General features: G+C 44.7%; 2 long non-coding RNA genes across 2 annotated transcripts; both read left to right on the forward strand.

Moving 5' to 3' along the window:
* Positions 1-28,697: 28,697 nt before the first annotated feature.
* Positions 28,698-32,333, forward strand: LOC128322181 (uncharacterized). The gene is made up of 3 exons (XR_008305579.1): positions 28,698-29,062; positions 30,311-30,398; positions 31,630-32,333. It is a non-coding gene; the product is annotated as an uncharacterized LOC128322181 (long non-coding RNA).
* A 7,255-nt stretch (positions 32,334-39,588) lies between these two features.
* On the forward strand, positions 39,589-57,041 carry LOC128324640 (uncharacterized). The gene is made up of 6 exons (XR_008306994.1): positions 39,589-39,689; positions 39,885-39,958; positions 42,050-42,135; positions 54,271-54,326; positions 55,204-55,343; positions 56,946-57,041. It is a non-coding gene; the product is annotated as an uncharacterized LOC128324640 (long non-coding RNA).
* The last annotated feature ends 15,048 nt before the right edge of the window (positions 57,042-72,089 follow it).

The following is a 72,089-nucleotide window of genomic DNA, read 5'->3' on the forward strand; positions in this document are numbered from 1 at the left end:
TTATATTTGCTTCAGATCTTCTCAGGATTGTTTTTTTCTAACTCTAAATGGTTAGAATGAACTATTTAATACAAAGGCCACCATTGCCCCCAATTATCAAGTGTGTTGTTTTAAGTCAAGCATGAATAACCGGGGACCTACCAAGCCAAACTTAGCCCAACACCAGCCAGGGGCATATCTATAATAGGGCAAGGGGAGACAGTTGTCTAGGGGCCCACTGCCTTGGGGGCCCCCCAAGAGGCAAGTCACATGACTGACTCCCCCAGCCACGCACCTGCCTAGGCTTTCTTCAGTTGTATTCATCCTCCGAAATTAATGTGAGTGTTAAGACCTGGAGCTACCAGAACAGCATGTCTTTCTCTAGTACCATTCAATGACTTGCATTGTCCACAATTTACAAAACCTTTAAAAATATAATTTAGGATGATGTTCTTTGTGGCACATAGGGGATACCGTATTTTATGGACTATAAGACTCACTTTTTTCCTCGAAAAATATCCGCCAAAATTCAGGAGCGTCTTATATGTTTTAACAGTTTAATATGTTAAAACTCTGAAAAACTGGATTAAAATTAAGGTGCGTCTTATAGTCCGTAGCGTCTTATAGTCCGTAAAATACGGTATATATATATATATATATATATATATATATATATATATATATATATATAGTGTGTGTGTGTGTGTGTGTGTGTATATATATATATATATAATGCTTTTTGTTACCACTATTCAGCCTCATTTAAGATTTCTTTACTTCATGAGCTGAGCTTCAGTGGGGAGGGGAGAATTTTAAAATCTTGTCTCTGGGCCCACTACAGCCTTGCTACGCCCCTGACACCAGCCATCTGTGGCAGCTCATGAGGGTCCTGATAAACCTCCTTTGTGTCTCTGTATCTCAGGCCTCCCTCACAACAGGCCTCAAAACTCCCACAGACTGCAGCACCAGCAGTTAGTTCTGGTGGGTAAGCCTGAGGGACTGGGGCCACAGCAGCTGATACCAAGCCCTGACACCAGCACTGAGAAAAATCATCAGGATTTTGGCAACTTGTATCAGTCTCCCCATTCCCTGAACTTTCATCTGGCCTATTCTCATTGTAATCTTAGGAGATGGGGATGGGTAGGATCAAATGAATGAATCTCATATGTTCACAAGACATTAATCCTTCACATATTCGCATATTACATTCGAAGGATGCACAATCTGTGTACAGTGTAGCACATACAGATCTGTATGAATGCATAGCTATGCTCATGTTCTGTTCAACACACATGCAGAAATATGCTTCCTATCTGTACCTTGCTTTGAGGGGAATTCACTTTTAAAATGAACACACATGGAAGCTATTCCCACTATCGGTAGAAAGCGGGCTAAGGGAGACTAGCCCGCTGTCTACCGATTGTGGGAACCACCAGGCTTGCAGGTGAGCCCAGTGATTCCCGGGCAGCTAGCCCACCAAATTCAGTTGCCCCTTAAATGAGTTTAAATTAAGTGAGTGCTCTGTTAACCTCATTTTATTGCTCGTGTGCCACCGCAGCATGTGGCGACACATGAGTAGACCCCCAACCAGGAGTTCAACACACATATATCGGAACTGGTAGTTGCGTGGACAGCCAATCCGGCTGTCCAGGGCTCCGGGCATGATCGTCTGCAGGGAGAGTGGGCTAAGCCCGCTCTCCACGCAGACCTCATCAAGGTGCTTCACAGTAATCATGTGAGGTGCCTCATGCAGTCATTCACAGAAAAAGGGCTGGTTCAAATTAATAGTGGACACAACATGTGATAATGTTGTTGCCGTGTTTTTGCTTGTGCCTGAGTTCCCCAGTTGCTTCTCAGCACCCCTCAAGTGTTGGGGAGGAAAATTTGCTTTTCTCAAAACTTGCAGGAGAGCCAGGGCATGGAGAGCAAACTCCAGTGTTTGCTATGTGTGCTAGGTACAAATAAGCTTTCAGATATTCTCAACCAAAAAAACCCCCTTTATTGTGCAAAAATAAAAAATAAAAGTTGGTATACATTTAAAAAAATGATTCGGTGTAACAAACCATCCTCAGTTAAGCAAACAAATGAGCACAGATAAAAACCTGCTCTGTTCCCCAGCTGTTAAATTCCTTAGATGTGAAAACACTCTGTTTCATGACTGGTGGAGAGATAATGAGCAAGGGAGTGGGGAGAGCGAAAAGGGGAATCACCTGGATTCTTCTCAGAGGCTAATAAACCTTATGGCATCAGCCAGTGCCTCCCAACCATTAATGTCAGGTCTCAGTTTCTCTATAAATAATGCTTCCTTTATAGGTTCCTTTCAATCCCACCAAATAGATATTTCAGTAGGCACTATTTGCCTTCATGCTTTTTTGTCATACTCAATGACCAGGGTTTTGTCCCTCACCCTCACTCATGATCTCTCTGCCAGTCATGGAACAGAGTATGATCATGTCTAAGAAATTTAACAGCTGGGGAACGGAGGAGGTTTTTATCTGTGGTCATTTGTTTGCTTAACTGAGGATGGGGTGTTACACTGAAACATTTTTTTAAAATAGATACCAACTTTTAGTTTTTATTTTTGCACAATAAAGGGGCTTTTTGCTGAGAGCTGAGGTGTTATGCGCATTGCTGACATATCAACTTATAACTTTCATATATTTTTTAATTGATTCACATTAAACTTGGCAAATTAACTCCTGCCTGAATTGTGTACAAAAGGAAATGTTTAATACTAATTAGATGTACATTGAAACTGTAAGTGTTAAGTAAAATTCAACATCACTCTAGCATGCATTATTTAAATGAAGATGAAAAAAATCAATCCCAGCAGCAAGAGTTGCTTAAGGGTTAAGTTTCTGTCTTTAGTCATGAAGAATGCCCCAGGCTGATGAAAAGGCAGCCTTCATCATTGCTTAGTGAAGGCAGCTTAGTGCTGTCAGCCATCTTATCTTTCTTGTTGCATAGGTGATAGTTTTTATCTGGAAATATAAACATTAAGATGGAGCTCTAATCCTATCATAGTCTACTAGAAGATCTCCAGCTGCTTGTCAGGTGCAAAGGAATTCCTCATGCTTCCAGATGTTTTTGAAAATTCTTTGAGCAGAGCTGTATAACTGTGGCCCTCCAGCTGTTTTTGGACTACAGTGCCCTTCATCCCTAGCCACAGAGGCCAATAGGCATGGATGATGGGAGTTGAAGTCCAACATCTGCAGGAGGGCCTAGGTTGTGCAGCCTTTTAGAGAGAGAGAGAATACAGAGCACCATTGAGCAAGGTGCCAATTGCCATAGTGAGTATGTAACCACTTAGAAACCCATTCACCTGGGTGGATTTATATCCCAATTTATACCCTGCCAATTAACCTAATACATAGGTTCTCTTGGCAGCTAACAATAATAAAAGATAAAAGACAACTGTAAAAACCCCTATTAAAACAATAAAGCAATACTAAGTAATAAACATTATACAGCCAGTCAGTCAGACTACCAATTAAATCTATTAAGAGCCACCAGCAGTAAAAGCACTTTCCTGAATAGAAGTGTCCTCTTCACCACATAACAGGTTCCAGTGAATTTGTCAGGGAGCCTTCCGTAGAAAGGGTAGGGATTTTCACAGCAGGGCTGCAAGAGGCTAAGAAAGGGTCTGGTTTTTGTCACCACCCACTTTGCCTCAGAAAGAAGTGGCACCTGGAGCAAGACCTCCTCTAAATACCTTGATATCCAGGAAGTCACATATGGAAGATGGTCCCCATTCAGATAAATTCTGGAACCAGACCATGCAAAGCTCTAAAAGTTAAAAGCAGCAAGTGAGCTGCCAGCAGGGGGAGAGGAAAGTGGTGGAGCTAGACAGGCTTGCAGGCGGGAGAAAAAGACAGCAACAGCAGTGGCAGGTGGGTGGGGAGAGAAAACGGCAGTAGCGGTGGGTGGGGGGAAAGAAAGCGATGGTGGGTGGGAGGGAAGAAAATGGCAGCTGGAGTGGGGAAGAAGGTGGTGGCAGGAGGGCAGGGGGGGAAACAGTGGCTGGCAGGTGAAGGAGAAAATGGCAACGGCAGGCGGACAGGAAGGAAATGGTGGCTGCAGTGGGTGGATGGGGAGAAAACGGTGGCAACGGGGGAGAACTAGAGGTGCAGATGCTTTGCACCTGGCCCAGTAGTAGAAGTGATTTACTAAAGATGGCCTGTGCAAATTTATGCAACAAAACCCTTACATGACTGCCTTTAAAAAAAAAGAGGGAGGCATTTTTGGATTGAGAAATATACAGCAAAGAAGCAAGAAGGAAGTGCTTAACCCCAGCTACTTTCCCCTCCCAACAAGTACCAAATGTGCATGTGCCCTGTTTTACAACCCTTTATGGGGGGAAGTAGCTGGGGTGGGGGACAATTTGAAATGCAGAAGAGGTGGTTAGAGAATTAGTTAAAAACCTTTCCTGTCACTTTTCTGCTTTCAATTGGGGGGAAAATGCTATCAATCAGGGTCCCTGCATTTCCAGTTGTGTGTGTGTGTGTGTGTGTGTGTGTGTGTGTAGATATAGATAGTGCCTGACATGATGTGCGGCCTACCACCAAGGTAGGTGGTAGGGCGCTTGAGGACTTCAAAGGAAACATTGGTGCTACCCTGAGGCAGCAATTGCAGAAGCTGCATTTCCACAGGCTTCCCCAATTGGGAAAATGGGGAAACCTGCAGAAAGCAGCTTCTGCAATCACTGCCTCAGGACAGCATAGGTGCTTCCTTTGAAGTCTACAAGAGCCCCATAGCGGATCCTTATGGAGGCGGTAGGCTGGGCATCATGTTAGCCACAGTTTTTAATATTTCATTACATGCACAGTGACTAACATTTGTTAACAATCTGGCTGCCACATCTGACATTTCTAAACACCCTGACTACAGTAAGTCAAACACTAAAATTACATTGCAAGCAAATCTCATCAAGGGAGCTGGAAACATCAGAAATGTAAATCAAAACTGAAATTCCAAGGAATAAAAACTGCAAACCACACCATAGATTTCCTACAATAAATGGCCTATAGCAAATGTAAAATAGCAATCATACGCCATGGGACCAGCCATACAAAAGTCTGCTACTTAAGGTGTCTATGTTATATACTGTGAAAAACCACTGTTCCAGACAAGAAAGCAAGAAAGAAAAGGTAGTTACTATGTTCCTTATGACAGTAGTAAATTATGGTGAAAATTCCATCTCTCCTAGTTCCTCTAATATAAAGAAATGTGTCCGCAATCAAGAGATATCTACTGTAGAAAAAGCCATAACCAACAGAATTCTATTTTTAAAAAACTAATAGAAAATATAGAAACTAATAGAAAACAGAAAAACATAATGCAAACCAGAAAGAGTAAGGAAATCCTAAATTAGAGAGTCACCTAGATAGGGAAGTGTTTATTTCAATTATTCAGCAGCAACCAGCTGTTGAACATTTTTAGACCAGAGTATTTTTATGCTTATTTCTGATTTTAAACCACACATGCGCATGCACACACACACACACACACACACACACACACACACACACACACACAACCTCTTTCTCTTAATGCATTTTAGTCCAGCTTCAACAAGAAGAAGAAGAAGATGATGATAATGATGATGATGATGATGATGATTTCGATTTTTACACCACACTTCCAAAAATAGCTCGGGCCGGTTTACAAAGAGAAACAATAAATAAATAAGATGGCTCTCTGTCCCCAAAGGGCTCACATTCTAAAATGAAACATAAGATAGACAGCAGCAACAGTCACTGGAAGTACTGTGCTCAGGGTGGATAGGGCCAGTTACTCTCCCCCGCTAAATAAAGAGAATCACCATGGTAAAAGGTGCCTCTTTGCCCAGTTAGCAGGGGTTATAGCAGTTAGTTGGAAACTTGATGAGCATTTTATCCTGAGGTGGTGGTTCTCCCCATCGGTTTACCTGTATATGTTAAAAAAAAAAACCAATTGAAAGCTGAAACGATGGGCAAATTTACACAACTGCTACCCAGTTCAGAAGTGGAGGAAATGTTGGTAAAGCGCCAAGAGGCAAGAGTGTGTGCTCCTAGTGGGCATGATGTCTAAACCTGCCCAAGTCCAGTTGTCACTTCACTTCTCCTAAGATTCTACCAACTTGACTTAAAGCTGGGTGGAAGAAGTCAGTAGAATCTTGGTAATGTGTCAGGGGAACCAGACTTTTGCAGGATCGGATGTGCACACTTTTGCCTCCTGACATTTTCCCTACATTTTCCCTACTTCCAGTGGTCATGCAAGTCCACCCTATTTTTCATTGGGCTGAGAATTCTTTGAAGCAACACCCATGTTCCATTATTCTTGAACCAACTTTAGCCTCTCTAGCTAACTTGTAGATCTTGTTGTGACTATCTGACCTGGTTAAAATCACAGCCACTACACAGCAGTTGTGCAGGTGATACTTCACAGTCAGCTTCCTATGTGGAATGGCCATTATGTGGTTCCACTGTTTATAATCTATTACACCACTAAAGAAACCTGTCAGCTGGACCTTGATAAGCTGGCCATCAAACATCATTGGGCATTCCCAGGACGATGCCATTCCCCAGCTTACTAAAAGCATTTACTGATGTGATTGGGGCAGGCCAGCTGCAAGGACTGATAAAGATTTGAATTTTAAAAAACAAAATGTTCTGGCACCTGGGAAGAACTTGGAAAGGAGCCTTCTAACTCAGGGACAAAGCCCAGAGTGGGTTCAAGGATTAAGGCAGAGCAAGAGCCTTGTGAGGGTTAAAAAAAAAAAAAGACTGAAGAATTTTTGGCAGGTTCATGGGCAGAACCCAGAATTCGGTTTTTGAAGGGTTTTTTGAAGGTTTGTTTTTTGAAGAAGAGAATCCACCTACTCACCTAAGGTGTATAGCTCCAAAAAGATTGGAAAATGAAACAAATTAAAATGAATCCAAATTTTAAAGGTAAAAATGGTGGTGTTGGTGTTGGAGTAGGAGTAGGAGTTGGAGAATTGGACATGCCTACCATTCAGGTCACAGAAAAGCTTCTATATAAAAATGTTCACTGAGCAGCAGGTCAAGGAGTTTCAATGGGAGACAGCTGAGGAGGGGGGAAAAGACTCTGTGCCTTGCTTTTTTTGGCAGCTGGCTTGAAAGCAAGTCGGGGGGCAGGGGCAGGGGAAGAGACTGAGACTGTGTCCAAGACCTGGACAGTTTTCTCTCTCTGGTTGGTTGGCAACCCAAACAGCAACTTACAAATATATAAAGACAGGGCTCTGTACTCATACGTCACTGCATAGCCTGCCCCAGCCTCTGACCTGCCATTTGGAAGCTCAGGGAATATTTTTACCTATTCATGCTCATGACCCACTTGAGTTGTGCTAAATTCAATGCAGCCTGGCTGGCTGGGTAACAAATGGACAGGCTGTAAGCTGAGGCCACAGAGGTCTGCAGTTGTCAGCATGGTGATATGCTAGTGCTTTATCATCAGAAACTAAAGGGTACTTAAATGACACCAGTTGGTTGTGGTCATAATTTATTGGCCTCGAATGACCACTTGCAGCATGGTGCCCATTCCTTCTCTTTTCCCTATTTCTGCTTTGCTGTAGTCAGCATTAGAAACCTGCAGTGACCCTTTTGCACAGAGCTTTTCTTCCTATAGCTTACATGAAGCAAAGGGAAAGTGCACTGCAGTGGGAGAGACCAGAGAGAGACTTGCAAAATACTAAAAAAGGTGTGAACAGAGGAGGCAAACACATACATTTTTGGAATTCCCTGGAGAGAAAGTGTTAAAGTCAGGTCAATACTGTATATTTTGTTGTTATTATATAAAAATGGTGAATTTTTATCTCACCAAGTACTCTCAGTATAACTGCCAATTTCTGAATGCTCTTTTTTGGTTCTGTCTTATGTATTTGGAAAGCTTGAAAAAACAGATTTTGAAAAAGCAGATAGTAGAAGTGTCACATTCAATAAGAATAAGAAGTTCTCTTCCCCCAACCCACTATCCCTATTTTGATTGTGATTGTTTAGACTGTTCAAGAACTCTCTCTATACAGTATCATACTGCGCCATATTCCACAGCAAAGCTGAATACAGAGCTTGTCTAGCACAGCAGCTTTTCTTACATCTATGGAACGTCTCAGAATAGCATCTTCATGCACTGAGGCACAGGAATGATGCTTGGATGTCCACATACATGTGTGCACACCCACACAAACACACTTGGAAGTCCTATGCCGATGTTACCCTTCCCATGTTCATTAACAACCCCAAGCATTCACAGAACTAGCGCTTGTCTGCAAAGGACAATGCTGAACGTGGGGCACAATCCTCTGTGTGATTTGGGCACCCAGATGGAGTTTCTTGAGGAAACAAAAACCTAAATCTGAGTTGTACGCCTTCTTTTGTTATCTCCTGAGCCATTTATTTTCTCTTGCTTGCAGTAGCTTCTGATGCTGCTATACCACAGATGGTGCAAGTTGGCAGTGCAGTTCAATCACTGTGCTGGAATCTGTCCTGATGCCCAATCATCCAAGGCCAGAATAGCCCTGATTTTATATCTCAGCTATTCCTGTTTTGTCAGAGCTGTGGTTTTGAGTTGTGCACTCATAGCTGAAGATTGTACATCATTTGTGTTTCTTTAAAAATGAAAGAAAAAGCCTATGAAAACACGTATTGCTGTCTAGAACAAGCCCCCTTTTCGACTGAAAATCCTTGCCAAACGGCTCAGCCTTGAACTATTGCACACACTGCAGACCAAAAGGGGATTTTTGAATTCATGTTCATACACAGAATTTTCTTCAAAGAGAATTTGCCATCACTGAAGTTAATATAATCAAAGGCTAAGAGACGAAGGCAGGTCCTCTTCCTTTGTATAAACAACTCCAAAGTTGCAGCAGCTATAGATTATAATTCAGATAAAAAGGATTCTGTAGATTGTTCCAGGATAAAGAAAGAACACCTGGGCATTCCAATAGATCATCTTTGTTGCTAAATGAATCCAAAGCATTTCCCCCTCCATGACTCAGCAGTTCTTAAGCAGCAGAGTAGCTGTCTGCACACCTACATCATTATCTGTAGAATCTTATAGATTAGGGAGTGAGAGTTTAATTTTCCTCCTTTCTATAGATGACAATGTTTCTCCCTTCGCACTATTTAGATGTATTGGTCCCATTAAGACATAAATAACTATGGAATATAAGAAAATAAAAACAGCCCTGCTGGATCAGGCCCAAGGCCCATCTAGTCCAGCATCCTGTTTCACACAGTGGCCCACCAGATGCTGCTGGAAGCCACAGGCAGAAGTTGAAGGCATGCCCTCTCTCCTGCTGTTACTCCTCTGCAACTGGTACTCAGAGGCATCCTGCCTTTGAGGCTGGAGGTGGCCTATAGCCCTCCATCTAGTAGCCAATGATAGACCTCTCCTCCATGAAGTTATCCAAACCCCTCTTAAAGCCATCCAGGTTGTTGGCTGTCACCACATCTTGTTGGCTGTCACCACATCTTAAAAGCCATGTTTTTTTCTTCTTCCAGAAGCATCAGAATGTTTGCCGATTCACAGTGCAAAACCCCACATGTCCAGCCCTCTATGTATGCATGTGTTTGTGTTTGTGTGTGATGCACATGGACATTGATGAAACACTGCAAAAAAGAAGGAATTTTTATATATGGAGTCCCCAGCTCCTAAGTAACCTGGTCAAGGAATATGTTTCGTGCCTCCCCCGCCCCATTCCAATTAGTTCATCAGTGCTGCCAAGTTGTGCTGCTTGTGCAAAACCTAGTAAAATGACAGACCCTTCTGTTCCTGGGTTGCAGTGCCCATGTAAAGGACCGAGCACTGTCTCTCAATAATTTGCTGCTTTGCTGCTGATGTTCTCCTGATCTCCAGTTCTGGGATCTGAAGTTTCACAGGCTTTCTGCAGCTTTTTCTTCAGTCTTCTTCCCTCTTTCTCTTTAGCTCTTTGCAAACAGTACATTCAGCAAACAGTGACCCACGCAGTTCAGCATGGCACCCCCTTCATGTAGGCACCCTGGGCAATCACCCAGCTTGCTCACTCCTAAGGCAGCTTTTAACGATCAGGCTTCTAGTTTAGAAGTGCTCCTTGTTTGATGATTTTCAAAGGTCCCCTGCTAACTGAGCAAAGAGGCACACCTAAATTTAGCAGGGGGCTACCATTCCTATCCAGCCCCAGCACAGCATCCCTCCAGTGGTTGTTATTGGTGTCTACCTTACATTTCTTTTTTAGATTGTGAGCCCTTTGAGGACAGGGAGCCATCTTTTGTTGTTATTTTTCTTTGTAAGCTGCTTTGAGAACTTCTGTTAAAAAGCAGTACAGTGCATAAATATCCTATATAATAAAAGGCTTGAGTGTGATCCCGTGCGCCCATGTCTTTTTCGGCAGTTCTGAGCATGTGTGGAGCGCATGCTCAGAACTGCCGAAAAAGATACGGCTGCCCAGACATGGGCGGCCATGTTTTTCAAAATTAAGGGACAGACCACTCAAGCCTTTTATTATATAGGAGGATTGAGGGCCAAAACGGCCCAACCGGCCGCCCACCCCCCAGCTGTTATTTGCTCCAACCCCCCCGCCGTGTTTAAGGGCCAAAACGGCCCATGAAAATGCCCCCGCGGCTGTCGCTGCCAACCGCCCGCCCGCCCTCCCAGCTGCCGAGACCTCCTTACCCATTTCAGATCTCTCTAGCCCCGGGCCACGTCCTTCACTCAAACACATTAGCATTTTAGAGAAGGAGAGAGGAGATCGCATGCAGAGCTCCTCTTTCTTTAAAGCCTTTTCCCTAACTGGCGCTATGGATGCAAAGGACACAATAGCTGTCCTTTGTGCCCAAAGCGCCAGTATGGGAAGAGGCTTTAAGGAGTGAGGAGCTCTGCATGCAAGCTCCTCTCTCCTTTGCTAAATAGCTAATGTGTTCGAGTGAAGGCCGTGGCCCAGGGCAGAAGAGGACTCGGCAGCTGGGAGGGAGGGCAGTTGGTCAGCGGCGACAGCCGCGGGGTCATTTTCATGGGCCGTTTTGGCCCTAAAACGTGGCGGGGGGGTTGGAGCAAATATCAGCTGGGAGGGCGTGCGGCCGGTCGGCGGCGACAGCTGCGGGGGCATTTTAATGGGCCGTTTTAGCCCTTAAATGTGTGTGTGTGGGGGGGTGTTTTGGAGCAAATAACAGCTGGGAGGGCGTATAAAGAAATACTATGAGGGCGGAGGGGGGGAACCAAGAAAAATAAAGAATATTAATTACACAAAACATAGCCTCATAAGTATGTAAGAACGAAATAATGGAGAAGGAAGAGCGGAAAAAAAGGAGGTAAAAAGGAGAGACACAGGGACAAGGGAGAGCGGAGGGGGGGGGAAAGGGCGGAGGAAAACAAAGACAAAGAGAAAGTGAGAAACACACACAGAGAGAGAGAGAGAGAGAGAGAGAGAGAGAGGAAAAAACAAAACCAGGGACACAAACAAACACACACACAAAAAGGGATAAAGGGGGGGGGAAGGCTAGCGCCCGTTATTATAACGGGCTTAAAAATACTAGTTCATAATAAGAGGAGGAGGAGGAGGAGGAGGAGATGGAGGTACAAGTAAGGGAGAGGATTGGTTTTCTGGTAGCTGATGCCACGATGATCCTTAACTAGGCACAAAGAGACCTTTTCTTTACTAGTGTGGATTTGGGAGGCTCTATATGAAGTCTCTGGGATCTGGTGTCCCAAACACCATCTGTTACCTTCCATCCCTCTCATATTTTCAAGAGTGCCTTTGCACCCCACACACGTGAAAGGATTCATGAAGAGTAGGAGGGCAGTTTCACTCACTCTTATACAGTATATCTGGAACATTAGAAAGCCAGCTTCTTTGGTCCAACCAGTCCTTTCCTTCTCAGTGCTTACAGTGCAAACACACAACCCTATCCAGTACTACAAACTTAGCACTGAAATACTAGGTTCATTCATGTGACCCTAAACAAGGTTGGAGAAGCATCCATTCAGGGTAGGAAAGTTGTGCGCTCTACTGATCTGCAGTCAGGTGAGCTCAAATATCAAGGTAGGCGGAAGGGAGACTGAGATTAAAATCTCATCTGAAAAATCAAAGGTATTTGGGGTGTAAAGGGTCAACTGTTTATTAACTCCAGTGAATGATATAATGTGGCAGGAAGAAAAATCCCAGATGCATGGCAAACCATCCTGTGCCTAGCATTTTACTGAGAGTAGATGGAAAGCTGTCCTATACAGCTCCTGCCTCCCACACAATCACTCTGCCCTCCCACCTTGATTTTTGAGTTCACATGACCATGGATTGGGAGAACACATGCTCTCCTACCCTGGCTGGATACTCCTTCAACCCTGTTTAGGGTCAGTCAGCCTACTGTGTTAGAGAGCTGTAGAATACAATCCTACTCTGCAGGTAGTGTACTGCAACTATCAAATGAATGGATAAAACATTCTCTATATGGTTCAAGATGGAACATATCTTATCTAGTCTGGTGGCTATAGGCCACCTCCAGCCTCAGAGGCAAGATTCTTCTAAATACCAGTTAGAGTGGAGCAACAGCAAGAGAGTGGGCATGCCCTCACTTCTTGCCTGTGTGAAACAGGATGCTGAACTAGAAAGGCCTTGGGCCTGATCCAGCAGGTCTGTTCCTATATTCTTATATTCATCTCTAATCATAAGCTTTGCAAGTCTTATTTTGTTTTATGTGTTCACATTCCACCAGTTGATTTCAGTTTTTTTAAAACAACAAGAAGAAACAAAAGTGGATCTTTCTTCTAACAGATTGTTGGTGCTTGCCTCAATTTCCCCCCAAACATTCAATGGGAGATCAAAATTTATCTTCAAAAAAGGTAAACAATGGTGAAGACAGAGAGCTGGATCAACTGCTACATACTGAAATGGTCAAACAGAGTTAAAAATGAACGCATCCAAATTAAGAAATTATAAGGAAAATGAAAGTCTGTAGACAACCTAACGGAAGTTGAGGCCCCAAGATTGGATTAAAATCCCATCCGAAGAATCAAAGGTACTTGGGGTGGGAAGGGTCAACTATTTATTGACTCCAGTGAATGATATCATATGGCAGGAAGAAAAATCCCAGATGCATGGCAAAACAGCACAATGGCCTCTATTTATGAAAAGGAAAGAGGCAGAGAAGAATGTTGGTGCTATCAAGGAATAAAACAGATGTGTTATGTGATGCAGTTGTGGGAGAAAATCACTGCCCAGAGGCTAATGGACAAAGCAGGGATCCCCTATAAATCAAACTGGCATCCGGTTGGGAACAAGCTCAACTAAAGTTCTTTTCACTATGCCCACACTTAAGCAAAAGTGAAGAAAAGGAGAGAGAGGGGCCCATTTTCTTTACGTAGAGCTGTAGAAGGTTCATTGAGTAGCCTAAGGCATCTCAGTTCTATGGACTGGCTATTATTTATTTATTTATTTATTTATTTATTATCATATTTTTATACCACTTGATATGTAAATCTCTAGGTGGTGCACAAATCCCAACATTAAAATCACAGGTTAAAATACATAAAACACAATAAAAACAATATAAAACAAATTATTAAAATTATTAAAACTCTAACTAAAAGATTGCAAGAACAGGAGAGTCTTGAGGGTGTTCCTAAAAACAAACAGAGAAGGAGATGCTCTTATTTCAGCAAGGAGCATCTTCCAAAGCCCTGGGGCAGCCACAGAAAAAGCTTGGTCCCAAGTCACCACCAGACAAGCTGGTGGCAATCGTAACTGGCTCTCTCCAGAAGATCGTAAAAGGTGGGATGGTTCATGACAAAGGAGGCACTCTCTGAAATAACCTGGTCCCAAGCCATTAAGGGCTTTATAGGTAACTAGTGACTGTTAAGTCCGTTACATTAATGGGTGCTAGAAGAGTTGTGAACATCTGTGCCTCAAGCGGGCCCGCCACCGCCGCCTCTGGCCTCCCCGTGGCCGGGCCGGGCCCGCTGCCGCCTCTGGCCTCCCCACGGCCAGGCCCGCCGCCGCTGCCTCTGGCCTCCCTGCAGCCGAGCCCGCCGCCGCCTCTGGCCTCCCTGCGGCCGGGCCGGGCCCGCCGCCACCGCCTCTGGCCTCCCCGTGGCTGGGCCGGGCCCGCCGCCACGCCTCTGCACCACGCATGCACAGAACACCCGCAAAAGACACGGATGCAGGTACCTTAGGGTTTTATTATATAGGATAACTAGCACTTTGTATTTCACCTGGAAACATATGGGCAGCCAGTGTGTTTTCACAGTGTGGCTGTGAAAAGCCAGTTACTTTCAAAACTGGTATTATATGGTCCCTTCGTGTTGTCCCAGAGACCAGTCTGGCTGCACATTCTGTACCAATTGTAGTTTCCAGACTATGTAAAAAAGGCATACCCATGTAGAATGCATTACAGTAGTCAAGTCCAGAGGTTAGCCGCATATGTATCACTGTTTTAAGGTCATTCACCTCTAGAAATGGACATGACATATCAGCCAAAGTTGATAAAAAGCACTCCTGGCCACCGTCTCAACCTGAGAAACAAGGGAGATCTTTGGGTCCAGGAGCACTCCCAAGCTACATACCTGATCTTTCATGGGTGGACGGTTTGGACTGGGCAAGGATTGTTCCATTGACAGTGTAACCCCATCCAGAACAGGCAGATCTAAACCATCTCTCAGGTCCCGACCCTACACAGTCAGTACTTCCATCTTATTTAGATTCAACTTCCGTTTGTAATCCCTCATCCAGCCCACTACTGCCTCCAAACAGGCATTTAGGGAAGATACACCATTTCCTGATGAGGTCGACATGGAGAAGTAAATCTGGGTGTCAACAGCATATTGATAACACCCAGCACCAAACCTCCTGATGATCTCTCCTGGTGGTTTCATGTAGATGTTAAAGAGCATTGGAGACAATATGGAGCCTTGTGGAATTCCATACTCGCTTTGCAGAGCAACAGTCTCCAAGCAACACTATCTGGAATCTACCAGAGAGTAGGAGTGGAACCACTGTAAAACAGTGCCACCCAATCCCACCTCTCTCAGGTGGTCCAGAAGGATACCGTTATAGAAAGCCTCAGAGGGATCCAAGAGGATCAGTAGAGTCACACTCCCTCTGTCGATAGCCAATGATGGAGATCATCCATCAGGCTGACCAAGGCAGTCTCAACCCCACAACCCACACAAAACCCATTTTGAAATGGGCCTAGATAATCTGCATCATCCCAAACTGCCTGGAACTGAGAAGCCACCACACCCGCTCATTCACCTTGCCCAACCATAGAAGATTAGAAGCAGGTCTGTAATTAGCTCACCCCATAGCAGCTTGTTTAAAAGCGGTACAGTATATAAATATTCATAATAATAGAAGGAGGCTACAGATCATAGCTTTTCAGAAAATGAGAAGCAATAGTTTAGAGTCATTGCACACTGACCACACTATGCACGATGATCATTGTAGATACTGCATTGTATTCTCCCCAGAAGCCGCCACTGCCTCCTCTGCCTCCTCTTCCTCCTAGCAGCTGCCCCTCCATCTGCAGGTCAGCCCTACTCTATGCCTTCTCTCTCCTCTGGACAACTAAATCTCTCTCTCTCTCTCTCTCTCTCTCTCTCTCTCTCTCAACTCTGGTGAGATGTGCCGCATACCACAGAATTTCCTACATACATCCTAAGGCTTTTATATATAAAGATGAATGTTCATAGTGTGATATGTGAGGTTTTGAGTTACAAAGATCTCTTTCATCATACTGAATACAACCAAAAATAAGGGGGAAACTGTCTGTGAGGGTACAGCATTCTGCTGTACTGTGGAGGACTGTGTGATAGCACTGGGGTTAAAGCTCTCTTTTAATACATGCAAAGGAGAGGCAGCTATCTGTATTATAGTACTTTTCTGGCATTTGCACAGCCAGCCTGATAGTTTTGTAATATTTAAATAAACCATGGAACTATTTCTTTTAAAAAGAGAAGTATAGTTTTTCAATGGAAATTAATCTCAGCTGGATGTCAGGGTTGTCATATTTTTCCAATATTTGTCAGAACAATGGTATTTGGATTAATTGATCTGTATTCCCTCCTCCAATACATACCTTGCCAAAAATCATTGCATTCTATGGCATTTGTGCGAACTGAAGCAAGGTAGCACTTAATAGTTTTTTTTAAGTATATAAAACATTTTATGATGGTCAGCAATGTGATACAGATCCTGCCGCAGGTTGATGGTGAAGAAAGCAAATGACTGTTCTGGGAACCATAAATATGTGGACATTGAGATGGATGCAAAAATTAAGAGGTTGTCATTGCCAAATTCTGGCCTCCTGCGCTTTGAATAACTGAGATCTGTCCAGCGAGTTGAGACTCTTCCCTCCTATTTTTGTGCTGATAAGGGAAGCTACCCAATTGAGAACACTTCAGATCAGTGGTGGAACTCACATTTCGAAAATACAAAAACACGTTGAATTGATTTCCAGGATCTTGGGGAGAAAGAATTCTAAGCAGAGATATTAACTTCAGCCTGGTGAGCTGGATTCAAGGTCTGCCACTAGTCAACACTGGTTAGATAGAACATCAGTATAAGCAATGCCTTGTATATCATGTATACCAGTCTCTGACTATCCACAAGGGTCACACAAACACACCTCTCATCATTTTGTGAATCCTGAAATGAAGTCCAAGATTATGCAGGCAGGTAGTGCTTTTAGAATCCAGCTCTTGTCGTTTTCTAAAAGTCCCTTCTGCTCACATCTTCAACCTGTACATAATCTCATTCTCCAGGTTACGGGGCACATTTGTGCCCCGTAACATGTTTCAAGTCAATTTTTCCGGGCAAAATGTTTCCAACATGTTTCTAGGCAAAATACAAAGTGCTGGTTATTACCTTTAAAGCCCTGAACAACTTAAGTCCAGGTTACCTTAGAGAGCACCTTCTTCTGTATCATCCCCACTGCACTTGAAGGTCATCTGAGGAGGTCTGTCTCCAGTTACCACCGATACATCTGGTGGTGACTCAGAAGTGGGCCTACTCTGTAGCCGCTTCTGACTGTGGAATGCACCCCCTGCAGAAATCCGTAATTTGAACTCTTTATTGTCTTTTAGGAGAGCCTTTAAAACCTATCTTTTTGGCCTGGCCATCCAGGTTTTTTAGATTTTGTTTTAATTGTTGGTTGATTTTAACTGTTTTTGTTTTATTTGTAAACTGCCCTGAGCCATTTTGGAAGGATGGTATAGAAATTGAATAAATAAATAAATAAATTTGTGCCCCCCCCCCCTTGCCCGAAACCAGATATTGCCATGTAGCAGAACTATTGAGCAGGAGCTTCCTCATCCCCTTCGGCAGCTTAAAGTTCAAGTTCAAACTAACAGGAAGAGGGGAGATTTTCAGGGGCTGTTTCTTTTTAAGGGCTAGGGCTACCAAACTCCAGTGTTTTACTTTGTCATTTTACTTTGTCACTGCCTGACAAAGGGGGTGGAGTCAGCTAGGGCTGGGAGAGGCCCCATATTCCTTTGACTTACATCCTGTGTCTCACTTGGAAGGCTACTCTACATAAGAGGTGAAGGCCCGAGAGCATAGCAAACAGTGCATAGTGAACAGGGATAGCAAACAGGACGTAGGAGTTTTGCAGGAGTTTAGCGGGAAGTGTGCGGGGGAGCCTGGAACAAACCCCTGTGATCACAAGGAGCCTGGTGGAGAAGAGAATGTAAGTACAAATCCCTCCCTCATATCCCTCATATTCTTGGGAAAGGCTTGGACAGATAAATAGCTGACCATTACAGCTGGGACCTATCCTTCTAATAAGCTATCTAATAAACAGATAATAAACTAGTTCTAATAAACTATCTCTAAATACTGTAAACAGCCAACAAAAACAGTATGAAGATAGAAAGTCCGCAGAGGAAGGGGCACTTCCCAGTGTATTGCACAGAGTGCCACATGTATGACTATTTGCCCCATGGGCAGAAGTCATGGGTGTGTGCTCGGTGCAAGGAGCTCCTGGCCCTCAGGGAACAAATTCATTCCCTTGAGACCAAGGTGGCGGATCTGGAGAAGCTTAGAGAGAAAGAGAGGAATGTGGACGAGACCTTCAGGGATGTGACAGAGGCATCCCACTCCAGGGCTGGTAGCTCCTCTGCTGTCAGGGAGAATGAAGGTCTTGGGCAAGGAGGACATTGGTCTGAGGATGAGGGAAATGCTCCTTTAGAAGGGACCCCTTCCATGGATGATGAGCCCATATCCTCTCGCACAGGGGATACTCCTCTGAGGGGTGGGAACCTCCTAGCAGTGGGTGATTCAATCATTAGAGGTATAGAGAGATGGGTTTGTGACCCGCGTGTTGACCACACAGTGACTTGCCTGCCTGGTGCGAAGGTTGCGGACATCACGCAGTGTCTAGACAGGCTCTTAAGCAGTGCTGGGGAGGACACAGCTGTCGTGGTGCACATTGGCACCAACGATGTGGGGAAATGTAGTCAGGAGGTCCTGGAAGCCAAATTTAGGCCGACAGTTAGTGTATTTAAGTCCTGGACCCCCAAGGTAGCATTCTCAGAAATGCTACCTGTTCCACACGCAGGTACAGTGAGACAGGCATTGCTGAGGGGTTTCAATGTGTGGATGAGATATTGGTGCCGGGAGGAGGGGTTTAGATTTGTTAGGTACTGGGATACATTTTGGGGAAAGCAAGGCCTGTACAAAAGGGACGGGCTGCACTTGAACCAAGATGGAACCAGATTGCTGGCGCTTAAAATCAAAAAGGTTGCAGAGCCATTTTTAAAATGACGCCTGGGGAACAGCTGATGGGATCTGGGCAGTATCCTGTGTTGCAAAAGCCATCCTTTAAAGTGTGAGGGTGCAAAGAATTCAGATAAAACAGAAGGGGACAGAGCAGTAATTATGGATGACTTCAATTACCCACACATAGACTGGGTAAATACACAGTCAGGTCATGACAAAGACATCAAATTTCTAGATATGCTAAATGACTGTGCCCTAGAACGGTTGGTCTTGGAACCAACCAGAGAGAAGGCCTCCTTGGACCTAATTCTGAGTGGCACCCAGGACCTGGTGTGTGATGTCAGTGTCATCGACCCTCTAAGGAACAGTGACCATAGTGCCATTAAATTCATCATACATGCGGGGAGAGAATCACCAAGGACATGTAACACAGATATTTTGAATTTCAGAAGAGGAAACTTCTCCAAAATGAGGAGTATGGTGAAAAGAAAGCTGAAAGGGAAAATCAGGAAAGTCACTTCGCTCCAGAATGCATGGAGTTTACTCAAAACCACAATACTAGAAACCCAGTTAGACTGCATACCCAAAAGGAGGAAAGGTACCACTATGTCCAGGGGGATGCCAGCATGGCTAACGGGTACCGTCAAGGAAGCCATAAAAGGGAAGAAGACTTCCTTCCGAAATTGGAAGGCCTGTCCAAATGAAGAGAACAGAAACAAACACAAACTCTGACAAAAGAAATGCAAGATGACAATAAGGGAGGTAAAAAAAAAAGTTTGAGGAACATTTAGCCAAATGTATCAAGGGAAATAACAAAAACTTCTTTAAATACATCAGAAGCAGGAAACCTGCCAGGGAGGCGGTTGGACCATTAGACAATGAGGGAGTGAAAGGGATTATCAAGAAAGATATGGAGGTTGCAGAGAAGCTGAATGAGTTCTTTGCATCTGTTTTCACGGCAGAGGATACTGAGCATATACCTGTTCCTGAACCAGGCTTTTTAGGGATGGAAGCTAGAGAGCTGAATCAGATAGAAGTGACAAGAGATGATGTTCTAAACTGTCTGGAAAAACTGAAAGCTAACAAATCACCAGGGCCGGATGGAATCCATCCAAGAGTCCTCACCGAACAAAAATGTCAAATTGCCAACCTCCTTGGTAAAAAATATAACTTATCCCTGAAATCGGGCTCTGTACCAGAGGACTGGAGAGTAGCAAATGTAACACCAATTTTCAAAAAGGGATCCAGAGGCGATCCAGGAAATTACAGGCCAGTTAGCCTAACATCTGTTCCAGGCAAATTGATGGAAAGCATCCTCAAGGATAAAACTGTAAAGCACACAGAAGAAAAGGCCCTGTTGGGAGTGAGCTAGCATGGCTTCTGCAAAGGTAAATCTTGCCTCACCAACCTTTTGGAGTTCTTTGAGAGTGTCAACAAGTGTGTGGATCAAAGTGATCCAGTTGACATAGTATACCTGGACTTCCAAAAAGCTTTTAACAAAGTTCCTAATCAACGACTCCTGAGGAAACTTAGCAGTCATGGGATAAAGGGACAAGTACATGTGTGGACTGCTAACTGGTTGAAAGACAGGGAACAGAGGGTAGGTATAAATGGAGAGTTTTCACAATGGAGGGAAGTAAGAAGTGGGGTCCCCCAGGGATCTGTACTGGGACCGGTGCTTTTTAATTTATTCATAAATGATCTAGAAGCAGGGGTAAGCAGCGAGGTGGCCAAATTTGCAGATGATACCAAAGTCTTCCGGGTAGTGAAATCCAAAATGAATTGTGAGGAGCTCCAAAAGGCTCTCTCCAGACTGGAGGAGTGGGCAACAAAGTGGCAAATGTGGCTCAATGTTAGCAGGTGTAAGGTGATGCAATTGGGACGAAAAAACCCAACTTCAAGTATATGCTGATGGGATCTAAGCTGTCAGTGACCTACCAGGAGAGGGATCTTGGGGCCGTGGTGGACAGCTCAGTGAAAGTGTTGACTCAATATGCGGTAGCTGTGAAAAAGGCCAATTCCATGCTAGGGATCATTAGGAAGGGGATTGAAAATAAAACAGCTAATATTATAATGCCCTTATACAAAACTATGGTGCAGCCACACTTGGAGTACTGCATGCAATTCTGGTCACCACATCTTAAAAAGGACATTGTTGAACTGGAAAAGGTACAGAAGAGGGCAACCAAGATGATCAGGGGCATAGAGCACCTTTCTTATGAGGCAAGACTACAACACCTGGGGCTTTTTAGTTTAGAAAAAAGATGACTGCGGGGAGACCTGATAGAGGTCTATAAGGTCATGCATGGTGTGGAGAAAGTGGAGAGAGAGAAATTCCTTTCCCTCTCACCCAACAGTAGAACCAGGGGTCACTCCATGAAATTGATTGCCAGGAGGTCTAGGACCAACAAACGGAAGTACTTTTTCACACAACGCGTGAGCCGCTTGTGGAACTCTGTGCCACAGGATATGGTGACAGCCAATAGCCTGGATGGCTTTAAAAGGGGTTTGGGAGGATGAATTCATGAGGAGAGGTGTATCAATGGCTACCAGTCAGAGGGCTGTGGGTCACCTCCAGCCTCAAAGGCAGGATTCCTCTGAGTACCAGTTGCAGGGAGTAATGGCAGGAGAGAGGGCACGCCCACAACTCCTGCCTGTGGCTTCCAGCGGCATCTGGTGGGCCACTGTGTGAAAAAGGATGCTGAACTAGATGGGCCTTGGGCCTGATCCAGCAGGGCTGTTCTTATGTTCTTAAGTAGAAATCAGCAATGGCCAGAGGAAGTGTGAGCCAACTAAAAGACAAAAGATGGGTTGAAAGGGGGCTCTTCACAGCTTGTAGTAGTAGTTGTTGAACTTCTAGCTGCTACAAGAAGTCCACACCATTTCTGACCCTCTTGTTTAAATGATCAGTTATGTTTAACCAGGGTGTGTGGCTCTAGCCAGTGCACTTGGTTTAAAAAAGAAAAGAAAAGAAAAACAGAAGGAAGGGACTACAACCAAACAAATTAATGTTTGGAATAATGTTCAGGAGGGCAAGGAGGGTGGAAAGTGGACAGCAGTTGTGGGAGGCCAATGATCACTCAGGAGAAGAGGAAGAGATATATGGAGAAGAGAAAAGAAGAAAGGAAGAGAGAGAAGGAAAAGAGAAGACAGAAAGGCAGAAAGAAACAAGGAGAAAACTGAACAGTATGCTGCAAATATCTGGGCCCCATCGCAACCGTGTATCCCCTTTCAGAAGAGATGTTCTCATGACATCATTCATGTATCCTAAGTCAAGTATTTTAAACTGACTGGGGGAGAACTTGGTTTTTAATGTACATTTTCCTGACCATTCTGCTATTTCCTCTTATTAATGCCTTGTATGTTTTCTCTAATTTAATAATTTGATTAGTAAATCTATTTGTTGCTTATGCTATTGTTGTATTTAGTTTGTAGTATAGGAACCAGGAAAAAATATAAATGGGCATGGCCTAGAAGAATTATTTCTTTCCCCCACAGGAAAAATAACTCAGGACCAGTGTTCCCTCTAATTATTTTCATCTGTGTGCAGAATGAGTTTTGTTTTGGGTGGCAGTATTAAGGCAGTGTGCATTGAGAATGGGGCCTTCCTGAATCAACCTGAGCGGGACTTAAAATTAACTGAGTGGACATTTTAAAAACATGTCCGCACTCACATGTGCATGCCTGAGAGGGAACACTGCTCAGGACTCTCTTAATTAGGGGCCAATCCCCTAAAAAGGGCTACGTATGCTTAGACCAGATAGACAGGTGGTTGCTGAGATATCAGGTCCAGGTATGGAATACTTTCTGGCTTCACAGAAGAGTGGCACAAGTACACCAGACATCTATTTGTTACCAATAGCCCTGTTCAGACCATATAGCTCCTGAAAACATGTAGACCAGAGGAGGAAACTCTGCCTCCCCATTCCAAGAAAATGACTTACATATTGTGTTGCCCACCGTTCTTCTAAGCAAGGTGCCTGAACACTGCAACGTTCTGCTGAAAAACACTCAGCCACTTCTTGCAAACACACAGTGAAGCTTTTCTCACGATCATATGAGAAGGCAACCTTCTTTTGTCAGGAGGAAGCCTGAAAGCACTTACCTCCCCGCAGACGATAACAGCCAGGGCTCTAGATGGGCGGATTGGTGGTGCATACGAGTGGTGGCTCTCCTGCTGTCTGCCTGCACCTTGCCTGGCAGCTCTGGAGGTTGGGTGAAGGGAAGCGCCATGGTGCAGTGCCCCATGCCTCCAGAGCCTCAGTAATGCACTGCATGAGTGTGTGGTGGATTTCCCTTCCCCTCCCTGAGTGACACACTATCCGATTACCTCTTTCGGGGGGCGTGTTTGCTTACAAAACCCAGGTAAAGTGGTGGGCTCCATAAGTGGGCTTGCCGCCAAGCCATCAGGAGTTGGGCGGCTTTTGTTGGTGCACACAAGCAGCAGAATCTGGGCTGGGATCCCTCAGCCTGGTTTCTGCTGCTTGTGAGAAGAGCTTCCTAGACTCCATGGCTCCTAAGCACCATGTCATTGCTCCAGTAATGAAGATCTCACTAAGAATCTGATCAGTAGACTGCACATTATGTAAGCCACCAACTCTTTGCCAGGAGCACCATATAGACCCTTGCTCATGTGCACCTATATGAACCAGGAGTTAGTTACTTATCCTGAGCTGCTCACTGAAATAATCTCTGTGTCATGGCTTTGGACTTCTGATTTCTAATGGCATCCATGACTTCCAGCCACCATCAGTGGCATACTGTACTATAGGCATGTGCAGAACTGGTTCGATCACTAACTGGACCATGGTGATTCAGGCCAGTTTCAGCAGTTTGATTGTGAATCACTTTGAACTGGTTCAAGCTGCTTCATCGAACTGACCAGCCCAGCCAATCATTTTGATCGAAATGGTTTGCGTACCTATGGTTCGTTCTGAATTCGGTTTGAAATCGGACCAAACTAGGGATACTCATGAATTGAAAATCTCAATTTGCTTCAAGTTTGAATCCAAATGTGTTGTTTCAATTCAAACACGAATTGAATCAGCCTAAACAGGCTGATTCAATTTGGCCTTGATTTGATTTGAATCAAATCTGAATAGATTCAACCTGTATGGAGGACAGGGGCAGGGAGCGGGAGGAAAGCCTCTTTTCAGCCTTTAAAAAAGAAAGAAATAGGCACCAGGATGCTGGGAAATTGCTGTGTAGAGCCCAGGGGTGGTGGTGGTGAGAGGTGGTGACCTGACCTGCCATCCCCGTGCAGCCCACCAGCTGCTGCTATTAAAAACAAGCAGCGCGGAGGCACCTTTGAACTGCTCCTGGGAGTGGTAACTGCAGAGCACGCAGTGGCGGGGAGGCAGTGACCTGACCTGCCACCCCTCCCGACAGCTCACTGGCTGCTCACAGTGGTCAATCCCTTTATATGGCCTCTGCACATGCATGGAGAGGCCATTTAAAGGGATAGCCTGGTGTTTTTTCACTAGAATGCTGATGTTTTTGCGCAAAACCACCAGTGTTCTAGTGAAAAAACACCAGGCTATCACCTCAAATGGCCTATGCACATGCAAAGGGAGGCCATTTGAGAAGACAGCCTAGTGTTTTTGTTTTTTGTTTTTGCTAGAACACCAGTGTTTTTGCACAAAAATACCAGTGTTCCAGTGAAAAGAACACCAGGCGATCCCTTTAAAGCCACCAACTCTTTGCCATCCATGCTCTGAAGGAAAGCCTGATCTGGCTGTGGGCCACTTTGGGCCTCCACTGGCCCAGGCTGTCCTTCAGGAGGCCAGCAAGGGATTGGAGGAGTCCCTGCCCTTGTTCCCCGCTTCTGCCCCCATGCCGCCTCCTATGTCTCTGCCAACACCACCACCACAGATAAGGTACGGAGTACCCTTTCTCTTGTCCCTACCCACTCACCCTACTATAGGGAATGTCCCAAGGGGAATTCTCACTGGATTTTCCTTTACAAGTGTATCCCTGAACTGGTCCCGACTGTTTTTTTAGAACTGGGACTGGTCTGGCTCCTACTCAGACTGGCATCCCCCTTTCAGAGGCCAGGCTGGTTCAAACTCAGACTGGCCAACCCGGGCTTGTTTGATTTGAACCGTGGTTCAAATCGAGTTGGCTCACACATCCTTACCCTACTGTACTACATTGAAAACACAGTTGAGCAAATGCTTATACTGCCTCAAAAACGAATTTTAGCAAATGGAGATGACACTTTCATAAAACACAGGCTTTTGTCTTATAAATTTTCAGAACAAACATCCATATAATCCTTCAACACCATTTCTTATCTTTAAGAAAGCTCTCTTTTCATATAAAAGCAGGGAGGAAAAATACCAGGAAGGGATTTTATCTGATAATCTTTAATTTCCCCCCTCAATTTACCTTCCTAAGTTTCTATCCATCTGTCTCCAATTATTGATCTGTCCCAGGCCTGGTCTCTGGTTTCTCTTTCTGCCAGAGTCTGTGATAAAACACCACCATATACTCCTGGGCTCTCTCTGCCCCTTGAATTGTTTAGGCTGCTGAAAACAGTTTCTTGGCAACAGACTTCAGCAGCAGTCAAAATGTTATAATCTCTACTCCTAATTACTAACTCTACTATGAGATCAAGAGCTACTCAGAAAAGTAGAACTTCTTCAAAAGAAAAAGAAAAAAACTTTCCACTGCATTATGTCAGGACACAGCCTGGAAGGGGGAAAACGTGCCTCTCCTGTGGGTACCATGTAGTATTTACACAATCTAATTTAAGTACTCTCATCCAAAAATGCCATGTGCACATATCTGCAGATAGCCCCCAACCACATGGCCAGTGACATCAGCTTAGGAGCTTGAATCCAAGCTCATCAATAGAAAAGGAGGAGTGATTGAGATCAGGATTCATTCTCTCCCAACAAACTGGTGATTGAGACTCCAAAAGTTTATGCTGTTAGCCATTTAATTGGACTTCTGACTGGAAACCTAAGAAGACAAGGCTGTATTTTCATTAAGAATATTCATTAGTTTTCAGAATGATAGACCAGGCCCATTCAGCTAGAGCCCCATTCATTCCACCATCTTTATGGAAGTGTAGAAACTGACGTTCATTTTTGGAGCCTCAATCATTATGCACCATTTTCATTTTTAATGACGTTAAAAGAGAAAGAAAATCTTTAACATTTCATTGTTGCCTATGTTGACAGAAGCAGCAGCTGCACTTCACAGCTGCCTTTTGGAGGGTGCCTTCTTGAATATCCATAACTGTTCTGGGATGCATCGTCACCCCAGGGCACTTTGGATTAAAAAGTCTGCTATGTGGATCAAAAAATGACAGCCACCACTTTGGCAAATAAACCCAAGACCAACCACAGGAGCCCTGAAAATTAATGTGGTTCCAAGCTGTTTGGGTTTTTTGAGGGGGCATGTATACCTCTAACCCTTAATGTCATTTATAAGGGAAATTTTGGCAGCTTTTCTCACTCCTTCATGATAAGCAATGTCTGCTAACATTCCCCCTACTAAAGGTAAAGGTAAAGTTGTACCACTGAATTGGTGTTGTCTCCTGGAGACCACAGAGCCATGTGGTTTTCTTTGGTAGAATACAGGATGGGTTAACCATTGCCTCCTCCCGTGCAGTATGAGATGATGCCTTTCAGCATCTTCCTATATTGCTGCTACACAGCTCTTTCAGGAATAGGTGCCATTGTCAGTAATAGTTACTGTTAGAACTGATAACCAATACAGTTAACACGGATGTTTCTGACTACATGGATGCTTGTTTGTGGGCTCATGTATGAATGAGCCCTAAACCTTTTTCATGGAATAGCTTGGACAGATGGACAATTTGGTGACAATTCAGGGTACCAAATAGGGATGTGCGAATCAATTCAGGTACACAACGCGGAATTCTGTTCTTGGTCAATAGGGTTCTGTTTCTTGAGTGTGACAGAGCGTTGGGAAAGATGGACTGTTCTAACAAACTAGAGAGCCAGTTCAAACAAACAACAGCCCCTGACATGTGATCATGTCAGTGCTGCTGTGAGAATTCACCCACTGTGACATCATTAAAGGATATGCCAACACATACTCAGCATGCCCTTTTCTTGCATGTAACCCCTCTGTTTATTTAGAGTAATTTGCAGCCCATGTAGAGAGGCAATTTGGATTATCATCCCTTACATTCAGAGAATGCATCAGCACATCCTTTGATGACATCAGAGCAGGCACACTCTCACAGATGGAGCTGCTGTTCATTTGAACACGCTCTTAACCAACTTGCTTTTAGTGAGAGAGAAATCACTCTTGGTCATCTGTTAAAAACGTATCATGAATTTGTTTCAGGGGGAATGAAATTTAAGCTAGTGATAGCATTTAATTATATGCATGGAACTGTTGTAGATCTTACCAGAGCTGGTTATACATTGAAATTACTGCTCCTGTGTCCTGTTCACGCAGGGTAATGGGGAATCTTGTGCAAGTCCCTTCTTGGATTATATTGCTCACACAAATACAGTACCCACATGAATAATGACTTGCAGAAGTTAACTGGCTGCAGTCTGCATCAGTTCATCCAGACCATCTTCTTCATAAAAGCCTTCTGACAGATAGATCTTGTCATTTGCAGATTTTGAGCCCTTAGGAATATGCTGTCAGTGTCTAAGAAAATATCCATGTCAGTTTCCTCTCCAAAAGCTGTAGAAAGCATTGCCTTTAGACGGTTCCTCTTTTCACATTAGTCTCACTTTCTGATAATAATATGAGGTAAAATCTATCAGTGGCAAGACAACAAAGCATCTGCCTGGCCCCGCATTAATTTCAAATGAAAAAGGATCTTCAGGCTTCACATGAATCATAGATTTTTGTTCTCCTCATTGCTGGCCTCAAATATGTGAGACTTTGTTGATGTCTCTAATTAAATCTTGTGAGATCAAAGAAGCACAGGTCAGCCTGTTGTCTGTCTTGCAGAAGTTCAAAACAACCATCAACTGTAACAGTAGTGAAAATGATTCCAGAAGGATGCTAGAAAATTGCTATATGTTGAAGGAAATAGGTGAGTGGGAGGAAACACCGATTTTTTAAATGACTATTTTGTTCATTGGATAGCTGTTGTCAAAGGAAAATAAAATATCAAGGCAACGAAGTTGCAGCAACATAGATGATGATAATGATTGTAATGAATATTGCAGTTATGATATTTAATATAGATTATTTAAAATTTGGGGGAAGGTAGCATGTGAAATGTGGGAGGTCTATAATATTCAGGGAACTATCAAGGGTGGGGAAAATACACCACTATTTTCTTGTTAGGTTCTAGCTTAAGGATTCATACATAAAATAAGGATATCCTTTACAAAAGGTGAGAGCTGGTGATTCTTCTGGGACTCTTGGAAAACATTGCTTCATACACTCAAGGCCAGAGAGCACTTTGCAGTCACCACATAGATACCACTGAGAAATGCTTTATGTGGCATATAATCTCCACATAGAGTTGCCACCAAATTTTATTTTATACAAAAAGTGAATGTTTGTAGCAAATGTAGATATCATCTGAGGTGATGAAAATCTGAAAATTTTTGAGGAAGCAAAAACAACGCAGACAAAAATAGTAACATTTCTCCATGTACACTTGGATCCTGGGATTCACAGGAAAGAAACACTAGCCCAATTCAGGCCTTATACTGTACAAGTGTACAGTCATCTGTACACTCACACATGTGTTTGGGTGAATGACTGTACCTGTGTTCATTTTAAAAGTGAACCTGGACACAGGGTGTGAACGAATGGCACCTTCCCACTTTGTTTTATAGTGTGTAATTTGTTTTGTACTTGCCTTCTTCTGTGTCCACTGCAAGCTCTGTAAGGGTTAAGAATGTTGGTACCTCTGACAAGCAGTTCTGAGGTAAAAGTCAGCTCCAGAGTTTGAGGGGAAGTTGTAAACTGTTACTATTGGTTGTCTCCAGGCAGAGAAAGAAGGTTCTAGCTGCCTGAGGTAACAAACTCTCTCATTGGCCAAGGTATGCCTTTAGAGCTGAATAAAAGGGAAAAGGGGGCAGTATTCACATGTAACATGGAACTGCAGGTCCAATGGACCTGCTAGTTCCATGCCCCCCACCCCCATCCAAATCCAGATGTAATGGAGAGTGAGACTGCAGAGAGGAGGGGGAGCGGGCTGTGTGGGCCTCCTTCTTGCCTGATGGAAAGCCCACACAGCCAATCACGCCGGAGTTGAGGGAGGAGCTTCCTCCCTCAACTCTGGTTCCAGGGGATGCAGCCTGCGGTTCCACAATCGGATGTACTGCAGGCTGCATCCAACCTCGTGTTGCGGCAAGGAAATTCATTACAACCTGAGAGTTCAGATTGGAGTTCCAAATCTGAACCTTCTGGTTTCGTCACCACACCTACCGCCAATTGCCCACATTCGTACGTAATGCTCGTGGAACTACTGGCCCCTTCAACTGTATTTCTGCATTATGTGTGAATGAGGCCAGTGTTACAGCCCAGAGGAGAATTAGGCCAGAGCTCTGAGAGAGAAGAGTTCTGTTAGATGTTTTGCTGCTGAGTGTTGTGTGAGCCAGAAGACTAGAACACTAGAAGCAGAGGCGTAACTAGGGAAAACGGCGCCCGGGGCAAGCACTGAATTGGCGCCCCCCCCCGTGCCCCCAACATACTACATTATACTTAGGTTTTTCCTCACAAGCGCCCGCCGCCGCCGCCAAGCCAGGCCACTGACTGGCCGCCAGGTGACAGCAAAGCAATGGGGGGGGGCGGCGCGGAAGGGACCGCTCGTGGGGGAGGGGGCGCCGACATGCTCCCTTGACTGCTGCAGTGCTGCTGCACTGAGCAGGAAATATTTGTATTAACAAAAAAATTTTAAAAAATTTTAAAAAAAAATTTTTTTGTCATGGCAGCGCCCCCCACGTGACCAGAAAAGATGGCGCCCGGGGCACGTGCCCCCCCTGCCCCCCCTATAGTTACGCCTCTGACTAGAAGTATAAGATTGGGCTGAAACTGCTGAGGAGTTAGCAGTGAGGGAGCTTGTCTTTCTGAAGCCTACTAGGCCTTGTGATAGAAGGCCTGCTTGGTTGTATTTTTAAATTTATATACTCTTGCCAACCTAAGATTTCATCTACTGTTCCTTTACTGTTTTTTGGAATTTCTGAAACTTTTTTATTTCAAGTAAACCTGTTCTTGTTTTTAATTTATTTTCTGGTCTCTTTGTCAGTTATTTTAGTCCCACTTCACACCAACCTGCCCTTTTTACCACACTACTAAGTTTTGGTCTTGTTTTTCAATAATGGAGGCTTTAGTGACTGTAAGCCTAAGCAGTCACACCAGTTTAACAATCTTTTTGATGTCAGCGAATGGTTAGACTGAGGGCCAGCTGTCACCCAGGCCCTTCAAATGCATAGTACATATAGGAAGTTTACTTTTGTGCCAGCATTCAGCATAACATGTGAATGACTGTGCCAATGTACACTGTACACTTGTTCAAGTTTTAAACATAGCATGTGAATGGGCCTACTGGGCCTATTATTATTATTATTATTATTATTATTATTATTATTATTATTATTACTGATACTCTTAAAACAATAAAAAGTCCCTGGGCCACAATAAATGTGTTAGTCTTCAATTTGTCACAACTCTTTTCTGTTTTTGTTGCAACAGACTAATATGAGAAATATCTGACAGCCATCAAGGGAAGAAAACTGAAATTTGATAAGACGTGAACTTTTCTGGGCAGTAGCATAACATTGTAAGTTTCCATGTTTCCATCAGCAGCGCTAGCAATGCAAGCGCTGTTCACACATTATGCTGAACATGTGTTTGGATGTTTGTACTGTATACTTTAAAAAGTGAACCTGGGCACAGGCCCCTCAAATTCATTGTACATGTAGGAACTGTCAGAGGTGCGCCTAGATAATTTTGGAGCCTGGGCCTGCAAATTAAGCATCATCAGGCTCAGCCAGGTGACCATACCACCTCGGACAGACTAAAGAGGATTTAGGGGTCCCCAGGGACTGTGGAGGCCCTGGACTTCAGCCCAGAAATCCAGGGATCAGAGCACCTCTGGGAACTGTACTGCTGTATGTGCAGTCAACGTAAACTGTGAACTGTACATATGCATACATATGTACATGCATACACTGTGCACAGATTGTGCATGCATTGAAGAGAGTACAGGAAGTGATCACTATGTGGATTACAGAAAATGAATACAATCCTGTTCTCTGTCTTCATTCTTTATATGTGCGTTCCAACTTTCCCAAAGGATGACAATGACATAATTTGGAAACTGCAGTGCAGTCCATATCTATGTCCTTAGTGGCTATTTTTATTCACATGCAACAGTTTTCACAATTCCAGCCCTTGTGTCTCAGCAGCTTGCGGGGCGGGTGGGAACCTCTACACTAATTTCTATGCATAACTAAGATGAAATTAATCAAGTGTAATTTTTAAACTCTTTAGTATAATAGGGACTGTGAAATTGTTCTTTACATGATCTCTTTAAAATGTCTACAGTAAATGCTTCAAATTGTCTCACGCAACTCAATGTGGTTTTAACTGCTTTTTAAATGTATGAAAATCTAAGCAATTAAAGAGCAATTACGGATGAATTAAAGTAGCAGTGCAATTTAAATGCATATAACGCACAAGTCTGTCAACAACCCCCTATTTCTTTGTCCACTTGCACTTTCTAGTGTGGGTTCCCTAATTTATTATTGCATATTTGTGTGATAGTGAGATGGAGGAAAGTGCTTGTCCATATTATGAGGATTTGATCTCTTTTGGAAAGCAATTACATTACCATTATTTGCAGACCAAAATTATATTTAACATAAAAAAACAATTGTATTTAACATGAAAAAAATGTAAGTTTTCCTCCAAACTAGCAGTCATGCTTCCCATTGTGTGATTAAAAGGGACAAAACTGAATCTCCATTAGATTCCATGGGATAAAGAGTCACTTTTGATTCTGTTTCTAGATCCTGAGAACTGAGACTGCATATTCTGGAAGTGAAATGAGGAATAATAAAGGCAGGAAAACGACACCACCTTCAGTTATATATGTCACTGCTGTTAAACGTACAGAAGCCAGGCCAATTGTAATCACCAGTTATTACAGCCAGCAACAGCTACAGATATCCAGATGTGGTTTATGGAACTATGCAGAGAGCTTTTCAAAGAAAATTGTACTGTTCAGATCAGAATTGTGCAAAGTAGGAAAATAGAGAACCTCTTTGCCATACAATACCTCACTTCTTTATCACTGAATGTGGAGAACATGTCTGAGAAAATTATTTGACATTTCTCCTTGGAAGGAATTCAGAAATTCTTTTTCAAATTTCAGTTTCTGCTTGAAGGGGCTCTGAAATTCTCTATCGAATTTCACTTTGGAGAAATCTGAAGACCAAATCACCAGTGAAGTAAAAAATACCATACTGCATGTATGTATTAAGGCCTTTATGAGCAAACCTCTCTTTTTTTACTTGCAGAGTAGCCATATCGAGTGGTTTGTTAAAGTTTTTATTGCATCTATTTCATCATGTCTTAATTTTTTCCCCTGTGTCCCAGACAATAAAAACTATATGGCTGGAAGAGAAAGGCCATGCAGGCAGCAGACACTGAGCTGAGACACTGTAGCTGAGAGTCTGCTACAGAAGTCTCAATAAAACAGATCAGCTCCTGAGTATGTGCAGAGTACATTTAATCTGAAAAGAGATTAGTTCAGGAATGCTGTGGCATTTGGGAATGGTGGGGGTAGTGAATTACAGCAGGAAAGAAATGCATTAGAGTGATAATGGGGTGGGGGTGGGGCGGAATAATCTATGTCAGTAATTCCCAAATGTTTTCTCACAAGAAATACATGTAATTAAAACATTAACGGTTCCTTCCTCTGAGCCCAAAGTACCCAAATAACAAAAGAGAATGTCCACTATGTCTCTGATTAATTCTGGGCTTTCTTTTTTTCAGTTATGTGAGGAGGTAATTCTGCTTTTCTTTCTGCACATGGTACAATTCAATCTTCTGTTGCTCCTGATGCAGAAATACAGCAGACAGAATCTCTAGACTTCAGAAGAAGAAATATCCAGAATAGAGGGAGGGACACTTAAGTTTCATGCACAGTGGTAGAACATCTGCTTTTCACGCACAATATGTCAAATTCATTCACTGGATCTCCAGGGACTTTTACACACAGAAAACACCTCCTCCTCCATTCCAGAGGAGATGCAAGTTAAAGGGCTTTAAAAGCCCCGTGTGAAAAACTTCCAGGTAGGGCTGAAAAAAATCCCTGTCTGAAACCCTGGAGATCTGCTGCCTGACAACATAGACAATTCTGGCCTAGATGGACAATTCAGTATAAAGTAGCTGCATACTGTATGTCCAACAGTCTGAAACCCTGACTCAAACAGAAAGGGTTGGTTTTGTTCTGGTTAAATATTCAAAAGGCATTTTATTTTCAGGTGTGAGAGTTAAGTATACCATTGATTATGAATTTTAAAAATTGAGCTTCAACTGTTGAAAGTTTGAGAAAAACTTATGTATGCTAGGAAGGAGGGAAGGAAGGAAGTCGCCAACGTGACGTGCAGTGGCCTGGTGCCACTGTGAACCCCACACTGGAGCTGCTGTGGACCCATAAAACAGCCCCGATGCAGTAGAGAATATGCGGCTTTGAAAGCGAATGGGAAAAACTGTGGCAGTGCTGCTTGTGCAACCACGTATTCTCTACAGCATCGGGGATAATTTATGGGTCCACAGCAGCCCTGATGTGGCTTGTGATGGCACTGTACCACTACACACCATGTCAACAACAACAAAATATTTATATACCATTTTTCAACCAACTTCCGCAAAGCGGTTTACATAGATAAAAACAAATAAATAAAATGGCTCCCTGTTCCCAAAGGGCTCACAATCTAAAAAAGAAACAGAAGATAGACACCAGCAACAGCCACTGGAGGGATGCTGTGCTGGGGATGGATAGGGCCAGTTGCTCTCCCCCTGCTAAATAAAGAGAACCACCACTTTTAAAAGGTTCCTCTTTGCTCAGTTAGCAGGGGTCAACACCTGTATCTCCAAATATCAATACCTGTATTCCCCAAAACAAATTGTTATGAACTGGTTTTGTATGGTTACTCGTGATCTGCATATTCATTTAGAAATATTCTTGTCTTGATGAGCCAGCTGATTGCTAAGTGCCTGTCATAGCTGTGGGATGGGTACACAGATGAAAGATGCCGGTACCGGGTAGCCTCCTTCAAATGTAGTAAGTGTACAGCTTCAACCAGGTGAATAATCTCCACACTGTTTTCTACAAGTGTCAGACAAATGGCCACAGGAGATTGCTTATGGATAGCTGTGTGGGAGAAACCTTTTTTAAAATCATAGTTGGCAGGTGTGAATGTTGGTTGGTTGGGCTTTTTAGAACTATGGTTGCACAGCAGTAAGTGTGTGTGTGTGTGTGTGTGTGTGTGTGTGTGTGTGTGTGTACGCGCCATTGACTGTTCCCTTGAAAGGCTTTGGACAAACTAAAGTCAGATTCCCTCAGATGTAATGGAAACTATAATCGGTAAAGAGGGTCTCTTATTATCTAGAACTACAGGCTTCAAAGATGAAAGCTGGGACTATTGACTGTTTCAGGCTGAGGGAGGCTGCTGTAGAGGTTTTCCTACCATATCTCTACTATAACTTGAGGCAATTAGGCTAAAATATTACATTTATTTAGAACATTGCATGGACACTGACTGAGATAAGACTGCTTTATATCTTTCTGGGCCTGCCTTAGATGAAGGAGTGTTCAGAAACCTCAGAATGCTGCTGTCAGGCTTTGATGAGGAAACAGCAATTTAGAGCATTTGACTCTGCTCCTTTTAGATCTGCATAGGCTTCCAATTTGTTTTGCAGCCCAATCTAAAGTGATGCTTATCACCTTTAAAGTCCTAAGCAGTTTTGAGGCCAGGGTATCTTAAAGACTGCTTGCACCCTCATGAACTCATTCACCCTCTGAGATTCGCTGGGAAGGCCCTGATGTGCAACCCAGCTCCATCAGTTAGTGCAGCTGGTGGTATGCAGAACAGGGCCTTATCAGCTGTGGCACCTAGACTTTGGAACTTCCTCCCAGTCTAGCCTCTTACCTCCTGACATTCCATAGACTAGTAAGCTTTCTCCCTGGATTAATTATTGCACTACATATTTGGTTGTACTTGTTGGCTGCTGCTGATACAATTGATGTGCTTGGTCTGATTTTGAGGCATCTCTTCTCTTCATAATATTGTGGCTTCATATTGTTTTTATTATAAAATTTAATTGTTGTTAGATTTATTTATTTATTGTTAGATTTATATACTCCTTTCGCTAAAAATAACCCCAAGGCGGTTTGCAAAAGTTAAAACACATAAAAATGAATTAAAAGTATTTAGCTAAAAATATAAAAACAATCTGATATTAAAATATATAATATACAAAATACAAAAAACTATACATGGATAAAAACACACAGAAACAACAATAAATCAATCATGTAAAGGCCTGGATAAAAAGCCAAGATTTAACCATCTTTCTAAAAACAGTGTCTGAGCAGTGAATGGCCACAGGGAGAGCATTCCAAAGCCTGGGGGCAGCAACAGAGAAGGCCCTGTCCTGAGTTCATGACAACCTAGCCTCCCTCATTGTCGGCAACTGGAGCAGAGCCCCCTCAGATGATCTCATCAAGTGGGCAGAAACTAGGGGTGTGCAATTTGGGTTTTTGGTGTTTCGATTCAGATCCGAATCTAAACACCCCCGTTCTGTTTTGGATCCGAATCCAGAGCAGCTCTTTCAAAATAGGTGTGATGTGATCACACTGGGCAGCTCCAGATAGAACACTACCTGCTGCATTTTGTACAAAATGCAGTTTCCGAATATTCTTCAAAGGCAGCCCCACGTAGAGCGCATTGCAGTAATCCAGCCATGACGTGACTAAGGCGTAGGTAACTGTGAGGGGGCATTCTACAGGGTTATTACAGGAAAGTGAAGTAAAGCATGGCTGCTGGAGTGGATAAGGAAGAGGAGCACACCCTCAGCAGAGAAGAGGGGCAAGTGCTTGGACGCTGTTTCCCCTGTGCAATTACCAGAGGAAACCCAGGCTGCAGGGGAAAGGGAGGAAGGTAAAAGAAAAGAGGGTGCCCCATGGTCTAGTTGGTGTGAATGGAGGGAGATGCCGACCTCCCTCTCCTCCTGGGGCCACACAGCCTCCCCAGACCCAAAACAAAGACCAAGAATGGTTTGAAAGCACCCCTAGGTGGCAAGGTTAACCCTGTAGAATGCTCCCTCAACAAACAACAGAGGCAGAGGGAGGGGCTTCTGCACCCTTGGTGGGCTTCTTTGGGTCAAAGGTGGAGCCTACGTCCCCCTCATTCAGCCTAAACCTCACTGCTCTGCTGGATGCTTTCTGATGGACAGCTGCACTGCACGATGTCGTCTGGGTGACCCTGATCCACTGCATGTAACAAGGAGAGAACAGACTAGCAGAGGGAATCTTGTTCCTGGAAAGAAAAACAAAATGCATTCATGACAGATTTGGAATTTCCTCACATTTTCCCCTGTGACACTAACTGCATGGGCTCCAACCACTAGAGAATTGTTGAGAAATATCAGTTTTCTCATTTCTTTAATAGAAAAGAAAGCTTTTGCTATTCATAAAACCAGCTGCAATTACCTTACATGGCATTCCAGCAAGAGGAAGGGCTGCCCAATGTCCTGCCCAAACCCCTTCCTACACCCCCAGTCCCCTTGCTAACCATTTGGGCCCCTGCCAGTGAAGCCCCTGCCTTGGTCTACTCACCAGTCAGTGTGTAAGGGAGAGCATTATACTCTGGTGGGCATCTTTTCCTCCTGCAGCCAACCCCAAAGTGCCAAACACATACAAATCCCCCTCTGCTAAACAGACCACAGACCTGTCGAGGGGTTGATGCCACTTGGCCACCATCCACTGTCTTGGGGAGGAGATCACTCATGACATCACAGAGGCAGAAAGAGGGAGAAGGTGAAATTGGAGCATATCGGGAATCCATGACTCCAAATGAGAGATGCAATCCTGCAGCTTCCCAGGAGGATTTCTCCTTCATCCTGTGGCAAGGGGTCCACAGACTGAATTCACAGTGCTGGATAAATCTCTCCATCACACCTTGGGATGCCTAGTAGCATCAGTCTCAGTCAGAGCTTCCTAAAGGGAGGTGCCTTTGTGCTCTGAATTTCCCAGAGGTGCTTCTGGTGTTGTGCTTCTGTGTCACTCACTGCTTTCAAGTTGCAATAAATATGGAGAAGGGCCCTTTCGCTCAATAGCAGATGGTCTGGCTGGGGTGGACTAGCCAAGCCAGAAGGAGCTTCCAGGTCTTCTCCAAGGAGGCAACACGTTGGTAATTGTGGAGCTGCCAAGAGATACCAGAACAGCAGAACACCCATGAGTCCATGGGGCCAGACCATCCTCTCAGTGAACCCCAGGCTGGTAAATATGCTTCTCAGCTCAACATAAAAGGGCACCTCTGGCAGGGGAATGCTTCTTTGAATCTTCCTCTAGGATGAAGACGGAAGCCAGATATTCCATCAGCCTGGACACTGTGGAGGACAGTGTGTGGAGGAGGGCCTTGCAACACATCAGAGGCCCTTGCTGAGTCCTGAGAGGGAGGTCCGGAGAGAACAGACATGACTCAAATCTCTACCCCCAGTCTTCTTAGAGACATCATGTCACATGTCCTCTTACCTCACCAAAGCGCTTTCCAGACTAGCTGCTCAACAGCAGCAAGTGAAATAAGAGCCTCCCCATCTCTGACAATTTTTAAAAAGGCTTTAAAGGCACATCTGTTCACCCAGGCTTTTAACTGATACTGTTTTGATTGTTTTTAATGTTGTTTTAGAGTTTTGTTTTTAAAAAAATAAATCGTTGTTTTAAATTTCTTGTTTTTGTTTTTAACTAATGTTTTAATGTTTTTATCTTGTTGTAAACCACCCAGAGATGTAAGTTTTGGGTGGTGTAGAAATGTGTTAAACAAACAAACAAACAAATAAAATGCCTCCGTTCAGGCAAGTTGCACTGAAAACATAAACAACAGGGGGGAGCAGCCTCGCAGCAACTAACAACCTGGAAAAACAGCAACTTCCTTATGCTGGATATACGACGTCCTAGCTCTATATCACAGCGATTACATTTGAGACAAGGCATTGGCAATGTGAACGGCACGCTGCTGTCCATTTCCACAATGCAGGAAGTGTAAAATTACACTTCTAAGTTCTGCTGAGAGCTGCATACCTGCTGGATCTCCCTTCTCCCTCCACACGATGCCCCACCTCGTCTGACACCATGAAGCCCCAAACAGCTCAGCTGGTAAGTAGCCAGGATTCAGATAATACTGTTTTTTGTGGCCTGTCCTTCGTTCAACCCCCTTTGTTCATTACTACCTTGTACCCGCTTGTGCACCCACACTCCAAATTTTTTAGCCATGAAGCTAGCCACATAACCGGCTCAGAGTGCCAGCCGACCAAGTCCGCTCCATGCCACAGGCAGATAGGCTATCATCCATGGGAGTGAGTGAGTGATTCTGTCAACAGTGATGACATGAGTGATTATGTCAGCCGTCTCTCTGGCACTGCACTCAGTTGAAAAGGTAACACTGAGCCTGGTGCAATCCAGGTCACTAGCTGCCTGTTAAGTAAGTTTGCCAATATTTTGTAATTGACATTGGTAAGTGGTACTGGGCACCATTTTGGGGGTAAGGTCTTATTCCCATGCTTGGGAAAGATTAAGGTGCTACTGCTACATGATGGTCCCAACTGTCCCCCATGCTAAAAAGCATTGTTATTGATTTCTGTTAAGATGGGTGCCAACCGGGCTGTGAAGATCTTATAAAAGGCCTTCAGGAGCCTATCAGGGCCTGGCACCAACAGTATTGTATGAGTAACAATTGACAACACAATGAATTATGACATTTAAGGAAGTCCCCATTGCACAGAATCCCCATTGTGTCGCTGGAGTGCTGCATCGGTGAGTTCCAGAGGCTCCTTGTAGTGCAAGAAACCTCAAAACTATGGATTCCCAGGATAAGAATACAGCAGCTCTGTGTGTGTGTGATCACCCTGGAATCTTCATGGACCAGTTTTTGCTTCTCTCCTTCGCTGGGGACTAAATATGGTGGCACAAAGCCAGTGGACTTGTGAAGCACCTAGCAGTACGGGGAAGTTGACTGTCCATCTGCTGCACTTGTCTTAGTGGCCACAATTATACAGGCCTTCATTAGGAACGAAGCCATGCTATGATCCAGAAAGAAGATTCCTTACCTGAACCCCATGTTACATACACACACACACCCTCTGCCAAACCTTCTGCTCCTCAGAAACTCTATTATCCAAATTGACTGGGAGCCACCCCCATGAGCTGTAACACCTGTATGAATAAATCTCCCTTTGCTTCTCTAAATGTCTGATGACCCAAATGTTTGGAATATTCCTCCTGCCACTTAGAGAAAAGACATGGCCATGTTGTCCCCATATGTGTACTCAGTGACTGACTTCAATTTGGATCCCAGCCTGCAGGGTTGTCAACCTTTTTACTGGCCTGGCTCCTATGCCTTTAAAAACAGCTTGACAGACAAAAATTAAATGGGTGAAGCATTTGCTGTCATGGAAATGGGGAGATGGGGAAATATCCACCAGTTTAATTTCTACATGCCAGGTTTCTTCTGAAGTCATTGGAGTAGGATTAGCTAGAGAGTTGGCAACTTGGTTTGCTGGTGCCCCATTCCCACGACTGGGTACTGGGAGTCCTGCCACACTTGTATAGTTAAAAAAAGTGGCAGTTGCTGCACTGGATCCCCAGCCTGGCTGCCTTTACCTGGTTGTCATGGTGCTGAGATTCCAACAGATTGTGATGGGGCTGGAGGTTCTGCTGCTGCCCTTGGCCTCTCTGGACTCAGCCATTGGCAGGAGGACTTTCTGCTCTCTCCCACACCAATTTTTTATCCTATTTGGCTGTGAGGAAGTGCTGAATATGGCCTTAAGGAAGGAATTCAGAGTATGTTTTCACTACTATGCCTCAAATAGGTTTTGGGGGAAATAGACCACTGAGTGTTGGATTTTGGTCAGGGTGGGGGATTCTAGGATGTGGCTCCATCTTGGCCCCTTTGGAGTGGCGCAGGTAGACACTAACTTACCAGCCAATCTTCACTTCTGACCCAGATGGATTCCTGCTCTCCTCTCTCCTTTGTAGGACATGGGGAAAGGATGTCCCTAACTTCATGGTGTGGGCAGCTTAGAAGAGGACGTTCCTGCAGCTCCCCTCTGGTGAGATATTCTGCTCCCCATGCATTATTAGGATCAATTGTTTATTTTAGTGTTTGTTTATTTGTAGATACATTTGAATACTGCATGGCTGCACAACTTTGGCCATTCCGTAGTTGTTGGACTACAGCTTCCATCATCCCTGACTCCAGGGATTAGACCATTGCTCCAATCTGCTCTGACCAGCAGCTGCTCTCCAATGCCCCAAACAAAAGAGCTGAGATTCTTTTCTTAATGGAGATTGTGGGGGTTGATCCTGGGACCTGGCATGAGCTCTGCCCCTGAGCTACACCCCACTCCCTTAGCTGTGGCCCAGGACAGAAGAGGGAATTTTGGCAGGTGCTGCTTGTCACTCTAGACGGCTCCAGGGCTGAGAGAAGCTGCAACCACCAAATCCTACAAATTATAGCAAAGGCACAGGAATCTCACATCCATTAGCTGCCCTGTTTCTGGGGCAAGTGACTTGATACCAGACCTGGAGGCATCTGGCTGTCCAGCGCTGGAAACAGACAGGGGACCAGAATCACCTTTGATCTGAGCCAGCAGGATTCTTTGCACTCACTCACTCAACTGTCTCTTTTGTCTTTTTCATCTCTCAGTGCCGTAGAGCCACAGGAATCTGCTAATGATCACTCTATAACCAAAAGTGCCAAATGGTCTCCCCTGCCCCCTTCAGCTCTTCCACATACGGGCTGGATTCTCATCCATACCATGGAAGAGAATCCAGTCCGTACATGGAAGAGCTGGAGGGGCAGGAAAGACCAGCAGCAACACCAAACACCAATGGACAAGGAATTCTAGAAAACACATCAACACCAACACCATTGCCACCAACCATTATCTGTGCAGCATTCATTCCAGCAACCCTCAAATCAAGGTGGTCAGGCAGAAGTCCACCCTCTGCTACAATTCCCAATCCCTATTAATGAGCATATGCATATCCTCAGATATCAGGAGTCCTGATCACATGGTTTATAGTCAGTGCATGTACAATCTATGTACAGTGTATGCCAATTGAGAAATTCACATATTGAATTCCATGCAGGTACAACAATACACCTTCTTTCTGTTCCCTGCATTTGAGAGAGCTATAGCCACGTCCACTTTATAAATGAATGCATGTACACTACACAAAAAGAACTTGCACAAAAAGCACTCAAGTTTCCAGATACTTCCAGGAAACTTGAAAATAACTACATGCATATAGTGTTGGACTAGGACTGGGAAGATCTGAGTTCAAATTCCCATTCAGCCATGAAGCACGGGTGACTCTGACCAGTCACTTCTTCCTCAGCCTAAATCTCAAAAGCCATCACTTGCAAAGTTCAATGGGAAAGGCAAGCAATTGACTAGATCTCTCTCTCTCTCTCTCTCTCTCTCTCTCTCTCTCTCTCTCTCTCTCTCTCACACACACACACACACACACACACACACTTGATAGACACAGGCATTAGAAATAATAAGAGATGTATTCAGTTACTTAGGAGAAGGTGCAAATTATATAAACATACTGCCTGTGTCTCTCACTCCTCCTCCTCCATCCCTACCAAAGAAGTTCCCCCACCCCCCAGCTCTGCAAGTAGCTAGTTAGCTGCTCATTGGAAAAGCTTCCCTTTGCAGCACCAAGGGAGGGAACATGCGCAGGCAGGCTTTGAAAGAAAGGCTTCCTTGCCACACTAATCAGAGGATGGCTGCACAGCGTTAGGTTGAAGCAGCTGTTTCCTGGTGGCCATGCATGCAGCTGGGGGAGGGCCACGCAACACAGGGCTTGAGGGGAGGGCCCCAAAGAATGACAGTTACGCATGCCTTGAATGTTCTCGCCCATTCCTGGGTCCGCACCTGGTGTGCGGTAGCCTGGGGACTTAACGTTTCCCCTCTTGGTTCTTTGCCTCTGGAGTGGCCATACTCCTTTTCCAAATCTTTCTTCCCCAGCACTGTTTTGAGATGCAAAGGGGCCACTTCTGGTCCACTTCCTGCTTTCAGCCAACCTGTTAAGGATTCCTTGAAGGAAATGTGAAAGTTGTCCCCCAGAAGCCCTGGAAAGATCCAAGGAAGCACCAGAGCACCTATCCCTCTCTTTTCTCTCATTCATAGAGGTCTGTTACTGAAGAAGCCACGGTTCTAGACATCAGGGCCAAGGATGAGAGCCTGGACTTGGAAGATGCCACAGGTTCCCTGAGGTAGTGTTTGTTTTTGAAATTCTGAGCACTGTGCAGGGATGTTTTCTGTCCCTCTTACAACACTATATCTGGAGTCCATCCAAAGCAGTTGATTGGCATCAGGTACAGGACAGACAAAAAGCAAAGATGGAATTCACTGCTACAATGTGGTGATGTCCACTAGCTTCAAAGTCATAGCAATAGCTTCCTGGAGGCATTCAGCTGTTTTCTTTTGGAAGCAGAGTGCTGGGTTAGATCTGGTCTGATCAAGCAGGGCTCTTCTGATGTACTCAGTCATGCCACTGTGTGTTGTGTCTTGTTTCTCACTGCAGTGTCTTGAAGCCAGACAAAGATGCTGATGAGATGCTGATGAGATGTTGCTCAAGACTCTTGCCACTAAATAGTCTTACAAGGCGAGGGACAAGAATCCAGCCCCATATGGAAGGGCTGGGCAGGGGGAGAGGAGAGATTGCATTTCCACCATAGTAGATTGACTGTGGGATGGATCTAGATTGGGATCTAGATTAGTAAATCTAGTTGCTGCAGGTTGGGAGGAATTTTGGTTGATGGGGTGAAATGCAAGGCTCTGCTACACATTAGAGAGAGAGAGAGAGAGAGAGAGAGAGAGAGAGAGAGAGAGAGAGAGACTCAGACCCATAAGTCCCTCACTATGAAACAGCATTGGACGGAAGTGGTTTGGAACTGAGATGATGATAGTTGGTTGGATAGGATGAAAGTCAGGGCTGCACTACCCTTACAAATGCAGACACGTAAGAGCCCCACTACAAAGCAGCACTGGAAGAATTTGGAGCTGAGTAGTGCTATGATGGAAGAGGTTTTTAATACTTCTGAGACCTCCACTTTCCCTCTCCCCTTTCCCCACTCTATATTTTTGCCAAATATATCTGGAGCCTCACATGGGAAGGAAGCAGTCTAGGAGGGGAATTAGGGTGGGAAGGTTGTGGCTTGGGAAGGAATCTGCACCATCTCTCCAATTTCTTTATTCTAAACCTCCCCCTTTCCAGGTTTGTGTAGCTTGGATGTGAGGCATTGAATGGTTCTCAAAACCCAATACATGTTGCATGGTGAAAGGTGGGGATGTGCACAAAACCGGCTTGGCCTGCTTGGTATGAATGTGAACCAGCTTCAAACCAGGGTAGGTAGGTTCGGTTTTGGTTTTGCTTGAAACCCACCCTCTTCTGGTTCGGTTCGAATTGGAACCCAGTTCAAACTGGTTCTAAAAGGTTCTACATAGGGTATAATGGGGACTCGAACTGGCCCACTACTCCCTATGTAGATCACCTAGGGGCACAAAACTAGGGTGGGTGGTAAGCACCCAGGAGTGCCAACCACTCACCAAAATCCAAAGCAATCAGGCACTCCTACAATTTTTGAAGATTTTTCCAATTTTTTTATTTCTCCCATAGGAATTCTTTGCATTTTTCCCATAAGGAATATTGGAGACTTGAGGAATAATTTGGGGATCTTCATAGGGATTCACTGAGAGAACTCATACACCGCAAGTCCAAACACAAATCGGATTCTTGTTGGCCATATGAGTTCTCTCAATGAATCTCTGTCAAGGTCTGTCCATACACATATGTATACATAGACCAGAGAAGCTACTCTGATAGAGATAGACTAACAAGGACAGTAACTGGAAAAATTTCGGAGGGGGGGGAACCATGAACTCCACCGGCCTGGAGCTGCCTGAGGGGAGTTGTGGCACAACCCACCATGCCTCCTGACTCACTTTGGGTTGTCCTGGCACCCCCCAAAGGGGAGAATGGGCCAGCTCAGCCAGCTCAAATCCCCATTATTCCCTATGGGAGAAATGCAAAATTTGGAAAAATCTAAAATCACAGAAGTGTCTGATTGCTTTGGTGTTCATTGGGTGCTTGGCCCACCACCCACCCCAATTTTGTGCCCCTAGCAGGCCACCATACCGACACACAATGACACAACTAAGAAGACAACCAACCAGAAAGCATAAAACCACCGCAGAAACAAACCTGCTGCTGTGTCCACACAACTGCAAAGCCAAGGGGACCAAACTAAACAACAGCACAGACTACACAACAACAGCCACAAAACAACAAGACCTAACTAGACGATGCAAGGCAGAAAAACCAACATGGCATGCAAACTGCAAAGAAAGAGGAGCAAGGCAAAAACACACCAACATACTGAAGGAGAACTTATAGTAACATGCACCTGGTTCTTCTGCTCTTCTCTTTGTGTGCAATGCATGCATTTTGTCTGTGGGGAAAGAAACGCCTCAGAGTGTCTGGTCCACCACATCTTTGCTGGAGGCCACACAGGGCCCAGATATGTGGTGGCACCAGAGCACATATAGTCATCAGCATCGTGCATGCAGGTTTGCGTTTGGTGTGGGCGTGTGTGTGCTGTTAGCTAGAAGAGGGGAAAGAGGAGAGGGCTCTGAAAAAAATTAAAGGGATAGGAAAGTCCGGCCCAGAGGCAGGTCAGTGGAGGCCACAAATGACATGATGTGGTGGGAGACCACTTACTCATCATGGCCGATGCATGTGTGTCTGATGTGTATGTGCCCATGTGTGTCAGCAGAACCAAACTGGAGAGGGGAAAGGGGGCGTGTCTGAAAAAATTAAAGAGATAGGAAAGTCTGGCTCAGAGGCAGGTCAGTGGAGTCCACACACAATGTGGTGTGGTGGGAGACCAATTACTCATGGCCAGTTCATGCGTGTCTGGTGTATGTGTATACACAAGTATATATACAAATCCATCTATACAGCAGCTATACAGTAATATATGTACACCAACAACAACCATCTATCAACACAAAAACGAGACCAAAAACACAACAGAAAGGAGAGGAAAAACCATTACTACTACTCCTGTACCGACAACATCCACCACATACACACACACAACAGAAGAAACCTAGATGCACACAATCACACACACACATGCACACACAACACTTCTATCTACACAAACATATTTATACACACTGAAATATTTACAAACATACATTTTGGCAGTCCCACTGCCCTCTTCCCACAAGTCAACTATGTACAACAACAAGCAACACAACACACATCAAAATATTTACACATCATCTACACAGTGCCACACTGGCACAAACTGCCTAGTGTCTGAATGTGCCCCCCTCCCCGAGTGCTGTGGTCAGGTGGAACCAGGGGCTAGTTCAACATCCGGTTACGTCAGTGCGGTTGTGTATTCAGTTGCCAAGTCACCGCACTAATGGGCACGTTGCAACATAGCACAGCTGAAGGAGGAATGGGGGTAGGGATGAGTGGAAGCTGCTGCCAGGCAGGTGACCAGCACCATGGGTCAACTATGGGCCAGTCACTCACCCAGACTAACCTCCAGCTTAGGGTAGCCCAGCAGGGGGAGGTTAAGCTTAAGGAAAACCTGCTGCTCGACCAAGCCAGGGTCCAACGGGGATCGAGCAGGTGTTACCACATCACCAGCACATGAAAACACCCGCTTGCTCTGGACACTGGTTGGCGGGCAGGAGAGGAGTTGTGCAGCAACCACCACCAGGTCTGGCCAGACTTGGTGGTGGCTTGCCCAGAACTGCACACGGTCCATCTCAGGGTCTTCCTCCACAGGCTCCTCCAAGAACTGGGCAACACATTGCACAGCACTGGTGGGCCTGGTAGGCTCCGTCTCCCGCAAACCAGACAAGGCGCGAAGGCACACCTGCTTAAACCACTGGGCTGATTTAGCTTCAGAGGAGTGGTGTCATCACACAAGCTCTTCATGGCAAACAGGAAGGGCTCGAGTGTTGGCACCATCTTGGACATGAGCTTCCACTCTGCATTGGATAGGGCACACATGCCCAAGGACTTGTCCCTCACCAGGTCATCGAGGGCCACCTCCTGCTCCAGCAGGTGCTGGAACAAGAAGAAGGTGGGGTTCCACCAAGTATCTACATCCATTGGGATGAGATGAGAAAGCCCATGGACATGCTGCTGCTCGAGAAGCAGGCGCCTGGACTTCTCACTCCGGTGGAAGTGGGCTGCAATCTTGCGGGACTTCTCCACATGTACAGCCGTGGCATCAACAGCACCTACCATGGGACGGCCATGTTCCCTGGATGCCTTCACCTCCTTGAGGCCAAGGGTGTCCCTGGCAGTCAGGAGGAGCATGTGTGCCATGCAGCAGATGTTTACACACTCCATCACTAACTCTACCACTGCCGTTACGTTGGAGCCAGTGACTGTCACAATGGAGCCCCAGGAGAGGTTTGGCAATCTGCCTATCCACTCTTCAGTTTGGCGGCCGAGTACAGCTGCCACCTCATCCTTGGTGTGCTTGACATCCAAGGTCTCCACGTGCAAGACCTGTGCTGAAATGCAGTGTGGGACACGCTGGAGGCAGAGGCAGCACCAGAGGTCTCCTTTCTCTCCGGACCCCACCAGTGGTTGATCAGGGCCAGGAAAGCAGCATGCATCCCACTCACACTGTTCCACAGATCAGTGGTGAACTGCACGCTGGTGCCAGCTGGTGCTGCATGCAGCATGGCTGAAAGGAGCTCCCTGCACTGCCTGTACAGGGAGAGGACCACGTTTTGGCTGAACATGGTCCTTGAGGGGATGGTGAAGTTGTGCGCTAGCAGTTGGAGTATCGGGCGGAAGCTGAAGTTCTCAACCACCTGAAAAGGCTGGTCATCAGTGGCCATCATCTCCTCTATGAGGCGGGTGAAGAGACATGGGTCCACGTGACCAGGGTGTTTCTTGCCTAACGAATGCATCCACCGCTTGACTGGCAGCATGGCCTCTTCATGGAAGCTGGCACGCTGCCCTTGTCAGCGATAGCTGCAGGCACATGAAGTGCACTACTGTTGCCAGCGGAGTCAAGAAGATCCAGGTGATGCCCTCGCATGTATCGCCACATGGAAGTTGCCCCCAGATGCTTTGCATCCTTGCCCTGACTGACCTGTGCCCTGCAGTGGACACAGCTAGCAATGGTTGGGGCATCTTGAGGGACCTCAACATGATTCCAAACATCACTGCCCTGGGTGGCCTCTGATGCCCTAGGCGCTTGGGTGACGGCAGAACTAGGGGGGCTGCTGGTACTTGCCCACTGTCATCACCCACTCCCCTTCCACCCTGTGCAGAAGAAGAAAGGTCCAGCTTCACTGGAGGAGGTGATGCCCCTCCAACTCAGCAGCAGACCCTCCCCCACCAAAGCCAGATTGGGAGGACCCAGCACGGGACTCCTCCATGACCTGGGCATCATCAGGGGGCCCCCCACTGAGTGGCAAGAAGAGCATTAGAGGGGCCACAAGAGGGAGGGAAAATCTGGCTGCACTTCCAGCTGTCAAGCCCCTGCCCTCCACCCCTGCCACGGAAGAAACTTCCTTGGCAGTAGAGCCTCCTGCATCACCAGGTTCTGCACCAGGCACCATCCTGGGTTGCACACCACCCAATGGATCCGCCACTGGTCCAGGACCTGGCTTGGCAGCAGCAGGCTCCTCCAGATAGGAGAGCCTTCATGCCACCACCTCACCTGGGCCAAAGAATTCATTGATGGAGACCTGTGGAACCCCAGGATGGTGTCTTCTCTGCCCCCCACCCTGGCCTCCCACACCAGCTTGGGGACCGTTCCCACCTCTGCCTGCCACCCTGCTACGAGCTTTGCTCACCACACAGCGCTCAGATATTCCTGAAGACCCTGGGGGCTTTTTTAAAAAAACTGCAAAAATGTTTTTTTAAAATGGAGGGTTTTTTTAAAACAACAACAACAACCCTATTGCGGGGGGGGCACCTTTTCTTAAATAAGAAAGCCTATTGGGGAGGGGAAACCTTTTTTTAAAAAACCTGTGAGGGGGAAAAACTTTTTAAAAAATTAACCCTATTTAAAGAAACTCCTTTTAAAAACAAGCCTACCCTTCCACTCCACCCACAACAATACAATACAATACAATACAATACAATACAATACACAATGGGGGGCAACTAAGGGGGAACCTGTGAAAACAAGAAACAACCTGTGAAAACAAGAAACAACCTTTAAAGAAAAACCACAGAAAATATACCTCCCCACACCCAAACACGAAAGGAGGCCCTATTTTTTTTAAAAAAAAAATGGGCCACCATGCATGTGCAAATGGTGGGCAATATGGCCGCCTCACAAACATGCAGAGGCCCAAACGGGCTGAAAAGAGTGGCTGAATGGGCTGCAATGGTGATGCTGAGGCCAGCGGGGGGAGAGGGAACTTTCTCAGACCACCACCCCCAGCGCAGCCTGGAGAAAACCCCCCAAAGGGGCTAAAGGTAGAATATTTTTTTAAAAAATTCATGAACCCCCCCCCGGACCAGACCAAACCAGGGGGGGCGGTTCTAAGGGGTGCCAGACCTAACTGGTCTGATCATGTTTGAGTCCAGTCCAGACTCAAACCGAACTGGGCCAGCCAGTTCCATGCACATCCCTAGTGAACGTCATCCACAGTTTGGCTCTCAGAAGCCCTGGAAAGATCAAAGAGAGTACAGGAGCATCCATTGCGTTCCTCCATTTCATTTTCAGGATTCTGACATCCCACAGGTTAGCAGTGAGGATCAGGAGCTGGATGTAGAATGCACAACACCCCTGAGGTACTCTTTTCTCAGCTGAAGAGCAGCTGTGATGCTCATGGAAGTGGAGCACCATCCTTAAAAGCCCAGGGGATTGGCAGGTTGTTTAGTCTCTGCAGGGACAAGAGCATGTCTCAAAGCTTTGAGCACTGTGGAGGGTTGTGTTTCTCCTCCTTTCACAATACTGGTGTTGTTCACCTGATTCACTTGATAGGCAGCAGGTGCAGGATAGAGAAGCATGGTGGTATATATGGAACACTCTTTGTGGTATTCCAGATCTGTATTTCCCCCTTCAGACTTGCATCTGGATCCCCACAGGGAGAGAAAGCAGTATGGGAATTGGGGGAATTGTAATGGAGAGGTGGCTGGGACAGGATTCTGCACTCCTTCACCTCCTCCACCTCAACTAATTCTCTGTTCCAATCACAACTCTTTCTGGGTTAGCCTTTCTGAGTTTGTGTAGCATGTGACAGAGGTGGTGATAGGATCCTCAAAACACTATCCCAGGAAGGTTTTTCCAGTAAATATCTTAAGTGTCTCTTTGTTTTTATAGTGGGAAAACTCCATAAATCTGTGATTTTCACTAAATACCAAGTGGGGACTAGTGTAAAGTGTGCCATCAAGTCAGTTTTGACTCCTGGCTCCCACAGAGCCCTGTGGTTTTCTTTGGTAGAATACCAGAGGGGTTTACCATTGCCTCCTTCCACACAGTACGAGATGATATTGCTGCTGCCCGATATACTACCAGTAGGGATTCAAACCAGTAACCTTCTGCTTTTTAGTCAAGCATTTAAGTGGGGACTACTTTGGCAAAAAACGTCAATGTGAGAGCAATTTCCCACCTCCACACAGTGTTATGCTTTCCCTAGCATTGCAGGGTGGGGGCGGAATCTTTAAGGGAAGAGAGCCCTGTCAAGCCACAATTCCATCTTGGAAGACGTACACATAGTGCTGGAAAGTGTCATCCTTCCTACCACCTTCCCCACAGTCTTGGGAGGGACTGTTACTCCCAGTTGGGACAGAGAGATTATTGTTTAAATATATAGATGTTAAAATAAACAATATGCATGTGAGCATTTAGATTATTTAAAACCCTTTATTTATAATGCTGCCACCACCAAATTTAATCCTAATTTGGGTTTCTAAAACTAAGTTTTTTATAGTGCCCAAGTGGTGGTGACGTGGGGAGATATAAACAGATACAGCTGGAAGAGCTTTTAAAGTTCCAAAACCAAAGAAAATAACTTTATTCTTTTGCAATAGCTTCAGTGGTTTCTTATTCAGTACAGTGGAGGGTCAAATGCATAATGGTTTCTAAGGCAAAGTAACACCTTTAGAACTGGCAAGACTGTACACCAACTCTTATATTTCAAGCTTGTATTCAAACTCAGGTAATTATATAAGATTGTATCAGTACATCAACAAAGGCTTTACTTTCAAGTTATTGAGGAGACTGTTTAGAAATAACACGCTTCTTTAGACTTTCAAAGCCTTTACTGGGAAATAACTCTCCTATCTATATAACCTGTGTAATCAACCACACACAGCAAGCATTTACATTTGATAGTCAAGCTTCTTCCACAGAGGTCATGCCTGGTGTGTAAAACCTATCCACCAACCTCCCAATGCCACCCTCAGTCCTTCTCTAGAGACCCTAACCAGAGATCCTATCTCTAGCCCTAACCATCTCTATCTGAACTGTCAGTTAACTCCAAATGAATTTTATAGATACCTATTCACTGCATTCCAAAGTCACTCCCTTAGGAATTCTCTCCAGAGGAGGTTCCTAAGTTCAAATTTGTCTTAACTGACAGTGTTTACTAACCAATTACCACATGGACAACAATAATAATAATATCAATCAATAATATCATAATATTAATAATTAATAATATTATATTATTATTTATTTACAAAGCCAGACAGGTATTATTGACTGGTTTGTTTTATCCAGACATCGAGTCCTTCCCAAGGACCTGGGATGGCTGGATTTTATTATCAATATCATTGTTGTTGTTATAGATATCATCGCAAAATATAGGCTGTTCCCAGTAAAGCTGCTTTTTGTAATTGGCTGGTGGTGATTTCTGTGGCCCCTATGGTGTTGAGGTGCTCTTCAAGGTCTTTTGGAACTGCACCCAGGGCACCAATTACCACTGGGATTATTTTGGTCTTTTTCTGCCACAGCCTTTCAATTTCAGTTTGTAGATCTTTGTATTTGGTGATTTTTTTCTATTTCTTTTTCTTCTATTCTGCTATCCCCTGGTATTGCTATGTCGATTATTTTAACTTGTTTTTCTTTCTTCTCAACTACAGTTATATCTGGTGTATTGTGTGGCAGATATTTGTCTGTTTGTAGTCGGAAGTCCCACAATATTTTTACATCTTCATTTTCTTCAACTTTTTCAATTTTATGGTCCCAACAATTTTTGGCTACAGGTAGCTTGTATTTTTTGCAGATGTTCCAGTGTATCATCTCTGCTACCTTGTCATGCCTTTGTTTGTAGTCAGTCTGTGCGATCTTTTTACAACAGCTGATTAGGTGGTCCACGGTTTCAACTGCTTCTTTACAAAGGTGGCACTTGCTGTTTGTTGTGGATTTTTCTACTTTTGCTCTTATTGCATTTGTTCTTAGTGCCTGTTCTTGTGCAGCCAGTATTAAACTCTCTGTTTCTTTCTTCAAGTTGCCATTCTTAAGCCATTGCCAGGTCTTGGTGATGTCTGATTTTCCACTTATATTGTGCAAATATTGACCATGCAGTGGCTTATTTCTCCATTTTTCTGCTCGGTTCTTGACTTGTTCTTTCTTGTAGGCCTGCTTTGTTTCATTGGTGTTGAATAGTTTCTCATTTTTGACCGTTTGAAGTGCATCTTCTTCACTGTCCTTGATATATTCTTCAAGGCCTCTTTTCTCCTCCTCTACTGTTTGATGGACTTGCAGCATTCCTCTTCCACCTGAGCTGCGAGGGAGGTATAGCCTATCTACATCACTGCGGGGGTGCAGAGCATGATGGATGGTCATTATTTTCCTGGTCTTACAATCTAGCATCTCTAGCTCTGCCTGGGTCCAGTCTATTATTCCTACAGTGTATCTGATAACAGGTATAGCCCAGGTGTTTATTGCATGTATGGTGTTCCCGCCATTGAGTTTGGACTTGAGGATTTTTCTAACTCTCCTGATGTATTCACTTCCAATTTTTCTTTGAACTTCAGTGTGTGCAATGTTTTCAGCCTGGAGAATGCCCTAGTATCTGTAATGTTCATTCTCTTCTAGGTTCTTGATGTTGCTTCCATTGGGCAGTTCTATTCCTTCTGTTTTTCTTATTTTTCCTCTGTTCATTATTAATGCAGCACACTTGTCTAGTTCAAACTCCATTGCTATATCGCTACTGAATATATGGACAGTGTTTAGCAGTGATTCGATTTCTGACTGGGACTTTCCATACAACTTCAGATCGTCCATGAACAGCAGATGGTTGATTTGACTTGATGTTTTCAAAGTTTGGTATCCAAGGCCTGTTTTGTTTAGTATTTGTGAAAGTGGGGTAATGGCGATTGCAAACAACAGAGGGGATAGTGAGTCCCCTTGGAAAATGCCTCTTCTAATGCTAACTTGTCCAAGTGTCTCGCCATTGATTGTTAACTGTGTATTCCACATGCTCATTGCTTTTTAAATAAATATCTGAATGTTTTTGCTGACACCAGTTGTTTCTAAACATTTTAGTATCCATGTGTGAGGCAATGAGTCGAAGGCTTTCTTATTATTATAATTATCATCATCATTATTATTATGCTATTTACACACAGTCTGCCAGATGTTATTGACTGGATTTGGTACTTTAATTATCCAGCCATTTCAAGGGTCTAGGATAACTATAGAAAAATTAAAGATAGCGTCGTAGTATTTGTGCTGTCCCGAGCAGTGTGGCCTTCTGTAGTTGATGTGTTGTAATTTTATTGATGCCCAACGTATCAAGATGGCGTTCAAGTTCTTTTCGTACTGCACCAAGGGTACCAACAGCTATTAACACCACTATTGTATTCTTTTTCCAGAGTCACTCAATTTCAATCTGAAGGTCCTTGTATTTAGTTATTTTCTCCAATTGTTTTTCATCAACTTGGCTATCCCCTGGGATTGCAATATCAATTATCAGAACCCAATTCTTCTCGATGACGGTCAGATCCAGCATATTGTGTGCTAAATGCCTATCAGTTTGTATTCGAAAATCCCAAAGGATTTTTGCCTCGTCATTTTCTGTGACCTTCTCAATTGGATGATTCCACCAATTCTTGCTGGCTGGTAATTTTCAAATTTTTGCAATTATTTGTTATTGTTATTGTTATAGTTATCTTTATATATAATTTGCTAAGGCATACCCATAGCTAATTCCATGCATGGAAGCTCTTGTGAGAGTTTGGAGAGCTGCCAGATAGGATAGCGATGGGGATGGGTGGGGGGAAGAAAATGGTGGTGGTAGCCAGCTGGCTGGTGGGCCCAGGAATTAGTGGTGGTAGCAGCTGGCCAACGGCCATCTGGCAAGGAAAATGACAGTGCTGTGGCCAGGCAGAGAAGGCAGGGGTGGCCAGGCAGGGAAGAAACAGTGGCGGTGGTGGGCAGTGGAAAGAAGGAAACAGTGAAGGGCAGGCGGGGGGAGGAAGGAAGGAAACAGGGGTGGAGGTGGGTGGAGGGAGGAAGGAAGGAAACAATGGTGGACAGAAGGGAGGAAGGGAAGAAACAGCAGTGGAAGCAGGTGGCTGGGTGGGGAAATGACAGAGCTGGTGGGTGCCGGGAAGCGGGAGTGGGCAGGACTGGAAGGGAGAGAAGGCAGGGATGGGTGGGCAAAAATGGCAATGGTGGAACAGGGGAGGAAGGATATGGTGGCGGGTGGTTGTGGGGGAGGAAGGAAGAAAACAGTGGTGGGTGGGGGGAAGGAAGGAAACTGTGGCAGAGGTGGGCAGTTGGGCAGGAAAATGATGGTACTGGGAGGTGCCGGCAGTTGGGAAGTGGGAGAAGGTGGGGGAGGGCAGGGCTGGAGGGGGAGAAGATGGAGCAGGTGAATCCGTCGACGGGTGGGAGGAAGGAGGCAGCAATGGGGGCAGGCAGCTGGGTGGGGAGTACTAGAGGCACAGGTGCTCTGTGCCTGAGCTAGTTGTCATTGTTATTATTAAAAATAGTTCCCAACATTCTGTGTGTACCTTCCAAGATACTGTTTACATAATTTTCGTATGGTTTGAGATTTGGTCTGGGATATTATCAATATGCAGATTTTGCTTATTTCCCCATACCAACTTCATCAGAAAACTGCATGACCCCGCACCCCAATGCCTGCCTGGAGGCAATAATGGGCTGGATGAGAGATAACAAGCTGAAGCTGAAACCAAACAAGATGGAGGTACTGACTGTGGGGGGTTGAAATCGGAGAGATGATTTAGATCTGCTGCTCTGGATGGGGTTACACTCCCCCTGAAAGATCAGGTATGTAGCTTAGGACCTGGCCTTCTCTGTGGCTGCCCCAGGGCTTTGGAATGCACTTCCTGCTGAAATAAGAGCATGTCCTTTTCTGTTTGCTTTTAGGAGGAACTTGAAGTTGTACCTGTTTTCCCAGGCGTTTAATTGAAATTGAAATTTTAGTAAGTTTGTATTCATTAAGATTTTTTATGTGGTTTACGAATTTTAATTGTTTTATATTGTTTTTATATTATATTTTAACTGTACACCACATGAAGATTTCTGTATCAGATGGTATAGAAATATGATAAATAAATAAATAAATAAATAAATAAATAAATAAATAAAAGCAGTACATCTAAAGAATGATTATAAGACCCCATTAAAATGCAGAATATACTTCAGTTGTTTAAGACATGTTAAAAAATATAATGCATTTTACTGTGTCTTTATTAGAACCAGCACGAAATGTTACATTGGAGAGGGAATTAGTTTGCCAACACTGTGTCTATAAAAGTCACAAACCATGGCAAACATTCCATAAACCATGGCTTAAAACCATTCCATAAACCATCCCTGCGAACTTGGCAAAGAGGCACCTTTTAATGTGGTGATTCCCTTTATTTAACAGGGGGAGAGTAACCGGCCCTATCCACCCCCAGCACAGTACCTCCAGTGACTGATGCTGCTGTCTATCTTATGTTTCTTTTTAGATTGTGAGTCCTTTGGGGACAGAGATCCATCTTATTTATTTATTATTTCTCTGTGTAAACCGCCCTGAGCCATTTTTGGAAGGGTGGTATAGAAACTGAATTCTTCTTCTTCTTCTTCTTCTTCTTCTTCTTCTTCTTCTTCTTCTTCTTCTTCTTCTTCTTCTTCTTCTTCTTCTTCTTCTTCTTCTTCTTCTTCATGGTCAAACAAGTTGTTCCAGTAAGAACTAATCTGCCTACTTTCCTATGGGCATCTGCCATTTTGAATTTGGATGGATGGCATAATCACAAGCTGTGTTTGAGGTATCCCTATGTGTCCCTACAACTGTACCAAATTTGTTCCTAATAGGTTCCTACTTGCACCTCAAATGTTGATGTGCCCACCATCTTGAAATCAGGGTTGATGGCATCATTACAAACTATGCCCTTGAGCCATCCCTATGTGTCCCTTCACCAGAACAAATTTGGGACCAAGAAGCAACTTAAGCAGTGAGCACAGACTTTTATTTATTATGTTTACAACTAAGAGATAGCGTAGTATCATCCAGATATAGCAAATGTACAATAAGGGCTGCCACCTCAAGTATCAGAAATGCAGAGGCAGCGGAGAGTGGGTGTATGCCCACCTGGGTGCCACAGGTGCCACAGATAAAGGCAGTGACTGTGGGAGAGGCAGGCAACAGCTCTCCCTTTTTACAGAAGGACTGAGGTGAGACAAACAGAATCCCCTAAACGGGGACAAAGCAGGGATGCTATGCATGCTCAAAGATTTCTACGAGCACCTTTTTTCACACAGGCAAGACTATGCTCCCAGAGGCAGCGTGCAAGTATGTAGGCACAGTGTTCCCAGCCTCACCAGTGCTCATGGTGGCATATGAGAGGAAGCTGACAAAGTCCATCACTCTTTGCTCAGTTAGCAGGGGGCAGAATTTAATTGAGTTCTGCATGTCCAGGGCTGTAAATCTGTTTTTAGCAGGGATTGTAAGGGATGTACACGTGGCTCTGTTTGATTCATTGATGGGATGGGAGGAGTCAGTCCTCCTCTGATTCCCCACCTTGGCTAGTTGGTGGACATTTTGGCTGTTCCTGTTTCTTTTCTTGCTTTTGTTTGCCATGGTTGAGATTTATGTTGGGATTTGTGTAAATTCCACTTGGGAATTTCACCCCCAAGAAGGAGAAGACCAATTTAAGTCAGGAGCTCATTAATAGTGCTGCACTTTGAAAAAATTAATAGCCTCCCAAAAACAACTGTACTTTGAAAAAATTCAGAAGGTTCTCTCTCTCTCTCTCTCTCATATATATATATATATATATATATATATATATATATATACACGCATACACACACACACACACACACTATTGTGCAAGAATACAGCAAATGGATAGAAGCAGTGCCTGTTGGTATTCTGCCTGTACTTCAGATTCATATCAGTCAAAACTTCAACTAGTGAAGTTCCAGTTCTCCAAATGCTGGGGAAACACAACCTACTGAATTTCTAAATTTCTGCCTGTCATCCATCTGCTAGGCACAGAATGACAGGCAGAAACTATATTTGACTTGTTGTAATGGAACCTCCAAAATTATTACTTCTGTTTAGGTGGGATGTGTGTCCATGGCAATGTGACTGTTGGGTTGGGCATAGCTGTTGGGATAAATATGGCTATAGGGGCTGCCTGCTATCCCTGGAGCAGGGCAGGGGGAGCTGTAGCCCCCCCCCCAAAAAAACCCTACAGTGGTGCCTGGGGCACAGCAAAGGGGGTGGGTGGGAAATCCCAACATCTCATGCCAGGGCCAATTTTTTGTTCCAATCCATCACCGGAGGACAAACTTTCAGAGAAGAGGAGAGGTAAAGTTCTCAAGTCAGTCTTCTCATGTTGCTTGACACTAGGGAAGACAAATGACCGAGCTACATGGGCCAAGGGTTTCTGCCCATGCTGTTGTTCCTCACGTCCACACCAATGACAGGGACAAATGTGAGGCCATCATGAACCACATAGTGCATACCACAGACCTTTTGCTATTGATGTGTAGGTACGTGATGGAAAAAAATTGCCTTCATTTTCCAAAGACATATTTTGTGCTTCTAGCTATTCAGAGCAATGTTACACCAGAAGGAGGTGCACCAGAATACTGCAGGCCCTTCACACTGAGTGATCGTCTCCAAAGCCAAATGCTATTTAAAGGTTAGCCAAATGTGAAAATACCTGCACTCCTTGGAGGGTGAGAGTAAGGCTCACTTAGCCAGGCCATGTTCCACCTGAGGAGGGGTACAGGATTTAAGGCAATGGGAACAGCCACAAAGGTGGTGGGCAGGAGAGAAAATATCCTATCCCAAAGCAGTATTTGGTATTGGATGAGGTTGAAGCATCCTTAATGAAATGATCTATATTATTATTTCTCCAAGACTGGCCATGTGTGGCGACGTGGTAGGAAGGAGGTGATTGGCTGTTCTCCAAGACGGGCCATGCGTGGTGACATGGTGGGAAGGAGGCGATTGGCTGAGTTTGCAAGCAGAAGCACCTGATTGGGCAGTGGGGATTCCATATGCAGAGTATGCAAGCAGAAGCACTTGATTGGGCAGTGGGGATTCCATATGCAGATAGAGAGAAGGAGCCTGTGAGAGCCGAAGCACCATGGTGATTGGGCAGTGGGGATTCCCTATGCAGATAAGGAGGAGGGGCCTGTAGTGGTTAAGGTCAGTTGGAATGCAGCTGTTACTGGTCATAGGAACATAGGAAACTGCCATATACCGAGTCAGACCATTGGTCTATCTAGCTCAGTATTGTCTTCACAGACTGGCAGTGGCTTCTCCAAGGTTGCAGGCAGGAATCTCTCTCAGCCCTATCTTGGAGAAGCCAGGGAGGGAACTTGAAATCTTCTACTCTTCCCAGAGCAGCTTCATCCCCTGAGGGGAATATCTTGCAGTGCTCACACATCAAGTCTCCCATTCATATGCAACCAGGGCAGACCCTGCTTAGCTAGGGGGACAAGTCATGCTTGCTACCACAAGACCAGCTCTCCTCTCCAAACATTTCCTCTAAATAGCCACCTAATGGCTCAGTGGGGAAATGACTTGATTAGCAAGCCAGAGGTTGCCAGTTTGAATCCCTGTTGGTATGTTTCCGAGACTATAGGAAACACCTATATCAGGCAGCAGCGACATAGGAAGATGCTGAAAGGCATCGTCTCATACTGTGTGAGAGGAGGCAATGGTAAACCCCTCCTGTATTCTACCAAAGACAACCACAGGGCTCTGTGGTCGCCAGGAGTTGACACTGACTCAATGGCACACTTTACTTTACCTTTACTTCTGAATATCCTCGTCTAAGCACCACAGATTCTAGGAGCCATGGCACCTGGCTTTAACGTAATTATTTAATTTAATTAATTTGTAAACAAATTAGTCTACCATTATTTATGTTTTAGCTGTTCTATAGCTATTCTCTGCCCTGACTCTCCACAAAATGTCTGGCTATAGACATGATTGTAGGGATGTCACCTTTTTTCTTTTTAATACTGGTGCTGTTCCTCTACTGTTAATGGTCGGCAGGACACACATCCATTAAGCAAAAGAGCCTTTTCCATCACTTTTATCTCCGCTTTAGGGGGGAAATGCTGTCAAATGCTGATTTTCTGCCCAACTATGTGTTAGAAGGCACAGGAGCAATACAAGAAAACATTGTGGCAACCTTGATCCCATCACACATAACCTAATAAGCTGATTAGTTGACTTTTAACACAGGTGGCCACGAATCACAAACCCGACCGTGATCAAGCTCAAAAAAACGCAAAGAAAGGTCATACCACACAGGCTTATTGTGTGGCATGATCTTTCCCTGCTTTGTTCCCTAAGCTTGATCACAATCAGGCCCGTGACCCGCGGCCACCGGATGTGGCGAGGGCCACCGATCTAGACAGCTTGAAGAGGGATACGACAAATTCAGAGAGGAGAGGACTATCAATGGTTGCCAGCCTTGATAACCAACAGGAAGTGGGGGGTGGGGTTGCCCTCTTTTCCTTGCTTACAGCCTCCCAGACGCAGCCAGCAGGCCACCGCGCGAGGCAGGATGCCGGACCAGACAGGCCCCCGGCCTGAACCAGAAGGGCTCCCACGTCCACAATAAGAAGAACATAAGAACAGCCCTGCTGGATCAGGCCCAAGGCCCATCCAGTCCAGGATCCCACCCCACACAGCGGCACACACACACACATCGGAAGATGTTCTGGATATAAAAGGAAAGCAGGCAGGGGTCTGCAAAAAGACAGGTCGTGAGGGAGGAAAGAGCCCCTTCAGGAGAAGGAGGATGTCATTGTGTAAATGAACAAAATCTGTTAACTCAGGGAGGGAGGAAGAAAAAACATAAAGGGAGAGGGAAGGAAGAGTGGAGAAGAGCAAGTGGAGGAGAGAGAAAGAGAAAAAGAAGGGAGGGGGAAGAGAGACAGAAGGAAGGGCAAGGGACGGGCCTGAGCCTGTCAGCAGCCTGACAGGGGAATGAGTGGCCATGGCGGCACTGGCAGCAAGGAAGGGTCCAGGCAACCACTGCTGCTGTTTGGGGCTACTGAGGCCATTGTAAGAGGGAGGCAGTCAGGCAAGGGATGGGCCTGGGCCTGTCAGCAGCCTGAGGGGAACAAGCGGCCATGGTGGTGGCAGCAGTGAGGAACGGCCTAGTCAACCACTACTGCTGCTTCTGAAGGGAGGAGCAGAAGCGGGGATCGAGTGAGGGTGGGAGGTCTCTGTGGATAGGGGGCTGCAGTTTGGCCAATAGGCAGCAGCAATGCTGCAGCTACGACCAAGAAGGGTGAGGGGGATGGAAGCAACAGGATGGAGGAGGAGCAGGAGTGCAGCTCAGGTGAGGGTGAGGAGATCTCTGAGGTGAGGGGAGCAATCAAGTACTAACGCACAGATGCTCTAGAGCGTGCAAGAGTTCCAGCATTGAAGCAGAGAGAAATAATGGCAGCGGTCAGGATGCAGAGGTGGAGGGCCGGCAGGCGAAGCCCCTCCAGCCAGAAGAGGTGGGTGGATGGCGGGCAAAGCCCCGCCGGCCAGGAAGAGGAGGCGGTGGTGGGGAGAAATGATGGTGGCAGTGAGGAGGTGGGCAGACAGCGGGCAAAGCCCTATCAGCCGGGAGGAGAAGGTGGGAGGCGGTGGTGGGATGGCCCGGCCCTGGCCCGCCCAATGGGGAGAGCTGGGGGGGAGCAAGCGAGCAGGCAGCAGGAGGGAGCGAGCGAGTGAGCGGCGGGGGGGAGTGAGTGGCGGGGGAGAGAGAGCGAGCGGCAGGGGAGAGCGAGCAAGCGAGCTGTGCGGGGGAGAGTGAACAAGCTGCAGGGGGAGAGCGAGTGAGCGGCGGGGTGGAGAGCGAGCGAGTGTTGGGGTGGAGAGCGAGCGAGTGAGCAGCGGGGGGAGAGCGAGTGAGTGAGTGGCGGGGGGGAGAGCGAGCAAGAGAGCGAGCAACGGGGGGAGAGGGAGCGAGAGAGCTGCGGTGGGGAGAGCGAGTTGCGGGGGATGTCACAGGCTCAGTACACAACTGCACAGATGCTCTGTGCAGGGTCAGCTAGTATTATATTATTTCATGTAAGCTCCCTTGGAGATTGTTCTGAATCAGATATAAAACAAACAAATGAATGAATCTGGGAAAGGTTAACTTTCTATGTGCAATACACCTGAATGTACAACTTACTCCAGAGTAAACAGATTGCAGGTCAAACTATTTATTGCATTAATAACATGCTTGACCTTGACATGATTAGTTTTTCTGAGCTAAATAGTAGGGGTGTGCATGAAGTGAGGTTCATGCACAGGTTCGGTGCTCTGAGGCACCGCGGGGGGTAGAGTGCAGTAAGTGGCACCTTTAAAAGGGATTACAGCAGGTCCTTACCTGCTGCTCTCTGCCATTCCATGAAGCTTCCTGCTGCTACAGAGCTCCCGGCAACAGCCCGTGTGTGGCAGTGGCGCATGCACGGAGGCCATGTGTGTGCCGGTGCCACACATGGGCTGTTGAGGGGAATGCCACCACAACAGGAGGCAGAGAGCAGGTAAGGGCCTGCTGTACTCCCTTTTAAAGGTGCTGCTTGCCGCCCCACCCCCTCCGGCACCTTGGAGCGCCGAATCTGTGCACAATCCTTGCTTCATGCACATCCCTATTAAATAGCAGCCATTGCGGAGTGGAGGGTCAGGACCCAGACTGGGACTGCAGAGCGGTGATGGAGAAGATGGATATTTTCATCCAAAGTATATTACAATGACAACAGTGCCGTGTGGATAGACAGCATCAGCAGTCAGATGTACATGTAAATGGGAATCTGTGTTAGATGGAACTTTTCTATCCACATTGTGTTGCTTTTAATGTAGCATCCTTTGGATGTGCATCCAATAGGATTGCCAGACCTTCTGGACGAGCCTGGAGTCACCCGGAATCAGCAGTGCACCAAGCTTCAGATGTTGAAAGCAGCTCTGGAGATTGTAATGGCCTGATATCATGAAAAACATTGGAGAATGTATTGGGGTTGGGGGGGAGTTTCCCAAGTATAATTGGGGTCAGAATTGGGAACTCTAGCATTCATGAACACATCTCATTGAAAGCAAAGTAGAAGGGAGGAGAGATGGTCTGCACTGTCTGGTATGCACACATAAAGGGCGTGCCTAAGGAAGGACGTTCATTCTCTGAGTTTAATTCTCCTTCCTCTCAGGTCAGTTGTTACCTGGTATGCTCCTCCTTGTTCAGCAGTTCTGTAGGATATGCAAGCAAAAGGAACCAGGGGGCAACGGCAGCCACAAGAGGGTCTGGCCCCATGGAATTCCAGTTCTTTGAATGAGAGAGAGAGGAAAAAACTGTTGCCTTGATGCCCTGCTTCTGAGCTTCCCAAAGACATCTGGCTGGCTGATGTTGGATACAGAATTCCAGACTAGGAAGATCAGGACCTAATCCAGCAGGGCAATACGTTTCAATGGCATAGTTAAACACAAGCTGAATTTTCTCTCACTGAGATTAATTTGGTTTGTTTGCTTAAATCCAATGATTGTGGCAAAAAAAAAAAAAGAACATGAATATGAACTAGAGCTGTGCACAGATCAAAATATCGGAGCTGATCCAATTTTGATCAAATACGAGAAATTACTGTGTTGTTTATTCAATACAAATGGCAGCCCAGATTGAATTGGTTCAGCGAAATAATGGTTCATATAAAATAATGGTAAACCACTACCAAATGCAGGCAGATAGATAGGTAGATCTCTGTAAGTCAAAAGGGGATGAAACCTCTAGAGATGTTAGAACTTTGCTAGGAATTGATACCCCCCCAATTTTATGTAGAGATGGCAGAGTTTCTGAAAAGGAAATGCAGTCCCCGCTTTTAACATTTCTGTGGTCCTTGGTTTAATTAGATAACTTCTGCGATTCTTGCTTTAATTGGAGGCATTTGTAGCCTCTCCCCCAAAGCACTGCCATTTGAAGGCAACAGAGATGTAGATGAACCAATTCTTTAGGTTCTTCTTTCAGCATGGTTTCAGCAGCTGCAAGCATGAGAAGACTAGAGGTGTGCACAAAACTGGTTTTGCCAGCTTGGTTCAAATTTGGACTGGATTCAAACTCACCTGTCCTGGCTTGGTTCTGGCTCTGGTTGAACCGTACCCGACTGCTGAACTAGTTCAAACTGGTCTGGAGCTCTACTGGTAAAGGGGAATCCTGTGAAGGTTTCTTTTTACCAGAAAAGGGGCAAGAAGCTTCCCTAAACCTAGATGGGGCTGGAGGGGAATCATTTAATACTTACAAGAACAAGCAGATTCAAGCAATGACCAGCTACAGAGGTCAAACAAATAACTTCTCTCATCCATCCCCCTCTCAGGTTTTTTCCATATATATAACATCACCAGATACAAGCTTTGGGACAAAAAACAAGGTCTGATAACCTGAATCAGCCTGATATGATGGGATGGGATAATATGATAAGATGGGATGGGATGGGGCTCACTATTAACAAATTTGAATTGGGAACAATAGAGTGCAAAAAAAACCCCATACAATATGGGCTGTACTGAATTGGAAACAGTTATTGTTCTGATTTGATGTATGTCCCTAATAGGAACATTTCCCCTAAATCTTGAAATAACTTAAAATACATTGTTTCCAGCTGGATCATGATGTATTATGATCAGGGCTAGCCTTAGGATGGGTGAGCCAGGTGGTTTCCCATGGCACCTACCTGAAGGGGTGCCAAGCTGAACTTGGTGGTTCAGTGTTTTTTGAGTCTTCAGGGAGCTAGGGGAAGAAAACACTGATAAACTAACTATGGGTGTGTGCGTGTGTGTCTGTGTCTGTGTCTGTGTGTGTCTGTGTGTTGCTGAAGGCACTACTTGCCCAGGGTGCTCTTTATCCTGGGGCTTGCCCTTGGGTCTAAGTTAGTCATGATTAAGTACCATTGAAATTAATTAGGTTTAAATTAGTGGTGAATAACTTTCTTCACGATTTCAGTGTTGTTTGGTCACAACTAAATAGTCTGGATATTGCGCACAGAGCTTGTATCAGTGAGTTCAGACATCCTTGCCTTTCTGTGGCTAGCCAGAGTAGAGAGATCTTTGCTGATTTTGTGATGTGTGGAAAGTAGCAGTGTTGTTTTCTTTGGCTGAAGGAAAGGATTTGCACACAGTAAAAGCGTTTCTCCCATTGCTTAATAAGATTTCTTCTGTATTAGCCTCCCCACCTCCCCCCCACCCCGCCCCCACAGGAGCTGAGCGCACACACTGCCATTTTAATGTGGCAGAAAAAGCTGTCAACTCTCCGGTATCTGCTCTGTAAATGAATAAACCTGGACCAATTTAAGCAAGCACAGTTAAGTGTTGCAAAACCTCCATTACACAATTCCCTGATAAAGGAGCACATTTGCCGACTACAAGAGCTTTCTGCTTAAGAGGACGCTTCTGTAATTTTCCCCATCCGTTACCTAATGGAAAAGATGCAAAGCAAAGAGCAACCTGGGCTACCGTTTTTATTGCTTTGTCTCAGGCATCCTCCTATTAACTCTCCCTCTTCACTGTCACCAAGAGCAGCAGGTGATAATATCCCAGTGGAAGTGAGCAGGCACTAGCCCAAGTATTGGTGGTTTTTTACTTAGCTGCCATACACAGCACTTCTTGGAGATATTATAAACTGCAGGTCCTCTCTCATTTGTCCTTTTTATACTGACATTGCCATTCATGACTGCACAGACGCTGAAAGCGACGGCCTGATACTGCATGTATAATTGCTTGGCACCGTGTAATAAACTTAGATCCTGCTGGGTCAATAGATGTTTTCGCCAGACATTCAGTCAAGAAGGCATGTGGCATCAACTTTGTTCATATATCTCATTTTTATCCGTGTTTGCAGATGCACATATGAAGTCAATAAATCTCATTTGGACTGGACAGGATGATAGCAACAGAATTGCAGATGGCTGAAAAATGCCAAAGGTATCAATGGGGCAGTCTGCTGATTTATTAAGTGTCTCCTGAAGGCAAAATCCCACTCAGCTGAAGTAAATAAAATGCTGGTGTCTGGTTGGTCGGGGTTTAAAGCCTGGGTCAGCTCTCTGAAGAATTTGGCTCTCCCTTTTTCAGTGGAAACATGCAGCAAAACACAAAACAAGCACAGCACTTGTCATATTTAGCTGGACAGCATAGGAACATAGGAAACTGCCATATACTGAGTCAGACCATTGGTCTATCTAGCTCAGTATTGTCTTCACAGACTGGCAGTGACTTCTCCAAGGTTGCAGGCAGAAATCTCTCTCAGCCCTATAACTGGGACGTTCCGCTTCTCGTAATCAGGTTAGTAAACCTGTATGCCATTTATGGAATGCTCCTGCATAGGAATAGGGAGGGAAGACGCAACCAAGAGGTTCACGCAGATGAGACAGTAAATCTCTTCTGGAAAAATTTGTATGGTTATGTGCAAAAAGACAAGAGTATATCTTCTAAACAGCAATGGGACAAATTGTGGAAATGGATGTCGGACGTAACCCCCCCCCCCCCCCCCGATTACCTGATGTGCCTTGAAATCCCCCATCCCCGAGTTACAGTACTTCCTGCATATACTTCATAACCTTGTGGGTTTCCAAATCCTTGTGTGTAAATTTTTGTAGATATATCATGTACAAACAACCACTTTGTATATAATTGTGCTTTGGCAACGTACTGTATGCTTTGGTAGTTTGTTGGTTCAATAAGAAAATCTTGTCCTATTTAAAAAATAAATAAATCTTGTCCTATCTTGGAGAAGCCAGGGAGGGAACTTGAAACCATCTGCTCTTCCCAGAGCAGCTTCATCCCCTGAGGGGAATATCTTGCAGTGCTCACACATCAAGTCTCCCATTCATATGCAACCAGGGCAGACCCTGCTTAGCTAAGGGGACAAGTCATGCTTGCTACCACAAGACCAGCTCTCCTCTCCTCATGTTTCTTCTCTTTTAAGGGTACACTGTAAATGACTGTGTTATGGTTGTTCTTGCAGAAGGCAGAAGCCCGGCAAGAATTTGGAAGTTGTCCAAACCATCCTGGGATAAACATGGAGGAATTGTAAAAGCAAATTGTTTGTTTAATAGTGCCTTGTGCTTTTTTCATAGAAAAACAATGTTTTAATTTTTTAAAAATGTATAGCCAAGGTTCTCAAAACGTGAGTTGGGCTAGAGAAGTTCAAACCTATGCTGAGGAAACTCCAGTGAGAACTTCTATCATTCCTCATTTCCTCCAACCAGATTTTGTGTCGCTTATGTAGTGACATTCAAGCACACCTGACCTTCTAAGGCCCTTCTCCCTTGGGTAATGCATTCAATGGGTAATGCATTTTCATATTAATAATGTTCTTATAGATAAATACTCTTGGAAAAGAATAAGCTCTGCCTTATTGTTTGCTTTTCAATTTTATAGTAGTAGTTGTTCTATTTATAAAATCACCATTAATATTTTACAGAATAACAAGTCAAATAAAGAGAGTTACACTTGGGAAGGCTGAACATTTATTCCTTGCTTTAGTGAGGATCACTGTGCTAAAGCTGGAGAATCCCTTAATCTTTGGGAAAGAATGCCTCATTAGTGGTGAGCAGGAAAATCAATCAGTCCAATCTTTTACCTAATGCTACCATGGTCTGGTACACAGCAGTGATGTTCAGATGTTCCCAGAACATGTGTACAGGGGGGAGCTTGTGGCCATCAGTCCTGCACCTACCTTAAACACACATTCAGATGCATTTCTGAAACGGCCGACATGGGTACAAACTTGGATTTGCTAGATCAAATATCCCGCGGTCTCCAGAACTGCTCTCTGGGACTCCTAAAAAGATGTGGGGGACATATTACAATGTTGCAGTAGGCAGTGTAGCCACTTATGCTTGAATGAACACAATAAACTTCTTTAACTAACCAAAGAAATTAGTTCCAGAGGGATAGCCATGTTTAGCCTGTTGCAGTAAAAAAACAACAGCCCTATGTCATGTAAAAGGCTTATGTAGCATCTGATGAAGTGAGCTCAAGTTCCCATCCAAGCTTATGCTATAATAAATATGTTAGCCTTTAAGATGCCATAGGACTTTTTGGGGGGTTGAAGGTCTGGGAGGGCAAAACAAGCCAGACATTTAGACGACCTCCAAATGCTTCTCACTCCGCATTTGAGCAGCACTCCTCCCTCCCATCCAGTATTTGAGCAGCTCTCCTCCCTCCCATCCAGGAGATCAGTGTGGGCTTCACTGGTCATTTTTTGAGGCCATGTAGGAATTTGTTTTGGCCCTCCATGAATTGGCATAATTTGGCAGAGGTCTTTTTTGCCCACCTAGCACTGCTTGTAAATTAGTCAGGTTCTCCTGCTCACAACAAAAAGCTACAGTGGAGGCCAGAGGACCCTTAGGTCAGTTTAATGGTAAGCACCCTAAGGCACACATTTGGCATGATGAGGAGTTCCAGACATTCCCTACAGGCCCTACAGGTCTTATGTTCAGGGAGCCATGATGATGGTCTTTACTTGGGAGAAGCATGGCCAACCTTACAGGCTGCATGGCTTGCGGGAGGGTGATGCTTCCTGATACCTTGGCCTCATTAGATGGTTAAGAAGAGCAATGATCACACTATGGGCTATGATGCTACTCGGAGCCAGGGTGTTATCACCCATAAGATACAGGTTAGGGACTTATTGCTGAGCCAGGCAACTAGGTGGGGTGTGTGTGTACAGTATCAATCCCTTATCTAATTGGTAGTTCATTTGAATTAATAACATTGTGATCCATTCTGCCATCTCTCACCTTATGTCCACACTTATAAGTGTGGAGGCAAGGCCAGTATGTTGCATGCAGGCTTCCTTTGCTGCACTCTGACAGCAGCATTGGTCAAGATATCAGTCATTCTTTCTAAAGCAGAAGTTATTCAAGGGAAAACCAAGAGTGAAACTCCTTTCAGTTTCCATCTTTTTATACTTTGGAAACTGTTGAGATTGGATGCCAGTGCTTCAAGATAAAAACGGAAATAACACGTTTGGTTCAAGTGTGGTAAGGAAAGCATTGCTTGCTTCTCTTTTATCTGTGGAATAAAGCAAACCTGAGATAGTTTGGCCTGAGGGCGGAAGGCCACCTAGGAACCTGAACATGGAGTTCCTGCTCATTCAGCCAGTGTGAACTGTTTCCCATTTGTTTGTTTGTCTTTAGTCCTTTGCCTGGCAGAAAGATAAAGGTTATATCTTCCTTAGCTGAAAATCTTGATGGCAGACTTCTTGATCTAGATGCACAAGAAATATCTTGTTTATCTGGAGGAAGGCCAATATACTTCAACAAAGGAAGGATGGGGAAAATCAGAAAACAAACAGCTTCAGCTCTGCATGATTAGAAGGATTAAGGCAGATTTATGTTTGTTTGATTTACTACAAAGTGCTTTACTATAAAGTAAGCAGCAGTTTACTTTAGAATGAGATTCCCATCAGACTTCTGCCCGGTCTCCCTGGTTAGTGTCTAAGATTAAATTAAAACTGAAACATCAACAGCCATCTATCTATCTATCTATCTATCTATCTATCTATCTATCTATCTATCTGTCTATCTATTTTGAACGACTTTTATCCTACCTTTCTGCCCCAACTCAAGATGGCACACAAAAGATCACAGTGGTCTCAAGGTACGACAAGTAGCCAATAAAATAAAATAAAATAAAATAAAATAAAAATACTTTAAGATAGTCATAGTAGGAGAAAGACACATCACCTAGAGCTAGACCAAAAACAAAAAAACAAAAACAAGGTGTCCAAGAACACAAAGAACCCAGACGCCTGACAAATCAAAGGAGAGCTGATCTTGTGGTAGCAAGCATGACTTGTCCTCTTAGCTAAGCAGGGTCCACCCTGGTTGTATTTGAATGGGAGACCAGAAGTGTTAGCACTGGAAGATATTCCCCTTAGGAGATGGAGCCGTTCTGGGGAGAGCAGAAGGTTTCGAGTTCCCTCCCTGGCTTTGACAAGATAGGGCTGAGAGTGATTCCTGCCTGCAACCTTGGAGAAGCCACTGCTAGTCTGTGAAGACAATACTGAGCTAGATAGACCAAGGGTCTGACTCAGTATATGGCAGCTTCCTTTGTTCCTATGTTCCAAAGGCCTGCTGCAATAACAAAGATCTTCATCCTGAGCCAGAAAGTCAACTAGGTGGGAGCTGAGCCATGTCAGTGGAGAACAGCCCATCTCTAAATCTAACTTCCCATCCAAAAAAGCCTCAAAATTTGTTTGTACACAACAGGGCCTCTCCCAATAGTCTTAGGGAACTGGCATATTTACATGGTAGCAGGTGATCCTTCACGTATCCTGGTGTCCAAAAGAACATAGTGATGGTGCCAGGCAAGCCTCATCCAGTCTATCACTGCACTCAAGCACTGATTCAAAACAGTCACTGCCTCATCTGCAATACATGGACCAGAACTACCTATGGACCATATAATTACTTGTTTTTGTATATATGCACTGGTCAATGACCATTATCAAGTCTATCTGTCTAACCCAAGGAACAAAATAACCATAATATGGTAACAACAAATCCCATACCAGCTAGGTTTTCTAGAACAAAGACATTACTGGTGATTTCAAAAACTTCAGGAGATTTAGTCAAATCCAAAGGGATGCAATTCTCTGCCCTGTCTAGCTCCCAGCATAGGCCACCCACCATGAAATTCAAGGCCACCACAATTTCAAACCCAAGCCTATTGAAATGGGTTTAGATAATTAGTAAGCCTAGATAAGCAGTGACATCCAGACATATCATTATGATTCTTATGATTGTTACTATGTTCTAAATACAAAGATTGGTTTGTGGCAGCTGTCCTGACTTAGGTGGCAGTGTGAAAATTGGTTAGAGAGCAACTTAAATGTCTCCCAGAGTAGTTCTGTGCATCGTCAGAACACATGGGACACAATCTGTTTGATTTCCTTGTATTCTGAAATAAACATGATGGTGTTTGTAGGAGTATGGATGTGGCTGAATGAGAATGAATGAGTATGTTAGGGGCAACAGGAGCTGCAAAAGGCAGCTGCATCCTAATGGCCATCACCTTGAGCCCATAACTTCCCAAGACCACAACATCAATCTGTAGTGTGGGTACAATTGGTTGTGCTACCATGAAAAGTGGCAGTTGACAATATGGAGGCTGCCATTTTTTTAATGACAACACATTAAAGTTCTAATATTTAAAAAGGAAAAGAAATGGGGATTCTGAAATGAATTGGAATCATCAGGGTCAGCCCAGAAACAAATGGTCTAGGCCAAACTGAAATAAAATGGGAACCAAAACTATGAAGGGGGCTTTGAAATGCATTTGTTTTACCTGCACTCCTCTAGTTGTGACCATGATTTGGCTACCCAAAATTGTTGCTAGTACCATGGCATACTAAAGAACTGCACTAATTAGCATCACTTATCTAGTTGGGGGCATTTTACCTCTGAAATGTGAAGGGTATTACATTTAGGATGTTCAGATGAACCAAGTTTGAAACTTGGAAGTGGGGTTGCCTAGTTTCAGTTTTCTAGTTTCAGTTTTTGGACAGAAAATAAATAATTGGGATGGTGGAAGGTGGAAGCAAGTGTGGCTGATGCAAACATTTTTGTAGGGGGCAGAGGGAGAGAAAAGATAGAGCAACTGGTAAGTATATTCACAAAACAACAACCCAACTCTGTAGCACACAATGCTAAGAAATGTCAGCCAAACAGAGAAGAGGATGGTAGGCAATGTTCTAGCAAAGATATCTTAATGTAGTTACTCCTCTGAACCAGCTTCCTCATCAGTAAAGAAATAGTGCAGTGTTTTGTTCTTCGGAAGTCTACCAGAGTTCAGAGTTGCATGCTCCCGTCAATTGTCTCTTTGGCTAAAACAGCAACTACACTTGCCCTTTGCCCAGAAGAACTCCAGCTCAGTCCCTGAACAAATAACCACTTCAGGTTAAAAAAAAAATTACATCCATAACACAGTCTGCAGGATTTGTTCTCATCAACTCAAAAGGGCTGATTGACCTATGAATGGTGTCAGACTGGAAAGAAGGAATACTGCAAAATGAGCTGGTGGAACAAAGCTGCAAGAGTTACTTCAAAACAGCCCTATGCCATAGTGGAATATTTGTGTGTGCTGTAGGGTGTCGAAAGCAGAGGTTCACCTAGGTAATTTTGGAGCCTGGACATTATCATGCTCAGCTGAATGACCACACCACCTGGGACAACTAAAGATGATTGGGGGGGCCCCAAGGGGCGTGGAGACCCTGGATTTCAGTCCAGAAGTCCAGACATAAGAGCGCCTCTGGTTGAAAGCCAAATTGGCATATGGCTTAAGGAACAAGAAGATGTGCTGATAGATAAGATAGCAACAAATCTTACTATGTGGCCATCGTGTTGAAGTGTGATGGGCAGTTGCATGCTCCTTCAATGCATTATGGAAATACGCAGGGATGCCAAAGCAAATCACAAGCACCACCTTCTTCTGGCTGTATCCTACACTGCTCTGTTAACAGTGGGTGAGTGACAGCACAATCTTGTGCATATTTGTGTAGAATTATGCTCAACTATGTTCAGTGTAAAGCTTATTTTCAGGTAACTGAACATATATTGACAGCTTTCATTTCCCATGTGTTTTCTAGTCAGACTAATACCCCAAAACAAGACTAGTCAGTCTAGTACCCTGAAACTAATACATTTTAAGCCCCTTCTCATACTTAAGATCAAGATAGCTGGAGAGTGGTGGAAGAGGGTACTCCCCATTATTTCAAGATATGCTTATTAGTAGAGGTTGATTTTAAAAAGATGTAGCAGTCATGAATACCTAACCAGAAGTAGGCTTTTGTTCTGTGACCATGAATTCTGAATCAAAAAATGAGACAGAGTATTCTGTATCAAAACGTAAACACCCCTCTCATATGATAAAGGAATGCCCTGACAGCATGTTGGGACATCCTCCAGTGATGTCAGGCCAGGTGCGCTCTCAGTGCGACACTGTCCTCATCACATGTTGTGGCCAGTGTCTCATTCAAACTGGCCCATGGTCTTTATCCATCCGAAAAAAGTTCAGATTCATCTATTTTGGCTTAATTGGTTTGTGGGCCATACTGTGGGTTGCTCAATGTCTAAAATCTGTTGATAAAAACAACAGATAAGATTACTGGGCAAAGTCTTTGGGACCAGTATCATTTTTATAGAAATCTTCCCTCGTCCCATTTATATTGTTTAATCTTGTCTGTTTCACTAATACGTCAGGGAGAATTCTGTTGCTCACAGGAAAAAAAACACGAGGGGATTTGAATGCCCTAGTCAAAACCTTATTAACAGCTATTCATCAAATTTAATTATTTCTGGAATGCTGTCACCAGCTGCTTTTTGGCATATTGGCTTAAACACATTTACACCACTAGCTACCATGCATGCATATCATCAGAATGATCCTAATTGACTAACCATTTGAGAATTTCAGCCTGACTTGGTCTCAGCTCATACTGAAGAAGGGGTGGGAGTGGGGGTTAAAATGTATGATTATGAATGTTTCTGATGCAAAGAGCATGTGTCAGACTTCAATGACGTCTCTCTCAAAAGCTTAGAATGTCCTGCTTAACATCAGAGGTGTAGGGCTGAGGTGTGGGGGGAAATGGCTGAAAATCACAACCATTTCCATAATTGAAGTTTTAGGATTGGAATGTGTTGACAGCTATAATAATTTACTATCTGTTCTCTTCCAGAAACACATGCCTCTTTGATGCCAGAGC

This window comes from Hemicordylus capensis, chromosome 4, assembly GCF_027244095.1.
Source record: "Hemicordylus capensis ecotype Gifberg chromosome 4, rHemCap1.1.pri, whole genome shotgun sequence".
In the NCBI taxonomy this organism is placed as follows: domain Eukaryota; kingdom Metazoa; phylum Chordata; class Lepidosauria; order Squamata; family Cordylidae; genus Hemicordylus; species Hemicordylus capensis.